General features: G+C 44.9%; 1 protein-coding gene across 1 annotated transcript; it reads right to left on the reverse strand.

Moving 5' to 3' along the window:
* Nucleotides 1-17948: 17948 nt before the first annotated feature.
* Nucleotides 17949-48190, reverse strand: LOC140731872 (uncharacterized). The gene is made up of 4 exons (XM_073053806.1): nt 48013-48190; nt 31551-31659; nt 31134-31458; nt 17949-19845 (listed from the first exon to the last, which is right to left on the reverse strand). The coding sequence occupies exons 1-4, from the start codon at nt 48096-48098 to the stop codon at nt 19730-19732; spliced, it is 636 nt and encodes a 211-aa protein (XP_072909907.1). The 5' UTR covers nt 48099-48190; the 3' UTR covers nt 17949-19729.
* Between the last annotated feature and the right edge of the window lie 23899 nt (nt 48191-72089).

Here is a 72089-nt window from a genome sequence, read left to right on the forward strand (position 1 = left end):
AAGAAGCTTCATGGTTTAAGAGCAAGGGGAGAAGAATAGTGATACATTTCTTGTTAAGAATGTGGTGTGACTTAATCATAGAAATCTACAGCACATTCCAGGCCCTTCAGCCCACAATGTTGTGCCGACCATGTAACCTACTCTAGAAATTGCCTAGAATTACCCTATCACACAGCCCTCTATTTTTCTAAGCTCCATGTACCTATCTAAGAGTCTCTTAAAAGACCCTATCGTATCCGCTTCCTCCACCATCACTGGCAGTGCATTCCACACACTTCGTGTGAAAAACTTACCCCTGACATCTCCTCTGTACCTACTTCTACGCACCTTAAAACTCTTCCCCCTCGTGTTCGCCACTTCAGCCTTGAGAAAAAGTCTCTGACTATCCACACATTGCGCACTTGGAGGAGAACTAGCAGATGGTCCCATGTCCCTGCTATCTTTGCCCTTCTCAGTGATAGAGGTCACGGGTTTAATTTAATTTTTAAAATTTGGAGATACAGGCCCTTCCGGCCCAATGAGTCCACGCCCGCGTGACAAATTAACCTCCTAACCCGTGCAACTGTGGACTGTGGGAGGAAACTGGAGCACCCGGAGGAAACCCATGCGCTCATGGGGGGGGAGCGTACAAACTCCTTACAGACAGTGGTGTGATTGGGAAGTGATGTTAGAGTGAGCAACTGCAGTCAATGTGCATCAGAACGAGTGGGTTCCCTGTCAAGTGGGGTGCTTTATCCTGGGTGAGGATGAGCTTCTCATAGTTGCTACGATCACACTTCTCTCAGCAGGTGAAGGGTGTTCCATCACACACCTGGCTTGCGCCTTACAGATGGTGGAAAGGCTTTGAAGTGACAGGAGGCGAGTCACTTGCCTCAGGACACACAGCTCTTGACCTGTGTTTGTAGCCAGAGTATTCAAGTGTCGGTTCTAGCTGAGTTCCTGATTAATGAAGTAACCATCAGGATATTCATGGTGTGGGAATTGATGAGGGTAAGGAAAACTCCAATAACCCACTTTTCAATTATCCAGGAATGGCAATAGTTCTGTATCTGGCTCAATGGGTGATATGTCCCACTCGACCTCCCTTTAAACTCACTGGGACCCTGTTCCTATGCTCTCAGAATCAGAATCAGCTTTATTATCATTAAATATAAAAGTCACTGGGTGTATTTAAGGCAGAGATAGATAGGTTCTTGATTAGCCAGGACATTAAAGGGTATGGGGTGAAAGCAGGGGAGTGGGGATGACTGGATGAAGTGGATCATCCCATGATTGAATGGTGGAGCAGAATGGCCTACTTCTGCTTCTAAATCTTACGGTCTTATGGTCTAATGTGGCATGAAATGTATTATTTTACAGCAGTAGTACACAGTACAAAGATATAACATCATTATAAATTACAAAACTAATAGAATAAAAACAAGGAATAATGAGATAGTGTTCATGGGTTCGTGGACCTTCTGAAAACTGACCTGAATCATTAACTGTAGGTCTTCAGGGTTCTGATGGGAGAAATGAGAAGAGCGCACGTCCCATTTGGTGAGGTCCTCAATGATGCCACGTCCTCGAGGCACCACCTTTTGAAGATGTGCTCAATGGGTTATGCCTGGGTTTATAAACCTCTACAGCCTTTCGTGATCCTGTGCACAGGCGGTGATGCCAGTCAGAATGCCCTCCATGAACACCTGTAGAAATTTGCAGGAGTGTTTGGTGTCATACCAAGTCTCCTCAAATTTCTAATAAAGTAGAGCCACGGCATTGGGTTTTTTCCCGTTATTGCATTAATATGGCCTCGGCCTTTTCTCCTTGGAGCGACGGAGGATGAGAGGTGACCTGATAGAGTGTACAAGATGATGAGAGGCATTGATCATGTGGATAGCCAGAGGCTTTTTCCCAGGGCTGAAATGGCTAATACGAGGGGGCATAGTTTTAAGCTGTTTGGAAATAGGTACCAAGGGGATGTCAGGGATAAGTTTTTCACACAGAGTTGTGGGCATGTGGAATGCACTGCCAGTGACAGTAGTAGAGGTAGATACAATAGGGTCTTTTAAGAGACTCTTAGAAAAATAGAGGGCTATGCAGTAGGGAAATTGTGGGCAGTTTCTAGAGTAGGTTACATGGTCAGCACAACGTTGTGGGCTGAAGGGCCTGTAATGTGCTGCAGGTGTCTACGTACTTTATGTTCTCTGCTCTATGTTGAACCCACATATGTGTAGACACCAAGAAACTTGAACCTGCTTACCCTTTCTACCACTCAATAAGGACTGATGCATGTCTTCCTAACTGGCGTTTTCCCAAAGTCCATAATCAATCCCTTGGACTGGAGAGGTTGTTATTGTGACAACACTTAACCAGCCAATCTAGCTTGCTCTTGTGTTGTATTTAATGTATTTAAGTAAACTACTTAAGAACTTTTTAAAAGCTATTATTAATGCTTTTTGAGAGAGTGATTTAGATGCATATCATATTTTTACTGAGTTAAGTATTGTATGTAATTAGTTTTGCTACAACAAGTGTATGGGACATTGGAAAAAATGTTGAATTTCCCCATGGGGATGAATAAAGTATCTATCTATCTAAAGGAGGAGATGTTACCACTCATCTGCACTGACTATAGTCTCGATGTGGAAGTCGAGAACCCTGTTGCAGAGGGAGGTACAGAGGCCTGAGTTTAGCTTAATACTGAGGGGATGATAGTACTGAGCACCAAGCTGTAATCGGTAAATAGCAGCCTAATGTAGGTTTTGCTGTTGTCTAGGTGCTCCAAAGCAGAATGGGGATCCAGTGAGATGGTGTCCACTGTAGACCTGTTGCAGAGGGATGTGAAAAGCAGAGGGTCCAGATCCTTGCTCAGACAAGAGTTAATTCTGGCCACGACCAACCTTTCAAAGTACTTCATTACAGTATATTGGAGGATGGCTGAAAGACAGTCATTGAGGCAGAACACCCTGCTCTTCTTGGGCTCCGGTATGATTACTACCCTTTTGAAGCAGGTGTAGCCATCAGACGGTAGCAATGAGAGATTGAAGATGTCCTTGAGCACTCCAGCAGTCGGTCAGCACAGGTTTTCAGTACTGGGCAAGGTACACCATCAGGGCCTGACGCCTTGCAAGGGATGTATGTTCTCACAGGGTCACCAGATACCGTGGGGATTTGCATAGGTGTCATGTTATTCTCCTTTGCTAAGCATGAGTGAAAGGCATTGAGCACGTCAGGAAATGGAGCATCACTGCCATTTAAACTGTTAGTCTTCGCCTTGTAGGAAGCAGTGCAATCCAAACCACTCCACGGCTGTTATGCTCTTTAATCTCACCAGGGTCCTGTTCCCCTCTCCTTATAAACTCACTGGAACCCTATTTCCAGTGTCACATAAAGTCAACAGGGCCCTGAATCCTTCCTTAATTTAAACTCACTAGCGTTCTGGTCCCCACAGTCTACACTTCTTTTAAACTCACGAGCCAGATACTAGAGGAACTCAGCAGGTCAGGCAGCATCTCCTGAGTCAAGGACCACCAACCACAGGCTCTGACAGAGTCTAGGACTTAACGTACAGAATAACAAAGGCCTGTCCTAATGGAGTTTGGAGGAGGGAGGAGGAAGGGAAGGGAGGGCAGGAGGGCTGGGAGGCTGGAGTAGGCTTGAGGTGGAATGGATGGGGAAAGGGAAGGAGATAGAAGGAAAAGGGAAGGCTGGGAAGAGGATTGAGGAAGGGAAGGAAGGAAAGAGGGTGTGGAAAGGAGGAACAAAGGAACAGGGGAAAGATGAGGAAGAGGGAGAGAGGGAGAAGAGCAAAGGGGATAAGTGAAAGAAGGGAAAGGCAAGGAGGGAAGAATGGGGATGGAAAGAGGGATAGGAGAAGCAGGATGCTGGGGAGAGGAGGAAGTGAGAAAGGAGGGAAAGAAGAGAGGGAGTGGGGAAAGGAAGGTTGGATGGAAGAGGCACTATCACTATGACGTTTAGATACTTCCAAATGCAGCAGATCCCAGAACGATAATCAGTGAATTAAAACAGTGGAACATTGTACTTTGCCTTAATGAGTGAATTTGGAGAGCTCTGCTGATAACTGAATACACAACAGGGTCTGTGTAAGCCAGGCTTGTCTCTGATTAAAGCCAAATAGAGTTTGCCAAATAGGATGTTACACTGTCAGCCAATTGTTGCAGGCAGCCATTTTGCACCAATCATTAAGTCAGGAGACAGTACCCCCCTCATCAAACGGGGAAGCTTAGTGCTGGATCAGAGCAACTAAACAGCACTCCTTTGCCCAATTAATGACCAGACATAAAATATATCACCAGTGAAGATATAATTGGTTTTATAAATGAATAAATATTGCTAGTGTGAAGGAGAGAAGATTGTAGAGCATTGGTCACACTCGTCAGAACAAACCCAATGTACTTCGTTGATGAAGTGACAGCTGTAGTTGGTGCACTGCATAAATCACCAGCAGTACAAGGCCATTAATGTGTGGGGATTGATGAGATAGGTTTACATGGTGAGGAAGTGTTCATATTGGCACAGAAAGGACTGTTCAGCCCATTGAGTCCACGTCTGACAGACGATCACTGATAACTTAACAAGTTCTCATTAAACAAAGTCAGAATAACCTCCCAAGCACCTTATTAACACAACACTCGAGTGCCAAGTTTAGGACTCATAGAATACACAATACAGAAAGAAACTGTTCAGCCCCTTGCCTCTGTGCTGTTCAAGAAGGAGCTCCCAGCACTGTGCTTGTGGCTCTGCTGGTTGCAATTCTTCAAGTACCCACCCTCTTTACACACCTTATTAGGTCTCCCTCAGCCTTGGCTGTTCCAATGAAAACAACTCCAGCCTCTCCAATCCTTCTCACAGCTGGATTTTCCAGTCTTGGCAACGTTCTCCACTGCATACACGCCTTTGCTGTAATATAATGACCAGAACTGTACACAGTACTCGAGCTGAGGTCGATACACTTCTAACATCATCTTCCGGTACTTATTGGCATCACTGCAGCTAATAAGAGAAAGAGTCCCAGTTGCTCTTTTTAACTACTTTCTGACTTGTCCAGCTGGCTGAAAGAAGCTGTGGGCTTACACTACAAGATCCACACCATTGGACAGAATCCAAAGCACAAGAGATTCTGTAGATGCTGGAAATCCTGGACAATACATCGATGAAGAGTCTCAACCCTACAAATATTTCCTGTTCATTCCCCCCTCCCCCATGTTGCCTGACTGTTGAGTTCCTCTAGCATTTTGTATGTATTGCTTTAGAATTAGCTGTGAATTAATATTACAGCTATATAAAACCTTGGTCAGACCCCACGTGGAGTACTGTGTTCAGTTCTGGTCACCTCACTACAGGAAGGATGTGGAAGCCATAGAAAGGGTGCAGAGGAGATTTACAAGGATGTTGCCTGGATTGGGGAGCATGATTTATGAGAATAGGTTGCGTGAACTTGGCCTTTTCTCCTTGGAACGACGGAGGATGAGCGGTGACCTGATAGAGGTGTATAAGATAATGAGAGGCATTGATCAAAAGCTTTTTCCCAGGGCTGAAATGGCTAACCCGAGGGGGCACAGTTTTAAGGTGCTTGAAAGTAAGTACAGAAGGGATGGCAAGGGTAGGTTTTTCACACAAAGAGTGGTGGGTGCGTGGAATGCACTGCCAGTGGCTGGAGCCAGATACAACAGGCTCTTTTAAGAGACTTTTAGATAGGTACATGGAGCTGAGAAAAATAGAGGGCTATGTGATAGGGTAATTCTAGGCAGTTTCTAGAGTAGGTTACATGATTGGCACAGCATTGTGGGCCGAAGGGTCTGTGATGTGCTGTAGATTTCTACATTCTTTTTCCATGTTCTAATAAACAAATTTATTCCCTTGTTGTGCTGCGTCTCCCAAATTATATTACTTCCAAGTTAAATTCCTTCTACTAACACTCCATTAATCCAGCACACTCAGAACCTTGGTGCGACCAGATTAGCAAATATTCTCAACTATTGGATATTATTCTATAAGTACTCCAAAGCAAGTTTGTTTTCCTTCTGGCTAGCCTTTCATTGACCCTCTTATAGTTACTATTCTATGGATTTGCTGAGTATGCCCACAGGAAAGTGAATCTCAGGGTTGTAAATGGTGACATATATGTACTTCGTGCCAGTTCATGCCACGTGGAGAGCCAAATGCTAAACCACTGGAATATTGGGTTGTTGCAGTTTTACTGTTCCCATTCCTCAAATTGCTAGGCCATCTGATGACAATTTTCTGTATCCACTGAAAAATTCAAGTCTTCTAGAAGCACAGCTGCCCTGCAAGGGAAACCCACATTTCTATAGCACATAAAAGTTCGAAAACAATTTCCATCTCTTGAAAAACTTAAATGTCCAGCTATGCTGGTAAATAAAGCTTGTGAATCCAAACAACATAGCGTTGCAACACATTCCGTTGTGTACAGAGGCCTCAGACAAGGGGCCTGTTTCTCTTCACTGCCAAGTTTTGTGGGCCAGAAGCATTTTTGTGAGGACTTTTTTTTAAAATATATGTTTGCCTTAAACTGAAAATCTGCCATAAATCCAAGTGATACAGCATACTTCAGTTTGGGATATTTAGTGTTTAGCATGATAGAGGTCAAGGGGAGTGGACGGAGAAGGAGAACATAAGTGAAAGTGTTTTCTAATCTTTCTCTGTCACATTCCCATCGACTCAGTCCTGGTCCACTTCCATCAGCAGATAATTTACAACAACTACTTAGCCTAACAACATGCTCAACTTTTGGATATTGCTGTGACAGGGTGAACGTGTAAACTCCACGCAGACAGCAACACAGGTCAGGACTGGGCACAGGTTACTGGAGCTGTAAGACAGTGGCACTACCTGTTGTATGGCTATGCTTCTCCACTTCTTTCAACATCGTAAAATAAACTCACATCTGCCAACATAATTTCCATCCTCACAGTGAGGACAGTTAGTTTGAAGAGTGCCCTTGTACGATAAGATGGATTCCTGACCTCACAATCTAACTTGCCATGGCCTTGCACCTCAAAGTTTGCCTATACTGCACTTTCTCTGTAACTAACTCTTTAGTGTGCATCCTGTTATTGCTTTCCTCAATGCACTGATGTGTCTGGATGGCAGGAGAAATGGACTTTTCACTGTATCTCAATACACGTGAGAATGATACAGCAGTTTAGCAGTGTACCGGTTTGAGAGCATAACATCAGACAGTCAGTCCTGACACACATCTGGTGTGTTTAAATTGCAACAAGTTTTCTCACTGCCTCACCAGACATATTATTAGCTGTTTTCAGCTGCTGGCTGTGATTTATTTTAAATTTCATATCAGGCCTGACATATCATCAGTGAATCACTTTTGGCTTGATACACTGCTTTTACTATCAGAGACAGATATTGGGCATTAAATATATGCCCAGAAATTCTACTGCCCAGCGAGATACTCATGAGCGATTTTAATATGCAGCTACGTTGGGAAAATAAGGTTGATGCTGGATCTCGAGAGAGAATTTGTAGAATGCCTATAAAATGGCATTTTAGATCAGGTTATGATTGAGCGCACTAGGAGATCAACTATTCTTAATTAGGTGTTGTATAATAAATTAGATTTCATTAGGGAACTTAAGGTAAAGGAACCCTTAGGAGCCAGTCATCGTAAGATGATAGAATTCACCATGCAGTTTGAGAGGGAGAAGCTAAAATCACATATTATCATGGAGTATAGGGAATTACAGAGGCATGGGAAAGGAGCTGGCCAAAGTTGATTGGAAAGGAATACTAGAAGGGATGATGGCAGAGCAGCAATAGCTGCCATTTCTGGGAGCAATTCAAAAGACACGGGATAGATACATCCTAAAGAATAAATATTCTGGTGGCATCTGTCGGTCTCGAGAGACCATGGATCTGCGCCTGGAGTTTCCAGGGCGCAGGCCTGGGCAGGGTTGTATGGGAGACCGGCAGTTGCCCAAGCTGCAAACCTTCCCCTCTCCACGCTACCGATGTTGTCCAAGGGAAGGGCACTAGGACCCATGTAGCTTGGCACTGGTGACGTCACAGAGCAATGTGTTGTTAAGTGCCTTGCTCAAGGACAGCTGAGGCTCGAACCAGTGACCTTCAGGTTACTAGTCTGATGCCTTGCCCACTAGGCCATGTGCCAACACAATAAATATTCTAAAGGCAGGATAATGCAACTGTGGCTGACAAAGGAATTCAAAGCCAACGTAAAAGCAAAAGAGAGGGCGAAAAATAGAACAAAATTAATGGGAAGTTAGAGGATTGGGAAACTTTTAGAAACCAACCAGAAGGCAACCAAAAAACCATAAAGGGGGGAAAAATGAAATACCAAGTTAAGCAGGCCAATAATATCAGAGAGAATACCAAAAGGTTTTTTTCAGTTTTATGAAGAGTAAAAGAGAGGAGACAGTAGACATAGGACTGCTAGAAAATGACACTAGAGAGTTAGTAATGGGGGACAAAGAAATGGTGAATGAACTGAATAAATATTTTGTATCAATCTTCACTGTGCAAGACACCAGTAGTATGCCAGAGGTTTGAGAGTGTCAGCTGGTGGAAGTGAGTGTAGTTGTTATTACCTGAGAGAAGGTGCTTGGGAATCTGAAAGGTCTGAAGGTAGATAAGACACCTGGACCAAATGGACTACACCCCAGGGTTCTGAAAGAGGTCACTGAAGAGATTGTAAAGCCATTTGTAATGATCTTTCAAGAATCAATAGATTTTGGCATGTTTTTGGAGGACTGGAAAATTCCAAATATCACTGCACTCTTCACGAAGGGAGGGAGGGAGAAGAAAGGAAATTTATAAGTCAGCCTGACCTCAGTGGTTGCAAAGGTGTTGGAGTTGATTATTAAGAATGTGGTTTTGGAGTACTTGGAGGCGCATGATAAAATAGGCCATAGACAGCTTGGTTTCCTTAAGGGAAAATCTTGCCTCACAAACCTTTTGGAATGCCTTTGAAGAAATAACAAGCAGGACAGATGAAGGAGGTGCAGTGGATGTTGTGTACTTGAACTTTCAGAAGGCCTTTGACAAGGTGCCACACATGACGCTGCTTAGCAAGTTAAGAGCCTATGGTTTTACAGAAAAGATACTAGCTTGAATAGAGCATTGGCTGATTGGCAGGAGGCAAAGAGTGGGAATAAAGGGAGTCTTTTCTGATTGGCTGCCAGTGACTAGTGGTGTTCAACAAAAGTCTGTGTTGGGACTTTTTTTAAAATTTTATATGTTAATGATTTGGATGATGGAATTGATGGCTAGGTGGGCAAGTTCGTGGACAATATGAACATATGTGGAGAGACAGGTAGTGTTAAGGCAGCTGGGAAGCTGCCGAAGGACTTAGACAGATTAGGAGAATAAGCAAATAAGTTGAAATGGAATACAGTGTCAGGAGTTTGTGTAAGGTCATGCACTTTGGTAGAAGGAATAAAAGCATGAACTATTTTCTGAACAGGCAGAAAATTCAAAAATCCAAGGTGAAAGGGACTTGGGAGTCCTCCTGCAGGATGCCCTAAGGGTTAATTTGCAGATTGAGTGGTGATGAGGAAGGCAAATGCAATGTTAGCATTCATTTCAAGTGGACTAGAATATAAAAGCAAAGATGTAATGTTGAGGCTTTATAAGGCACTAGTGAGGCCTCACAGAGTATCGTGAGCAGTTTTGCTGTATAACTCGTCTCCTTCTACCTTAGGCCACAAATTTATCAATCACCCGTGCTGTGGCCACCTGGAGATCCAAGACGCTCTCGTTACATGCACGTGCAGTTCAACTCTTTGAGTGATAATGCAGGAAGTTTAAAGTTAATAACTCATCTTCTTCTACCTTGGGCCACAAACTTATCAATCACCCCTGCTGTGGACGACTTCTACAAAGAAGGGATCCGTATGGTCCACGACCACTGGACTAAGTGTGTACATGTAAGAGGGGACTATGTTGAAAAATAAATGTGCTAGGCTTTCTAAAATTGACTCCTTCTACTTTAGGCCACAAACTTATCAATCACCCTCATATTAAGTGCAGGATTAGTCATATAGACGATCGAACTTTCAAAGCAGAGAACCATGACCAAATGAAAGAGTTTACTATTTTACCTTCATAAAGATTAGGAACACCACTGCATGTAAACTGTTAACATAGAATCACAGAACGCCATAGCACAGACACAAAACCTTCAGCCCACTTAGTCCATGCTAAACCATCAGTCTACCTTTTCCTATCAACCTACACCCAAACCTCCATACCCCTCCCATCCATGTAAATGTGGAATGTTGAAATCAACCCTGCGTCTACCGCTTCTGCTTGCAACTCATTCCACACTCTCACCACCCTGAGTGAGGTAGTTTCCCCTCATGTTGCCCTTTCACACTTAACCCATGACCTCTAGTTCTAGTCTCACCCAACCTCAGTGGAAAAAGCCTGCTTGCATTTACCCTAACTATACACCTCATCATTTTGTATTCCTCTATCAAATCTCCTCTCAATCTTCTACACCTACTCAACCTTTCTATATAACTCCGGTCCACAAATTCCAGTAACATTCTTGAAAATTTTCTCTACACTCTTCCAATCTTATTTACAACTTTCTTATAGGTAGGTGACCAAAACTACACACAAAGTTAGGCCTCACCAATGCCTCATACAATTTCAACATCACATCCCAAGTTCTATACTCAATACATTGATTTATGAGGCCAATGTGACAAAAGCTTTCTTTACAACCCTATCTACCTGTGATGCCACTTACAATAATTTATGTACCTGTGTTCCCAGATCTCTTTGTTTTACCACACTCCTCAGAGTGCTTCCTCTCACTGCGTAAGACCTACCCTGGTTGGTCTTCCCAAAGTGTAACATCTCACACTTGTATGCATTAAATTCCAACTACCATTTATCAGTCCATTTCACCAGTTGGTCCAGATCTGGCTGCAAGCTTAGTCTTCATTGTTGTCCACTACATCCTCAATCTTGGTAATATCCACAAATTTGCTGATTCAATTAATGACATTATCATCCATGTCATTGATACAGATGACCAATTAACACTGGGTCCAGCACTGAACCCTATGGCACACCACTAGTCACAGGCCTTCAGACAGAGGGGCAACCATCCACTACCATTCCCTGGCTTCTCCCGCAAAGCCATTGTCTAGGTCAATTTACTACCTCATCTTGAATGCAAGTTACTGAACTTTCTTGTCCAACCTCCCATGTACAACTTTGTCCAGAACCTTGCTAAAGTCCATGTAGACAGTATCCACTGCCTTGCCTTCATCAACTTTTCTGGTAACTTCCTCAAAAGCCTCTGTAAGACTGGTTAGGCATGATCTACCATTCACAAAGCCATGTTGACTATCCTAATCAGTCCCTGTCTTAGAGTACATTCTAATAACTTTCCCCACTACTGATGTCAGCTACATCAGTCCAATATTTCCTGGGTTATCGTTAGAGCCTTTCTTAAACAACAGAACAACTATTCTCCAATCCCTTGGAATTCTTCCCAGTTTTTCTCCTCCCCAGCAGTCCCTTGGGGATTCTCCCTCACCTTGTCCACTGAAGCAACCTCGTAGTTTCTTTTAGCCCTCCTGATTTCCTTCCTAAGTGTTCTCATGTATTTCTTAAACTCCTTAAGTACCTCATTCATTCTACCTGTTATCGCTGCCTTTTATTCTGACAGAAACATACAAACTCTGTACTCTCAACATTTTACTTTTGAAGGCTTCCCACTTACTAAATATACCTTTGCCAGAAAACAACGTATCCCATTCCACACATGTCAGATCCTTTCTGATACCATCAGAATTAGACTTTCTCCAATTCCGAACCCTAGTCCAAGGACCAGATGTCTCCTTTTGATAGCACAGTAGCGGCACTTTACAATACAGGCAACGTGGGTTCAATTCCCATCGCTGACTGAAAGGAGTTTGTACGTTCTCCCCATGACCGTGTGGGTTTCCTCCAGGTGCTCTGGTTTCCTCCCACAGTCCAAAGATGTTCCAATTGGTAGGTTAATTAATCATTGTAAATTGTCCCATGCTTAGGCTAGGATTAAATTGACTGATTGCTGGGCAGCACAGCTCAAAGAGATGGAAAATCCTATTCCATGCTGTATCTCAATAAATAAATACATTTCCATAATTGCCTTGAAACCAATGGTTTTATGATCTCTGGATGCAAAGTGTTTCCCTACACAAACTTCTGTCATCTGCCCTGCCTCATTGCCTAATAGGAGATCTATTATCATACTCTCTCTCTAATTGGGACCTCTATGTACAGATTAAGGAAACTTTCCTGAACACATTTGACAAACTCTTTTCCATTCAGTCTCTTTACAGTTGGGTGTCCCAGTCAATATGTGGTTATACCTTTCTATTGGTTATATGTGGGTAAATGTGAGGTTATCCACTTTGGTTGCAAGAACAGGAAAACAGATTATTATCTGAACGGTGGCCGATTAGGAAAAGGGGAGGTGCAATGAGACCTGGGTGTCATTGTACACCAGTCATTGAAGGTGGGCATGCAGGTACAGCAGGCGGTGAAAAAGGCAAATGGTATGTTGGCATTCATAGCAAAAGGATTTGAGTACAGGAGCAGGGAGGTTCTACTGCAGTTGTACAAGGCCTTGGTGAGACCGCACCTAGAATATTGTGTGCAGTTTTGGTCCCCTAATCTGAGAAAAGACATTCTTGCCATAGAGGGAGTACAGAGAAGGTTCACCAGATTGATTCCTGGGATGGCAGGACTTTCATATGAAGAAAGACTGGATCGACTAGGCTTATACTCACTGGAATTTAGAAGATTGAGGGGAGATCTTATTGAAACGTATAAAATTCTAAAGGGATTGGACAGGCTAGATGCAGGAAGATTGTTTCCGATGTTGGAGAAGTCCAGAATGAGGGGTCACAGTTTAAGGATAAAGGGGAAGCCTTTTAGGACCGAGATGAGGAAAAACTTCTTCACACAGAGAGTGGTGAATCTGTGGAATTCTCTGCCACAGGAAACAGTTGAGGCCGGTTCATTGGCTATATTTAAGAGGAAGTTAGATATGGCCCTTGTGGCTAAAGGGATCAGGGGGTATGGAGAGAAAGCAGGTACAGGGTTCTGAGTTGGATGATCAGCCATGATCATACTGAATGGTGGTGCAGGCTCGAAGGGCCGAATGGCCTACTCCTGCACCTATTTTCTATGTTTCTATGTTTCTTATTCCTCAGTTCGACGCATAAAGCCTCACTAAACGAGCTCTCCAGTCTGTCATGATTGAACACTGCCATCTCATTTTCCCTTACTGGTAATGCCACCCTACCCTCCCACCCAATCACATATAAAACAATGGAAACCCAGAACATTACGCTGCCAGTCCTGACTCTCCTGCAACCAAGTCTCACTAATGTCTATAATGTCATAATTTCACCTGCTGATCCATGCCCTGTGCTTATCCAGCTTTCCTACAATACTCCTTGCATTGAAATTCATGCAGCTCAGAACATTAGTCTCACCATGTTCAACCTTTTGATTCCTGACCTTGTATGCAGGTTTAAGAACGTCTTTCGTCACTACCGCTCTACTCCCTGGTCTGGCGCTCTGATTCCCATCCCCCTGCAGCTCTAGTTTAACATAAATGGGGAAAAGAGACTTCAGAGAGCCAAATTCATTGTTTTAATAATGTATATAATGGCCTTATACATCTTTGTGTTGAGGTGCTGGAACTTGCACCAGAACCTATTCCACCAATTGTAAAGTCTGAAATAGTTAGTCATTGCATCAGCAGAGCACACAAGAAATTACCATCATTTAATTATGTTCCTTCTGCACAGGTAAGTGCATTTTGGAAGCAATCTGATTACTGAAAGTTGGAGAGCAGCGTGTAATTTAAGGATCAAGAATACTACAGGAAAGATTAGAGGAGGTTTTCTGATCACCCTTTGAGCTCAAAAGGATCGATTTTATTTTCTCAACTACTTCAGAGAATTGGAGGCAGACACTGTTTCTGCTAAGATCTCCCTTTAAGGTTACCCATTCTTGGGAATCCTCTGCATATCGTTGGTAGTTAATAGCTATTTCATGCTTTCATTGCAATTTCATTTACAGATACTGGTACAATTTAAGCCAAGATCATTTTGGTTTGGCATTTTGCACTTTATCCTTTCTAAATAGATCAGAAATGACATGATGTCCAAAATACCAGCAAGCCACCTATTGCAATTGTATTCGTTGATAGACTTTCGCCTATTAACCTGTCCTCTGAGGCAGCGGTCTTTCTCATTCACAGGAAATAAGATTCCTCAGGGGAAGGAGAACTATATCGTAAAATCTCCTTTTACAATCTCAGCACATCACAAAATATCTTACACCAAATTAAGCTCTAGGAAGTGTGATAAACATCATCACCCATTGAATCCAACAAGATCCCATAAACAGCAGGGAGCTAAGTGACAAAGTAATTGTGGTTTAGTTCAAGGATAAATATCCATCAGATTGTGGGAGGTCTCTGATTGTCAAATTGTCTTTTACACCCACCCAAATGGCCTGTGGCCAACATCTCTTCCAATAGCTAGACATTATCTCCTCACTACAGCACTGTTGCTAGTGATAGGCTTTTTACCCACAAACTGACAACAGAAGTGAGAAGACTACTATTGAACCACGACTGTAATAGTCCATAATCCTTGCACCGCTTCAGAAACACACTATAATTAGGACATGTTCTAAAGAGATTGAGCAATTTGTCAACCAGTTTCTCATATTTGCAATTGTACTGAACTGTGTGTCTATAATTGTCTATTACCCACTTCATTTATTCATTCCATGCTGCAGATTTACACATTTGAAAAATAATTCATATTGCTCCATTATGTTTCCCCATGGAACAGAGAATCCACATTGCACTTGGATACTGAACGAACAGAAGGGGTCAAGGCAGATCACTAACACCACAGCAACTCTCAAAAGAGATCAAGGGTATTCTTCCCTGCATCCTGAACCACATTTGTGCTTTACCTAACACCTATGAACACATTAAGTATTGACTCATTCGATAAATAATTACAGGGACTTGAGTTTTCAATTTGTCCACCACACAACAGAAGTATTTGACTGGCTTGGGGCAAAAGTCATGAAAAATAATGCAAGATGGAAGCAAGTTGCTGTAATCTCCAAGTCTATCGACTTGGAGCAGGGAAATGGCAATGACACTTTGGTTGTCGTGGAAACACTAGATCAAGTAAGCTCCTCCTGTGCATTTCTACACATCAAAACTACTTCAAAACATTTGGTCCATAGCCTACTACTCTGGAGATTCAGGTGTTCTTCCAGATACCAGAGACATGAGAGAATGCAGATGCTGGAATTTGGAGCACCAAGCAATCTGCTGGAAGAACTCAGCAGGTTGGACAGCATCATTGGGCATCAGGACTGAAGCAAGGTTTCAGACCTAAACATCAATAATTCCTCTCCTCCCCACAGATGCTGCTTGATCTGCTGAGTTCTTCCAGCAAATTGTTTGTTGCTCCATCCAGATACTTGCACTCTCTGCCCCGACCTCCCCTTTGGAATGAGTGATGATCTTAGTGAACAGATATACAGAAGAGTGCATTGTGGTGCAGACTGCTATCAAGAACAGCTACTTCATCGCCCATCCACGTTCCCCATTCCAGTGCTCATCGCTTCCTGCAGGATGGAGTTGATCTACAGGACAACAGAAAAACAGACCGACACACCCTTCCTTCACTCCAGAACCAAGGTTACTCCAACCTCAATCAATTGAGCTGTAGTGGGTAAACACCTTCAGAGGTGGAGCTCCTTGTTCAGTAGACCATGCAAACGAATGGGCCTTACACTCCACATTCACAACACAGGGATTTAATATTACACTGCCCTGCCATACATTGCTCTTAATCGTAAATGACTGCAAGAAGATCCTGAAAAATGTACTACTTCCCTTATCCTCCCTCCCATAGCGAAGACAAACTTTGTTGAGAAAATCTGCCATTATCTTCTTGTGCCAGTGGAGATAAGGGACAAGGGGGATTCTAAAGATACAGAGCTCAATTCGGACACCAAGCTGCTGATCTGCTGGGCAGCAGGAATTCCTACTCTCCTGACTACCTACAACACAAATCTGAAGACACTGGGGAGACACCACCAACTCTGCCCCTGCAAAACGCTTCATGTATCACTGCCTTTCCTCAAGGCAACATCTCCAACAATCAGACCGCAGTTACACTCAGCCCCATCGTATGCTGAGGATTGTTGGGATATCCTGAATCTCTCACCGCCTCTGGGCTCTGCCACAGGAAGAGAGTGGTGGGAGGACAGAGGAAAACAACTGAGGGAAGTTCTTGAGGGTCACATGCTCATCGACACCTGGGGATCTCCGGCCCATTAACACTCAAAACAGGATAGCATGCTGGTCAAGCTTTGCTGGAACCATACCGAAGCCTAATGAAACAGGCGGAGGGACCTCACTTGCCTCCCTGCCACATCAGCAACCTTCTGCTTCCCCTCCACAGATCGACCCCAAGGGACTGCTGGGGAGGAGAAAAACTGGGAAGAACGAGAGTCAAGTTCCACAGCAGATCAATCAGCCTTGGCCTCGGCACCACTCATTCATACACCAGCCCACTGTTATCACCTCCAGAACATTGTGTGTGAGCGTGTATCTGACCAGCTCCACATGACAAGCTACCCAACTTGCTTTACCCACCTCATCAGCAGCTACTCAATCAGCATCGAGCTGTACAGCCCACAGTCCTGTTTATTCTGATCCTCTGTGAATCACATCTTCATTCTCCCCATATTCCCACCCAGATTATACCACTCACCTACACACTACAGACGATCTACCAGGTGATTTATGGCAGACAGGAAACCTACTCACCTGCATGTGTTTATGATGTGTAAGGAAACCAGAGGGCACGCACACAGGGCAACATGCAAACTCCACACAGACCGGCATTGGAGGTTAGGAGGGGACCCAGGTCTCTGGAACTGTGAGACAATGACTCTACCTGCTGTGACACGTGGCAAAGACCCACCTCAGGAGAAGCCACACATCGAGTGGCTTCCTGACCAGGTCCACAGTGAGCCTTCTCATGACCAGAGGGAAACTTTGATCCATGAAAGAACACAGCTATCTGACAATCAGTAGAGTGCTCCCAATGGCAAAGGAACAGACACCCTCACACACACCCATGCAAAAGTCTGTAGCCCCTGTCGGAACACACTTCAAACCCCAATGGCAAAACAATGGTATGAGTTCTCCCCAGCTTATAAACACCAAACTTACCTACAGCCCATACACATGAATCAGCATCTGGGAGACCAGCTAGAAGTATTTTAGCTCATTGTCATATTTACAACTTGCAGACTGTCGTACGGGGAGAAATTAGTCAGAATTCGGAACAGCTCATATTCCAACTCGACAGTACAAATATCGGTTTGTCCAACTTCCAGTCATTTCTCTCCCCCCAACTTCCTTTTTCCATTCCCCATTCTGGCCTCCCTCTTACCCCTTCTCTTCACCTCACCTCCCCCTGGTGCCCCTCTTCATACCCCTCTCCTCTCCTAACAAATTCCATCTTCTTTAGCTGTTTACCTCTTCCACCTATCACTTCCCACCTTATCACTTCATTCCTACTCACCTAGCCTGATCTATCACCAGCCAGTTAGTACTCCTTCTCATTCCCCTCTCCCACCTTCTTAATTTGGCTTCTTCTCCCTTTCCGTCCAAACCTAATGAGGGTTCTAAGCCCAAAACCCGTCTCCTTTATTCTTCTCCTTAGATAATGTCTGGCCTGCATTTTATGTGTCTTACTGTACAAGTTGTCCTTAACGTTTCGGTAGGTAGATTAGATTAAATGTAGGGAAATCAGTCCAAAAGGAAATTAATGGAAAGAAAGGTGTTGCACATAGACTCAGTGGGTCAAATGGCTTTTTTCTATGTCTTAAGTCAGAATACATCCAAGTTTCTTTATTAAAATTAGATACATCACTTCAGTCATAAAACAGCAGCAGATAATACCATGGTTATTTGGTTGAAAATGCTACTTCTAGTTAAGAATTAAATACAAAACGACATTTATATTGATCAAACAAATTAAAAATATTTAATCAAAAATCATGCAAAACCAAACTCTTACATATAGTCAGCTATACGTATATCACACATTGATTTTCACAGAAAAGTTTAGTAGAGAATAGCTCTCTCGTCTCTTCTGCATCTAGAGATAAAAGTAACCAAATCCAATAGGAAAAAAAGTAGATAAGTAATAACAGCCATACCTGGCAGTAATATAATCACTAGACAGCCTGTAAATAAGATGTCAGCTTTGCCTTTGAGACAGTTTTTGTCTCATCATTGTTCAGGAAGGGGCAGTCATTCGAGCAAAATGTTAAACCAAGGCTCCCGCTACCCCTTGACTGCACGCTGGGGACTTCACAATACCATTCAGAGAGCGAACTCCCTGTTGAGACTGTATCTGACAGATTGTATACAGATTTGATCTCATTGCCTCAGAGAGATTGACTTGCCAAAGAGCAAGTGTACCGAAGTTTCACTGGATTGGTTCCAGGAGTGGCTAGCTTGCTGTGTTGAAGAGTGATCGAGTAATCCAAGACTAAATTCTTTAGAACTTGGAAGAATTGAAACATTAAAAGCTTAAAGGGGTTGACAGGCTAGATGAAGGGACGATGTTTCTCCGGCTGAGAAGTTTAGGTCCATAAATTGGTCTTAGAACAAGGGATAGGCCATTTGGGTCTGAACCAAGGAGAAATTTGGGTGTAATTGGGCAGTGCAGGCTTATTGGGCCATAGTGACCTGTTATGTGCTGGATCTCTAAAAGTAATAGGTTTTTTAGAGGGGGAGAATCTTCTGAATACTTTATCCTGGAAGACAGTAAGGGCTTAGTCATGGTGTTCATTCAAAACATTGATCAAATTTAGCTGGAACCTGCTTACATTAGGATAAAGTCTGAAAAATTTGTCCACAGAATGTTTCTTTGCATTCTCTTCAGCAGCAGCAGAAAACACCACCCATAACAAGCAGCACATGGACATCAAGAGGGTGCCCTCCTGGAGAACAGCAACACTTGGTCAGTGGGGTGTTTTCCCCATTTCTGCCTGCAACTGGCTTAGTACTGCCCATTTACAAATATTCCGCAATCACATCAAAAGGACACGCCCACCCCAAACTGTGCATGCTTCGGGTGTAAACAGGTGTTAACTGTTTTCGGTAACTTTGGGAGCTTTGTGAGTCAGTTTTGATATATGAAGTCTAGGACCCTGAAATGTTAACCCTTTCTTGTTCCAGAAATGCTATCCCACCTGTTCAGAATGTTCGGCTCTTTATTGTAAATGAGTCCTTTGGCAGTACACAGTACTGTGCAAATTCCTCTTGTTCCCCTAAAGCTAACAAAAACATTTCCCAGAGGAAAACTAGCATTTTTTTTAAAGTATAACTGAAAATGTTCGGACCTGTCCAACTTCTTCACACAATTCACACCTGCAACTAACCTAGACAATTACCATTACAATGATGTCAACCAATGTCTGGGGTGTACGAGCTGCATCTTCATCCAGGTAGGGGTGAACCAGAAGGCCACACACCTGTCAGGGTTCTTTTGTGCAACTGACAAAAGAGTAAAACGTACAAACAACTGGGAACTCTGGGAAAAGTATCTGTTCATTAACAAATCTGAGACATTTACAAAGCTTAAACTGCATCAATGATTTAAGTTTGCAGAGAACATGAGTAATCCTGCACTGGGAATGACGGTTGGAACGTCCAATCAGTTTGAGTCTCCTGAGAAGCAAGCAGTTTTTTTTCTCCAAACGCCACCTGAATACCTGGAAACAACAAAAAGGATATCAATGCAGCTTGAAGCATGGTGACGGAATGCAACTATATAAATATGAAGTTCAGAGGTAAGTTTTTTTTTTAAACACAGTGAGTGGTGGGTGCATAGAACTCCCTGCCAGGATGGTAGGGGGCAAATACATCAGGGGCATATAAACAAATCTTAAACACAAAGTATACTGCTGATGCTGTGGTCAAATCAAGACCTACAAACAAGCTGGAGGAACTCAGCAGGTCGGGCAGCATCCATTGAAATGAGCAATGTTTTGGGCCGAGACCCTTTGTCTGGACTGAAGGAGGAGGGGGCAGGGTGGAAGGTGCCAGGTGAAAAACCAATCAGAGGAAAGATCAAGGGGTGGGGGAGGGGAAGCAGGGAGGGGATAGGCCAGAGAGATGAAGAAGGAATGAAAGGGGAAAGCACTATGGGTAGTAGAAGAAGGCAGAATCATGAGAGGTGATAGGCAGCTGGAAGAGGAGGCAGAATGAAAGTGGGATGGGGAAAGGGAGAAGGAGGGAATTACTGGAAGTTGGAGAATTCGATGTTCATACCAAGGGGCTGGAGGCTACCCAGACGGTATTTGAGGTGTTGCTCCTCCAACCTGAGTTTGGCCTCATCATGGCAGTAGAGAAGGCCGTGTATGAACATATCCGAATGGGAATGTGAAGCAGAGTTGAAGTGGGTGTCAACCGGGAGATCCTGTCTGTTGTGGCGGACGGAGCGTAGGTGCTCGACGAAGCGGTCCCCCAATCTGTGTCGGGTCTCGCTGATGTAGAGGAGGCCACACTGGGAGCACCGGATGCAATAGATGACCCCAACAGACTCACAAGTGAAGGACTGTTTGGGGCCCTGAATGGAAGTAAGAGTCTTAGATGGGCACATAGATTATAGAAAAATGGAGGGCTACGTGGGAGAGAGGGATTAGATTGATCTTAGAGTAGGTGAATGGTCAGAACATTGTAGGCCAAAGAGCCTGCACTGTGCATTAATGTTCTAAGTTTTATGAAGTTTTGCCTAACTAGTACTTCAACTTCACAACATATGGCTCTACTGAATATAGTCTATGGTTCTGGTTTCCTTGCCTGAGACAGGATCCACTTTCAGCAAAGATGTATGAGACTGGTTCCGATTCAGTGGGTTTCCTCCGAGTAAAAAGACATTGAGTACTTTGTGATTATATATTTTAGTTTTTGCAAGAATGACAGAAGATCTCAGAGTCACACAGCTTTGTCCCAACCCGTCCATACTGATCAAATCAGCTAAGTCCTATGAGAATGCATTTGGCCCACAAGACTCTAATCCTCTCCAATCCGTGCTCCAATCGGTGTGTCTTTTTATGTTTATAAAAACCTAAAAATGTTTAAACAGCTGAACAGGCTGGAGTTAGGGAGAAGCTTTCCTACAGACTCAGCCATTTGGAACTGAGATAAGGAGAACATAGAACAGAAGAGCACAGGAATAGGCTCTTCAGCCTACAATGTTGTGCCAAACTAATTAAACTTGTAATTAAATACTTAATCCCTTCAGCCTACAACATCCATGTTCTGGCATTCATGCGCCGATCCAAGAGCCTCTAATATATCTGCCTTCACTACCATCCCCAGCAGCCACAATCAGTGTAAAAACTTGCCCTTCACAGCTCCTTTGAACTCACCTTAAATGCATGCCCTCTGGTATTAGATATTTCAGCCCTGGGAAAAGATACCTGCTGTTTATCTATGCCTCGTCAACTTATAGATCACTATCAGATCGCCCTCTGCCTCTGCGACTCCAGAGAAAACAACCCAGGTTTTTATAACCTTGTGGCAACCCACTTCCCAGCGCGCTCGAACCGGCTCACAAAGTGGCACGCGCCGGCATTGAGGCCGGTCACAAAGAGGGCACCAAGCCTGCTTCACCAGCAAGGGGAAAAGCCCACGCACGGGACGGGACTGTGAATGCGCATTCCCACCCGGGGAGGGCGGGATCAGGAAGGCTTTAAAGCGAGGCCGCGAAGTTTGAATAAACCTCTTTTGTAACCGCAGCTCACCGACTGCGTGTCGTTATTTCAGCGCTGCGTGTAGCACACCGCTACAATTGGTGACCCCGACGGCCCAAACAATATTTGGGCCGAAGATGAACGATGCCGCATCTGTTCATGCAGTTTCGTTAAAACTGCCAAGCTTCTGGACGCTGCGACCTCACCTATGGTTCCAGCAAGCAGAAGCCCAATTCCACATTCGGCAGATAACCTCGGATGCCACACGTTACTACTACGTGGTGAGCTCCCTCGACCAGGAGACAGCCGCCCAGGTTGAGTTCATACAGTCGCCCCCAGCGGACGGCAAATACACAGAATTCAAAGCTTTGCCCATAAGGACTTTCGGACACTCACGGCGCGAGCGAGCTGCCCGCTTACTGCACCTGGATGGTTTGGGGGACAGGCCACCATCAGCTTTGATGAACGAGATACTGTCCCTGGCCGGAGGTCACAAGCCCTGCCTCATGTTTGAGCAGGCGTTCCTGGAGCAGCTGCCGGAGGACATATGCCTGCTGCTGTCCGACATGGATTTCAGCGACCCCCCGGAAGGTGGCGGCCCGGGCAGACGTGCTGTAGAAAGCCAAGAAGGTGAGTGGGGCGTCCGTCGCACAGATCACCCGGCCACGCTCCCAGCAGCAAACCAGACCAGGCCCGGCTGCAGAGCCCACTAACCCCAGAGGCAGGAGTGAGGAGACCAACGAACAATGGTGCTTCTACCACCAGCGGTGGGGCATAGAAGCCCGCCGCTGTAGCCTGCCCTGCAAGTTCCTGGGAAACGCCAGGGCCAGCCGCTGCTGATGACATCGGGATAGCCTCCTGTATGTCTGGGACAAGCAGTCGGGACGCCGCTTTTTGGTCGACACCGGAGCCGAGATCAGCGTCTTACCTCCGACGAGTTACGAAACCCGCAACAGAGCATCGGGTCCCACCCTGAGGGCCACGAACGGCAGCACAATAAGGACCTACGGCACCCGTACGGTGCGGCTGCAGTTCGGCTCCAGCCGGTTCACGTGGGAATTCACACTGGCCACCGTAGCCCAACCACTCCTGGGGGCGGATTTTTTGCGAACTCACAGCCTACTGGTTGACCTGCAAGGGCAGAGACTGGTCCACGCCGAGACCTTTCAAACGTTCTCCCTGGGTGAAGCCCAGTTGCCGGCCCCACACCTAGACTCCATCACGCTGTCCGACAACGACTTCACCAGAGTCCTGGCAGATTTCCCATCGGTTCTGGCACCGCAGTTCACAGCAGCCATGCCCAGACACGGCGTACAGCACCACATCCCGACACAAAGACCACCCCTCCACGCCCGTGCTCGAAGACTTCCCCCGGACAAGCTCCGGCTGGCGAAGGAGGAGTTCAAGAGGATGGAGGAATTGGGGATCATACGGTGGTCTGACAGCCCATGGGCCTCCCCCCTGCACATGGTGCCCAAAGCAACAGGGGGCTGGAGACCATGCGGCGACTACCGCAGGCTGAACGAGGCTACAACACCGGACGGCTACCCTGTGCTGCACATTCAGGACTTTGCAGCAAACCTGCACGGCGCATGGATCTTCTCCAAGGTAGACCTCGTCCGGGGATACCATCAAATCCTGATGCATCCGGACGACATCCCCAAAACCGCACTCATCACCTCTTTCGGCCTTTTTGAGTTCCTCCGCATGCTGTTCGGCCTGAAGAATGCCGCACAGACGTTCCAGCGGTTAATGCACGCGGTGGGACGCGACCTGGACTTCGCTTTCATCTATTTGGACGACATCCTCATAGCCAGCAGCAGTCGTCAGGAGCATCTGTCCCACCTCCGTCAACTCTACGCCCAGCTGAGTGAATACAGCCTGACAATCAACCCGGCCAAATGCCAGTTCGGGCTCGACACCATCGACTTCCTGGGCCACAGGATTACTAAAGACGGGGCAACTCCTCTGCCCGCCAAGGTAGACGCGGTCCGCCATTTCCCCCGACCCAACACAATCAAAGGCCTTCAGGAATTCGTGGGTATGGTGAATTTCTACCACCGCTTCCTCCCTTCAGCTGCCCGAATCAGGACTGCAGTCTCCGGTTTGCAGCTCCAGGAACCCCCCCCCCCCCCCCCGTAGGCCCAGGTGAGAGGACCCTGCTCTGTGACGTCACCACCGGCCAACCCCGCCCCATCCTCCCGGCAGCCTGGCGGCGGCACGTTTTCAACTCCATTCACAACTTAGCGCACCCCTCCATCAAGACAACCGTCCGGATGGTAGCCAACAGGTTCGTTTGGCACGGACTCCGCAAGCAGGTCAGTGAATGGGCCAGAACGTGCATGCACTGCCAAACAGCCAAGATGCAGTAGCACACCAAAGCTCTGCCGCAGCAGTTCCACCCCACCCACTGGCGTTTCGACCACATTCATGTGGATATCGTGGGCCCCCTGCCAGTGTCGCGAGGAGCGCAGCACCTCCTGACTATCGTGGACCGGTTCACAAGATGGCCAGAGGTGGTCCTGCTCACCGACACCACCTCCGAATCTTGCGCCTGGGCACTGATTGCCACCTGGGTATCTCGCTTTGGTGTACCGGCCCACATTACCTCCGACAGAGGCGCCCAGTTCAACTCCAGCCTGTGGTCAGCGATGGCCAGCCTTTTGGGAACACAACTACACCACACAACTGCCTACCACCCGCAGTCGAACGGACTAGTGGAGCGTTTCCACCGTCACCTGAAGTCGGCTCTCATGGCCCGCCTCAAAGGGCCTAACTGGGCAGACAAACTTCCCTGGGTCCTGCTCGGAATCCGCACAGCGCCCAAAGAGGATCTGCACGCCTCGTCGGCCGAGTTGGTGTACGGTGCACCCCTGGTTGTCCCAGGAGAGTTCATACCAGCCGCAAGGGGGCACGAGGAAGAACCCGCAGCAGTCCTGGGCAGACTACGCGAGAGGCTCGGTAACCTGGGCCCCATACCCACTTCACAGCATGGACAGAGCCCAACCTGCGTACCCAAAGACCTGCAGCACTGTAAGTTTGTTTTTGTACGACGGGGCGGACATCGGGCACTGCTACAGCGGCCCTACGAGGGGCCGTTTATGGTGATCAGAAACAACGGGTCCACATTCGTGCTGGACATTGGGGGGAGAGAGAAGGTTTTCACAGTGGACTGACTCAAACCAGCCCATGTGGACTTGGCGCAGCCGGTCGAGATTCCGGCACTGCAGTGCAGAGGCAGACCTCCCAAACAGAGTCTGACCCAGACTGTGGACATTGGGGGGTGTATCGCCGGTTCTGGGGGGGGGGGAGTTATGTGGCGACCCACTTCCCAGCGCATTCGAACCGGCTCACAAAGCGGCGCGTGCAGCCTGCTTCACCAGCGAGGGGAAAAGCCCGCGCGCGGGATGGGACTGTGAATACCCCCCCGGACAGGGCAGGATCAGGAAGGCTTTAAAGCGAGGCCGCGAAGTTTGAATAAACTTCTTTTGTAACTGCAGCTCACCGACTCTGTGTCGTTATTGCAGCGCTGCGTGTAGCACACCGCTACAACCTCCCCTTACTGCAGATGCCGACTGATCGAGGCAAAACCGTGGTGAGCAGTGTTCCTTTTAAACTGCACGAACGCACAGCCGTGCAATGACTGAAATGCTCCCTTTGTTGCCGCACAGCCGCAATTTTTTATATACGTTAATATAATTTTGAAATCTATGATGCTATAATTGTGAAATCCCCTATAATTAATTATATGAATGAATATAATCCATCAATTTTTCTGAATTATAATTGACCTCAACCTTTAATTTAAAACGTTTTAGAGCTTCAGCGCATTTACATTGTTTAGTTACAACACTGTTACAAATTGTAACAATGAACACAGAATGGAAGTCCGAAGCTTCCGACCAAATCACTGGTCTGTGAACGTTGATGCCTCCTAGTCAAAACATCTTACTTTTGCCAGTTGTTGTGAATTGTGGTTTGTGTTTGCTTTATGTGAAAGACTCTATCTTCTGACTTTTTTTTGGTAAGTAATAAAAAGTACCGTAGATTCCGGATTATAAGCCGCTACTTTTTTCCCACGTTTTGAACACTGCGGCCTTTACTACGGTGCGGCTAATGCATGGTTTTTTTTCATGCCGCCAAAAAACATTTTGCCTCGTAACAGTATAGACCAATAAAATTGATGAGTAGTTCACAGAGGTCCAATGAAATTGTACGATAAATCAAGCGCACTTTCACAATTAAATTATTGTAAATCAGTCATTTGTACTCACCCTCATCAACATGGAAAACACTCGAAGAAAAGCATTGTGTTGCCTTTATGGCAGTTATTTAGTTTATAATATTTTCGCTTAGTAATTCATTTGTTAGTATTTTCTAGTTAAAGTTAGAAGTGTTTTAAGTATATTTGTTTTCTGTACTACATCCCGGAATGCTATGACGTCACATCCGGTTTCGCCGCGTCTTGTGGGAAAATACCGGTTTGGAATAAATGGAAAGGAGGGGGCGAGCGCATTAGACCCGAGCGAGAACGCTGCAAGCATATGATGCAGCTTTTAAGTTAAAGGCGATCAATAACTTTTCCTGGTAGGCTGCAGTATATATATTTTTTTTACCAGTCGTTAGGAGATATTGGAATGTTGTTCGTGCACTGTTCAGTAAAAAAGTATACGCAACGTAATTTGTGTGTTACCGATACGTATGTATATTTAAAAGTAGCCGTGTTACAGGCACAGTTCGAAAAAAAGCATTTGCAATATGTATTTGTTTATGTTACCATACGGATTTAATTAAAAGTTAAAAAATCCTCACGTGTAATATCTTTCTGTGTAAATATCTCATATTACAACGTGGGACACCTGCGGCTTAAAATCCGGTGCAGCCTGTACAAGTACAAAATTGATTTTCTTTCTAAAATTAGAGTGTGCGGCTTTTAATCAGGTGCGCTCTGTAGTCCGGAATTTACGGTATGTGATTTTCAGTATTCATTCTAAATATTCATAGTATGCATATTGCAAAAATAACATTTAAACTGCCAGCAACAAACACAAAATGTTGAAGGAACTCAGCAGGCGAGGGAAGTGGAATTAAAATGTGTGGCCACTGGGAGACCCTATTTTTTCAGGCGGACGGAAGGTAGGTGCTCAGTGAAGCAGACTTGCAATCTACGTCAGATCTCACCGATATACAGGAGGCCACACCGGGAGCACTGAACACAGTATGTGACCCTAACAGACTCACAGGTGATGTGTTGCCTCACCTGGAAGTACTGTTTAGAGACCTGAATGGAAGTGAGGGAGGAGGTGTTGGGGCAGGTGTAGCACTTGCTCCGCTTGCAAGGATAAGTGCCAGGAGGGAGATCAGTGGGGAGGGATGAATGAACAAGGAAGTAGTGTAGGGAGCGATCCATCCAGAAAGCAGAAAGTGGGGGAGAGGGAAAGATGTGTTTGGTGGTGGGATCCCGTTGGAGATGGCAGAAGTTTCGGAGAATTATGTGCTGGACAAGAAGGCTGGTATGTGCATTGACTTGGCCTCCACAGCCATCTGTGGCAATAAGTTCCAGATTCACCACCGTCTGGCTAAAAAATTCCTCCTCATCTCTGTTCTAAATGACATCCTTCTATTCTGAGCTGAGTCCTCTAGCCCTAGACTCCTATAGGAAACATCCTCTCCATATCCACTATCTTGGCTTTTCAATATTCAATAGGTTTCAATGAGATCTCACATCTCTCTTCTCCTCCCCAGGCCTCATGACCTGCCCATCACCTGCCTTTGGTTCCCCACCTGTCCTATCAAGTTCTTTCTTCAGCCCTATCCCTGGGTTACGTACGAGTTCCATTCCTGAGTCCGTCTTTGAGTCGGATATGTACGTAAGTCGGAACAAGTACATCCGGTATTATTTAGCGTCAGTTAGTCAAACGTTTGTCTTAGTTATATAGTATATATTTTACCTTTCTATGCATATAAAACACTTAAGAAACATATGTATTTGAATAATTAAACCACTGTGTTGCTTAGTAACAATTGTAGCTTTCATCGGGGCAGGGCCTTTCACATGCTCCATTATTCTCACTTTATCCGTTATCCTTTAAAATTGTTCCGATCGTTGACCGACTGTAGCCTAATGCTTTTCCAATGACCAATGGTGTTTCACCTCTTTCCAAACGTTTTATTATTTCCACTTTATTTTCAAATCACGATCGCTTCCCGTCAACGGAACAGAAACACTGTGGGCGACGGGTCCCGAGCTGCGCCGGCTCCCGAGGTCCACTGGGTCCTAAGGACCACCGCATTGAGACAGGCTAAATGGGATAAGTGGGGGCTGGGTTTGAGTATTTGATCCTCCACAATATTCCACGTGGGAATTTAAACTGGAGGTGGCAGTGTTTTTTTTTACGAGGTCGAATTGCAAGTGACATCAACCCGGCACGGAGGGTACGGGAGTCACTGGATCGGCATCAACCCTGCACGAGAGCGGTCTGTCACTGGATCGAACTTGGAAACCTCCATTCTCGAGCCCGGCCCTGATCTCACTGCACCACCTGCCAACTGGAACAGGGGCGGGTGGGGTCAGGGTGAATCTTACTAAGAAAAATTTAAGCCAAATACAAAGTTAAACTCTCAACACAGTGTCAACGGCGACGACTTAAAATAGCGGACGGTGTCGCAATCCGACTTAAAATGGCAGACGGCGTCACGATCTGACTTAAAATGGCGGACGGCGTTCTCCTTCCTCAGCTCGTAAGTATGAGTTGTCCGTAAGTCGGACGTTCGTAACTCGGGGACTACCTGTACCTCCTCCATCTATCACCTCCTAGCTTAATACATCATCCCCCTCTACCACCCACCCTCAACTGGTCTCACTTACCATCTGTCAGCTTGTACTGCTCCCACTCCTCCACTTTCTTAATCTGGCTCATTTCTTTCCAGTCCTGATGAATGGTCTTGGCCCAAAATGTCCACTGTTCATTTCCCTCCATAGATGCTGCCTGACCTACTGAGCTCTTCCAGTATTCCGTGTGTGGTGCTCAAGATTCCTAGCATCTCTTGTGTAGCCACATAATTAGCAAGCTCCTTCACTAGGTGAATTTGGATTTTCCCCATCAAACTAACAGAAAGCCTGAAGAATGACTAGACTGAACTCCTGCCTCAACAAAGACCTGGACCCATTGCAATTTGCCTATCGCCACAATAGATCAACGGCAGATGGAATCTCAATGGCTCTTCACATGGCTTTAGACCACCTGGACAACACAAACACCTACATCTGGATGCTGTTCATCGACTATAGCTCAGCACTTAATACCATCATTCCCACAATCCTGATTGAGAAGTTGCAGAACCTGGGCCTCTGTACCTCCCTCTGCAACTGGATCCTTGACTTCCTAACCGGAAAACCACAATCTGTGGAGATTGGTGATAACATCTCCTCCTCGCTGACGATCAACACTGGTGCACCTCAGGGATGTGTGCTTAGTCCACTGCTCTACTCTGTCTATACCCATGACCGTGTGGCTAGGCATAACTCAAATACCATCTATAAATTTGTTGATGATACAAGCATTGTTAGTAGAACCTCAGACGGAGACAAGAGGGCGCACAGGAGCGAGATATGCCAACCAGTGGAGTGGTGTCACAGCAACAACCCTGCACTCAATGTCAGTAAGACGAAAGAGCTGATTGTGGACTTCAGGAAAGGTAAGACGAAGGAACACAAACCAAACCAATACTCATAGAGTGATCAGAAGTAGAGAGAGTGAGCAGGTTCAAGTTCCTGGGTGTCAGAATCTGTGAGGAAGGCAAGACAACGACTATACTTCATTAGGAATTTGAAGAGATTTGTTATGTCAACAAATACACTGAAAAGCTTCTCTGGATGTACCATGGAGAGTATTCTGACAGGCTGCATCACTGTCTGGTATGGGGGGGGGGGGGGGGGGGGCGCGCAACTGCACAGGACCGAAAGAAGCTACAGAGGGCTGCAAATCTAGTCAGCTCCATCTTGGGTACTGGCCTACAAAGTACCCAGGACATCTTCAAGGAGCGGTATCTCAGAAAGGCAGCGTCCATTATTAAGGACTTCCAGTACCCAAGGCATGCCCTTTTCTCACTGTCACCATCAGATAAGAGGTACAGAAGCCTGAAGGCACACACTCAGTGATTCTTCCCCTCTGCCATCTGATTGCTAAATGGGCACTGAACCTGTGAACACTACCTCACTTTTTAAATATATATTATTTCTGTTTTTTGCACAATTTTTAATCTATTCAATATTCAAATACTGTAATCTATTTATTTATTTATTTTCTTCTTCTTCTTCTAGATTATGTGCTGCATTGAGCTGCTGCTGCCAAGTTAACAAATTTCACAACACATGCCGGTGATAATAAACCTGATTCTGATTCTGAGATTAAACTTGCGAGAATATCAAGAACGACTTTGTTCTGTACTGTTAAAACCATCAAGCATGTCTTTGTGTGAAAATAACTTGTCATTTGATGTTCTTCTTTAATGTAACTAGCTGGGTTGTTAACACTAAACTTGATAAGAGTAACACTGAGATAACACTCCAGAATGAAAAGCCCTTCGTGAAACAGGGTAATTTTCTGGTAAACCTTTAGCTGCTGTACCAGGTGGAGCCAGAAGGGGTCAGACACAAAGCCTGGCAATTAAGAGGTACACAGATATATGAGAGGGGAATCTCACTGAAACCCCTGGAATACTGTAAGGTCTGGACAAAGTGGACATGGAGAGAATGTTTCCCAGGAGGGTCTAGGATCCGGGGTCGCAGCCACTCAGAATAAAGGGATGCTCCTTTAGAACTGAGATAAGGAGGAATTTCTGCAGCTAGAAGGTGGTGAATCACCACAAAGGACTGAGGAAACCAAGTCATTGGGAGTAGTTAAGGCAGAGATTGGTAGGCTCTTGACTGGTGGGATGGGGTCAAGAATTGCAGGGAGAAGGCAGGGGAATGGAGTTGAGTAAAACAAAAAGCCATGATTGAATAGGGAGCTATTCAATGGGCCGAATAGTCCCATTCTGCACTATATCTTGTGGTCTATGGTCCAAGTCTAAATTCCCAACCATGAATCCATCAACTGGATCTAAGATACAGCCTTGTTCATTCCCCTAACTGTACTAGAAATAGGAAAAAGATGCCCTAACTCTATTCTCACCTTGACAAGATCACAAATGAGAATTAAAAGAAAATTAGCACCAAATTTCATGTACCCAAAATGTCAAAAGTCTTCTTAAAACAGCAATGGCTGGAAGTACCCCTTTCTTGGGCAGACATAACTTACCAACTGTTCTAACTTTGGGTTTGATTGTGGTTTGAATTTTCTTGTTATGCAACTGGTTCACTCCACAGATTCTATTGCCCCCACACAGCGGATGGCTCAGTCTGGCTGGGGCACGGTCCATCACACTGGCCACACTCGCTGGCTGCCTGCTTCTCGAACACGGAGGGCAGTTATTCATGGAGGGGGCATTGGTCGTCAGGGCGCAGCTCTCGCTCCTGCTGCTCAAACTGGACGTCCCATTGGTGCTCTTCCCGCTCTCTTCATCAGCGGTCTCGTGGACGGTGTACATAACCGAGGTGCTGGCGTCAAACAGTTGGTGCACGACCTGCAACGTCGGGAAAAAAAAAGTTAACAAATTGTGCAGAGTGAGGCGGAAGGAAAGTGGACTGTGAGAGAACTTGTATAAAACAGCAGTACTGTTCTTCTCGGAGCTTCAGTGGAAGTATCCCATGTTCTACTCCGCTTGCTTGCTGGACCCGCACAGTCGCCGGGCACGGTAGGTGCTGTGTCTATTTTCATCTTCTGCCTGGAGGAAAGATAATTAGAATATCCTTTAAAAAAAACCAAGTCAAATAGATTGACTCAACAACTTCCCCACCACCGAGGACATCTTCAAAAGGTGATGTCTCAAGAAGATGGCATTCATCGCTAAGGATTTTCACCACCTGGGACATGCCTCCTCCCATTACAACCACCAGGGTGGATGTACGGGAGCCTGAAGACCAACAATCAATGCTTTAAGAACATCTTCTTCCCCTCTTCCTTCAGATTTCTAAATCGTCTATGAACCCATAAGCATTACCCCATTATTCTTCTGGTGAAGCCCAGCGACTACTTGCTGGCAGAGAACAAAACAAAGAATATAACTAAATAATTTATAGCAACATAGAAAACCTACAGCACAATAAAGGCCCTCTGGCCCACAAAGTTGTGCCGAACACATCCCTACCATAGAAATTACTAGACTTCTCCATAGCCCTCTATTTTTCTAAGTTCCATGTACCTATCTAAAAGTCTCTTAAAAGACCCTATCGTATCCACCTCCACCACCGTTGCCGGCAGCCCATTCCACGCACTCACCACTCTCTGTGTAAAAAACTTACTCATGACATTTACTCTGTACCTACTCCCCAGCACCTTAAACCTGTGTCCTCTTGTGGCAACCATTTCAGCCCTGGGAAAAAGCCTCTGACTATCCACACAATCAATGCCTCTCATCATCTTATACACCTTTATCAAGTCACCTCTCATCCTCCGTCGCTCCAAGGAGAAAAGGCTGAGTTCACTCAACCTGTTTTCATAAAGGCATGCTCCCTAATCCAGGCAACAGCCTTGTAAATCTCCTCTGAATCCTTTCTATGGCTTCCACATCCTTCCTGTAGTGAGGTGACCAAAACTGAGCACAGTACTCCCAGAGGGGTCTGACTAGGGTCCTATATAGCTACAACATTACCTCTCGGCTCCTAAATTCAATTCTACGATTAATGAAGGCCAATACACTGTATGCCTTCTTAAACACAGAATCAACCTGTGCAGCTGCTTTGAGCGTCCTATGGACTTGGACCCCAAGGTCCCTCTGATCCTCCACACTGCCTAGAGTCTTACCATTAATACTATATTCTGCCATCATATTTGACCTACCAAAATGAACCACTTCATACTTATCTGGGTTGAACTCCATCTGCCACTTCTCAGCCCAGTTTTGCATCCTATCAATGTCCCGCTATAACCTCTGACAGCTCTCCACACTATCTACAACACCTCCAACCTTGTGTCATCAGCAAACTTACTAACCCATCCCTCCACTTCCTCATCCAGGTCACTTATAAAAATCATGAAGACTAAGTTTCCCAGAACAGATCCCTGAAACACACCATTGGTCACCAACCTCCATGCAGAATAAGATCCGTCTACAACCACTCTTTTCCTTCTGTGGGCAAGCCAGTTCTGGATCCACCTGAAATCCATATACACTACATCTACTGCTCGTCCTTCATCAACGTGCTTAGTCACATCCTCAAAAAAATTCAATCAGGCTCGTAAGGCATGACCTGCCCTTGACAGAGCCATGCTGACTATTTCTAATCATATTATACCTCTCCAAATGTTTATAAATGCTGCCTCTCAGGATCTTCTCCATCAAGCTACCAACCACTGAAGTAAGACTCACTGGTCTGTAGTTTCCTGGGCTATCTCTACTCCCTTTCTTGAATAAAGAAACAACATCCGCAACCCTCCAATCCTCTGGAACCTCTCCCGTCCCCATTGATGATCAAAGATCATCACCAATCTCATCCCTCACCTCCCACAATAGTCTGGGGTGCATCTCATCCAGTCCAGGCGACTTATCCAACTTGATACTTTCCAAAAGCTCCAGCACATCCTCTTTCTTAATATCTACACGCTTAAGCTTTTCAGTCCGCTGTAAGTCATCCCTACAATCACCAAGATCCTTTTCCTTTCTTTCTTTTTTAACAATCTTTTTATTAAGTTTCAAATAGATAAACATAACGATGATAGTGATACAAAGAGATTGGGATTACATTAATAACAGTTAACGTATACAGAAACAGACTCCGAGTGACATGTGTAATCTAAGCCTCCCAATCTCTTAGAAACTAAACATGAGAAAGATTCAAAGAAAAAAGATTTTTACAAGAAAAAAAATCCCCCTAAACTAACAAAAAAAAGACAAAATAAAAACAAAACAAAACAAAAGCTGGGATGCCTTATTTCATTGGCTAAAAACATTATGTGTCATTAACTCCACTCCTCTATACACAAACAAAAAGTTATTGAGAAGGATTCGGAAAAGGTCGCTTACATCATATGAAAATGTTGGATAAATGGCCTCCGAGTTTCTTCAAATTTAACCGAAGGGTCGATAGTGCCACTCCTAATTTTTTCCAAGTTTAAGCATGTTATAGTTTGGGAAAACCATTGAAATGTAGTAGGGGGATTAGAATCTTTCCATTTAAATAAAATGGATCTTCTGGCCATCAATGTAACAAATGCAATCAAACAGCAAGCTGAAGGGGATAATTAACTAGAGTCCATCACTGGTAATCCAAAAATTGCAGTGATAGGATGAGGTTGTAAATCAATACACAAAACTGCCGAGATATTATCAAAAATATCTTTCCGATATTTTTCCAAAAGAGGACAAGACCAGAACATATGTGTCAAGGAAGCTACCTCAGACTTACATCTGTCACAGACAGGATTTATATGACAATAAAAACGAGCTAACTTATCCTTGGACATATGGGCCCTATGAACCACCTTAAATTGTATCAAGGCCTGACTAGCACACATTAAAGAAGTATTAACTAGTTGGAGAATTTTCTCCCATTTCTCTATTGGTAAAGATACCTAAAGTTCTCTTTCCCATTCGTTCTTAATTTTATCAGATATACCTAGACATATTTTCGTAATCAGATCATAAATAATTGCTATTAAACTCTTCTGATAGGGGTTGAAACCTAAATTTGTTTTGTAATTTCAGTTTGATGTGATACCAGAAAAGTAGGTAACATAATATTCAAAAAGTTTCTAATCTGTAAATATATAAAAAACTGTGATCTAGGCAAACTATATATTTTAGACAACTGTTCAAAAGACATGAGACAGTTAACCAAGAGTAAATCACGAAAACATGCTATTCCCTTCGTTCCCCATAAAAGAAAAGCTTGATCAATTCTGTAATTAGATATAATCTGAATCTGATAATAGGACTTGATAGGATAAATTTATCCAATCCAAAAAATTTACAAAATTGAAACCACATTCGTATTGTATGTTTAGTTATTGGATTAGTCATTTGTTCATTCAGTTTAGTACATGCAAAGGGAAGCGAGGCTCCTAAGATAGAAGCCAATGAGAACCCCTGTACAGACTCCCGCTCGAGGTTCACCCATTGTGGACATTGAATTTCATCCAGATCTTGTGTCCAGAGTGTTAAATATCGAATATTAATTGCCCAATAATAATCTAAAATTTGGCATTGCCAAACCACCCTCCTTTTTTGATTTCTTTAAATATTTCTTACTTACTCTTTCTTAATATCTACATGCTCAAGCTTTTCAGTCTGCTGCAAGTCAGCACTACAATCACCAAGATCCTTTTCCATAGTGAATACTGAAGTAAAGTATTCGTTAAGTACCCTGCTATTTCCTCCGATTCCACACACTTTCCCACTGTCACACTTGATGGGTCCTGTTCTTTCACGTCTCATCCTCTTGCTCTTCACATACTGTAGAATGCCTTGGGGTTTCCTTAATCCTGCCCACCAAGGCCTTCTCATGGCCCCTTCTGGCTCTCCTAATTTCCTTCTTACGCTCCTTCCTAGTAGCCTTATAATCTTCTAGATCTCTAACATTACCTAACTCTATGAACCTTTTGTAGTAAGCTTTTCTTTTCTTCGTGACTAGATTTATTACAGCCTTTGTACACCATGGTTCCTGTACCCTACCATAACTTCCCTGTCTCATTGGAACATACCTATGCCGAACTCCACTCAAAGATCCCCTGAAATGTTTGCCACATTTCTTCCGTACTTTTCCCTGAGAACATCTGTTCCCATGTTAAGCTTCCAATTTCCTGCCTGATAGCCTCATAATTCCTCTTACTCAAATTAAACACTTTTCTAACTTGTCTGTTCCTATCTCACTCCAATGCTATTGTAAAGGAGATAGAATTATGATCACTATCTCCAAAATGCTCTCCCACTGAGAGATCTGACACTTGACCAGGTTCATTTCCCAATACCAAATCAAGTACAGCCTCTCCTCTTGTAGGCTTATCTACATACTGTGTCGAGAAATCTTCCTGAGCACACCCAATAAACTCCACCCCATCTAAACCCCTTGGAGATTGCCAATTGATACTTGGGAAATTAAAATCTCCCAGCACGACAACTCTTATTATTATACCTTTCCAGGATCTGTTTCCCTATCTGCTCCTCAATATCCCTGTTACTATTGGGCGGCCTATAAAAAACATCCAGTAAAGTTATTGACCCCTTCCTGTTCCTAACCTCCACCTACAGAGACTCCATAGACAATCCCTCCATGATAACACTTATTAATAACACTTTTTCTTGTAAAATTTATCGTAAATGGTCATCACAAACAATGGAGAGGCAAGCAAAGGTAAGGCTGAGTCAAGGCAAAGTCAGCCAAGATTGAGGCAGATTCAAGGCCTGTCCACCTAAACCGAGACCGACCTTGATCAATCTAAATGCCAGGCTGATTTGGAAAGGTCAGGTACAGGCCGAAACATGCCAGTGGGGATCCAAGCCCAGAGTGCATCAAAGCAACAGGGCCCAGGTCCTCGTGCGAAGAACGACCCAATGTTTGGATGATTTAAACACTGGGCCACGTGGATTGAAAAGGCAGGCTATCAGCGCAAGATTGGAAATTCGAGCCCGTTCTGCTCGCTGCTCCATGACGTTTACTCAGCTCTGCGCTAAAATGAGGTTGAGGCTGCGGCCTGCTCCGGGCTCCGTTTCTGAGGGCTCCATGACGTTTACTCAACTCTGCATGAACTGTGTCTGAAGGCTCCATGATGTTTACTCAGCCTGCATTAACTGAGGTTGAGGCTGCGGCCTGCTCCGGGCTCCATGACATTTATTCAGCCCTGCATGAACTGTGGTTGAAGCTGAGGCCTGCTCCAGCTGTTCCAGGCTTCGTGTCTATGGACTCACTTTCATTCAGAATGCTATTTGCTTACTTTTATTGTTTGTACAGCTGTTTTTTTCTATCTCTGCACACTGGGTGTTTGATGGTCTTTTTTTATGGGTTCTTTTGGGTTTCTTTGTTTTGTGGCTGCCTGTAAGGAGACTAATCTCAAGGTGGTATAATCTCTACATACCTCCGTGTTGGCGCGTGGCCTAGTGGGCAAGGCATCAGACTAGTAACCTGAAGGTCACTGGTTCGAGCCTCAGCTGAGGCAGCGTGTTGTGTCCTTGAGCAAGGACTTAACAACACGTTGCTCTGCGACGTCACCAGTGCCAAGCTGCATGGGTCCTAGTGCCCTTCCCTTGGACAACATCGGTGGTGTGGAGAGGGGAAGGCCTGCAGCTTGGGCAACTGCCGGCCTCCCATACAACCCTGCCCAGGCCTGCGCCCTGGAAACTCCACGGTCTCTCGAGACCAACGGATGCCACCACCACTTCCATATTAAATGTACTTCGAACTTTCATTGTTATTTATAGTATTTTTATGCATTGTACTGTACTGCTACCAGAAAACAACCAATTTCAAAACATGTCAGTGATAATAAACTTGATTCTGCATACAGTATTAGATATGAACAACTGCTTAAAATGAATGATTTAAGCTGTATTAATTATCTATACAAAACATTCATGTGCTACAGTAGGGCCTGAGAAGCAATGATCTGGACAGCCCATAATAATCACTGCTCCCACACATGACCTGGGGGAAGGTCTTTGGGGATTCATTCAATGGGGAAGTGTTGGATCCCAGAGGGACGGAGCTGGTTTATCCCCAGCAGACTCTGACCCTTGGGCCCTGCCTGATGACCAAGATACTGATGTTTCTTAGCATCAAAGCACCTAGCAGGATCCAAGCCTCAATGGAGAGCTGTGGGTGTATGGCTGGGTCAGTTACTCAGCCCAGAGAGCTACAGCCTGCCTGTGACCAACTTCCCTCAATCCCAGTCCTGCCCAGTCCTACTCCCCCAAGACCACTCTTCTCCTCCTTCACCCATCATTTCACGTTCTCAACCCCTGCTCCCCACCCTGATCACCATTTCTTTTCCTGTCCCAAGTCACGGCCACAGTTGCCCGCATGCCTGCCACACTTGGTGCAGGAGATAACAACCAAAGAAGACATCATGGTGGTCACTAACAAGGAAAGCTACAGTGGGTCAGGCAGCATTTGTGGAGAGACAAAGGAGTAAATGATTCAGGTCAACCAAACATTGGAACTACTGGAGATAACTTTAATTAAAGTTCACCCTGAATCATCATCTGTTGCTCTCTCCAAGGATGCTGCATATTAACAGCATTTTCACACTTTAATTCAATTTCCAGCATGAGTGGCTTTTCAGATCGCTGGCCAATGGAGTCAGAGTCATTCCTGTCCCTGAAACTGCAGTAAGTTACTGAGGATCTCCTTTCAAAGCAACCCATAATATTTACAGTAAACCAACACATCCTGGGACAGAACACCATCTGCAGCAGGAGGGTTTGAGTGGGGATGAAAATGACATAGGCTTTCGATCCCGGGGGGGTGGGTGTGTGCATGTTTACAAATGTAAATCTATAGATGTTGTGTGAGTCTGTCTGCGTGTGTGATTCTGTTTGTGTGAGAGTGCGAACGTGACTGTGAGTTGTCTGTGTCTGTGTGAGTGTATGCATGAGTTTATGTGTGTGTATGAGTGTGCGAGCATGAGAGTGTGTTAGCATGAGAGAGCGCGAGCATGAACGTGACTGTGAGTTGTCTGCGTCTGTATGAGTGTATGCATGAGTTTGTGTGTGTGAGTGAGAATGTGTATGTCCGTGTGAATGTCTGTGTGAATGTGAGTGTGTTTGTGTGTGAGTGTATGCATGAGTTTGTGTGTGTGAGTGAGAATGTGTATGTCCGTGTGAGTGTGTGAAAGAGGGTTTGAGATCATTCTGAGCAGGAATTTGGAAGTCAGGGTGTCATTTTAAAAAGAAGAAAAGATTCTACACAAAGGATTGGCTGAGACAAACACAACCAGCACAAGGAATAGCTTCACCCTGCCTTGGATCCTGGTCTTCCTGTCAGATTGTTGGCAGCTGGGAAGAGTGGGCTCCCTCACCTCTGCCCCTCAACACAGGTACCCCTCAGGGCTGTGTACTAAGCCCCCTCCTTTACTCTCTGTATACCCATGAGTGCGTCGCCACCTACAGCACCAATCTGCTAATTAAATTTGCTGCCAATTCTACAATTTTTGGCCTTATCTCAAACAATAATGAGTTGGCCTACAGAGAAGCTATCACCCTGCCACAGTGGTGTCAAGAAAACAACTTCTCCCTCAACGTCTCAAAAACAAAGGAGCTGGTTGTGGACTACAGGAGGAATGGAGACAGACTAACTCCTATTGACATCAATGGATCTGGGGTTGAGAGGGGGAACAGCTTTAAGTTCCTTGGCATAAACATCACTGAGGATCTCACATGGTCTGTACACACCAGCTGTGTGGTGAAAAAGGCACAACAGCGCCTCTTTCACTTTAGATGGTTGAAGAAGTTTAGTATGGGTCCCCAAATCCTAAGAACTTCCTACAGGGGCACAATTGAGAGCATCCTGACTGAGTGCATCACTGCCTGGTATGGGAATTGTACTTCCCTCAATCGCAGGACTCTGCAGAGAGTGATGCAGACAGGCCCAGCACATCTGTAGATGTGAACTTCCCACTTTACAGGACATTTACAAAGACAGGTGTGTAAAAAAGTCCTGATGGATCATTGGGGACCCGAGTCACCCCAACCACAAACTATTCCAGCTGCTACCATCTGGGAAACGGTACCGCAGCATAAAAGCCAGGACCAGCAGGCTCTGGGACAGCTTCTTCCACCAGGGCATCAAACCGATTAATTCATGCTGGTGCAACTGTATTGTATGTTATATTGGCTATCCTGTTACACATAATATTTATTACAAATTACTATAATTGCACATTGCATATTTAGACGTAACATAAAGATTTTTACGCCTTATGTACATGAAGGATGTAAATAATAGTCAATTCTAGACAGGCCGAGGGAAAGAGGATGTCTACGATAATACAAATCGAGAGAGTGTGGTAAGTAAGGTTAGAGAGCTGCGATGGTAAACCATTACCTGGAATCGGGATGCTGCTCAATAACAAAGTCGTGTTTGGAAACTAAATATTCATGGACACAAGATATCAGAAAATGTAGGGGGAAGGTGGGGAATGGGTGTGGCATGTTGAGTTGGAGAAACATTTCATTGCTGGAGGAAGAGTGTGCCCTTCAAAGATCATACTGAGAATTAGGGTTAAAGAATATAATTCTTCCCATGTCTTCTTGCTAGTCACCAGTTGATAGGAAGGATGCAGAAGACATAATAATGAAGGGAGTGTGAACAGACCCAACCGTCCCTTCGATTGAGATGGTCAATCTGTCAATCCCCAAGCCAACAGTGAAGCAAACGTTGTTGGATCTGATCCTGGGAATTGAGATGTAAATGGAGCAAGTGTAGGTGAGGGAACTTTTAGGGAAGTGATTAGTATATTACAGGGCTTGGGCTCACCGTCAACAGCTCTGACAAAATGTACTTGACTGTTGAGGGTTGAAAATGTTTCTGCCCAGATCAAACTGCAATCACGGTGGGTGGGACAAGGTGGGAGGCAGAACGTCACCAGTGAGGTAAATAGATAGAATACCTCGTGGGTGAGTCAGCCCATAGGTCTGCAAGTACAACAGGGTGGGACAAGTCAGGGTGAATACAGAAAGGTCAGAGAAAAGAAATAAGAACAAGGAGAGATAGAGAGAAGATGAACAATTAGCAAGGCAATTCAACAGGTTACAGTTTGGCCATTTTGTGCTCTGGGTTATGGCAGAGACTACAGAAACAGTGTTCGGCACTGAAGACTGTAGGACCCTGTTCAGCAAGATGCACTGCTTGCATGGTAGATTGAAGCCAGTGGGGGTCATTTTGGGGTTCACGAACTTTTGGGAACTTGTCAGAAGATGAAGGCAAGTTCCATTCCACATCACTGTCATATATTCCTGGAATATTTGCATGGACCAGAATGGACATTATGACCAGCCAGTGGATGCAACAATCACTGCAGAGCACAGACTTCGATCATCTCCCATAACTGGTAGATTCAACCTGTGCACAAGCCACTGATCTACTCTCATAGTAAGCAACAGGGACCAGGATCTCTGCTGTCACCCTGTGACTTATGCCTTGTATATTCGCCCTTTCTATTTCTCAGATGAGTGAACCTTTGAAAACCTGATTTACATGGCAGATGGATAACAAATACACAAATTTATTTGTCCTTCAAAGTGGACTTTGCTGGCCCAAGAGATGTCTTTTTGTTAAATAATTCCATATCTCCAGCATCTTCATCTCTGGGGATAAACTGCCCACCGATATCTTTTATAAAGCTAACAACTCTCACAGCTATTTTGATGATACTTCTTCCCACCCTGTCACCTGTAAAAATGCCATTCCCTTCCCACTGTTCCCTCATTCCCACCGCATCTGTTCCCAGGATGAAGCTTTCCTTCCAAGAACATGAGAGATGTCCTCCTTCTTCACAGAATGCATTTCCCTTCCTCCACCACTGATGTGGCTCTCACCCACATCTCTTCCATTTCCCAGGCATCCGCCCTCACCCCATCTTCCTGTCGCCTTAACAGGGATAGAGTTCCTCTTGCCCTTACCTACCACCTCAAACAGCACATCATTTTCTGCAACTTCTTCCATCTTCAATGGGATCCTTCCATCAAACATATCTTTACTTCCCCCCCCCCCCCCACACTTTCCACAAGAATCGCTCTCTCCATGATTCCCTTGTCCATTCAGCTCTCTCCACTAATCTATCTTCCTGGCACTTATCCCCGAAAGCAGAAATGCTACTCCTGCCTATTCACCTCCATTCAGGGCCCCAAACTAAGTTCAAAGTCAACTTATTATCTACACCACCATATACAACCCTGAGACTAATTTTCTTGCAGGCATTCACTGTAAGTACAAAGAAACAAAGTACAAAGCCCTTTGCCTTTTCCACTACCACCTCGCAGCTCCTGCAGTCTTTTTTCTCTGTACCCTCACTCTCCAAGTGTTCCATTCACTTACTGAGTAAATAATCTAGTTTACAGTTAATAACCAGAGTCACCCAGCTTTTACCCTATCAGCGACAATCTCCCTCCCAACTTTCTCTGCAAGTTATCAAGCTCCTTTTGTCTCCTTTGCAGTTCTGATGAAGGATCGCTAACCTGAAATGTTAATTCTGTTCCTCATCCCACAGATGCTGCCTGGCCTGCTGACTATTTCCACCATTTTCTGTTTTTGCTTTAGATTTCCAGCATCTGCTTTTGATTTTCAAAACTTCTCACTAAACAACTACCCAGATCAAACTTTCTGCAAGTTATGATTCTTAAATTGTCTAGGCATTTACCTTCTATAAGTTAACAAATTGAACCAAGAATATCCAATTACAACTATCACGTATATTATTCTATAATTACACATGCATAGATAGCCACATCAATTCCAAAGAGCATCACAATCACAACTGCTTTTCAAATAACTATATGCCAATGAACAAAACGAGAAGCAATTGCAGACTTTACAGACACTGAGCTTCTGAAGAGTAGTATCTGTGGTAATAGAGGAAATGTAGCACCTTATTTGCACATATTGAGTTCAAACCTATTAGAAAACTTTTGGGAGAAAAACATGATGTTACGGTAAGGAACTATGACCAGTCAGAAAGGAAATTTTCCCCAAGCAAATGGTAAATCCATTGAAAATAAAGGAAATGATGAAAAAAAAGCACAAGACACACAGCAGCTATGAAGAGAAGGAGTTAATGTTACAGGTCAGTGAATTCCCACCCAAACCAGCACTGGTCAGAGGTGAGTGGGTTTTGAGATGCAGACCGATGGGAGAAAGAAGGGAGCAGAAAGAAGGTGTGTGTGTGTGTGTGTGTGTGTGTGTGTGTGTGTGTGTGTGTGTGTGTGTGTGTGTGTGTGTGTGTGTGTGTGTGTGTGTGTGTGTGTGTGTGTGTGTGAGAGAGAGAGAGAGAGAGAGAGAGAGAGAGAGAGAGAGAGAGAGAGGGGGGGGGGAGGGGGAGATTGGGTGAGAAACTGGAGAGGTTAACCAATGAGGATATGACACTGAAAAAATTATATCTCATAAAAGGAATAAAAAAGGGCAGAATCGGTTACAGGAAGAGCAGAATTCTTTGAAATTATTAAGGGAAATACTGTGTACGTGGGAAATCTGAAAGAAAATGAGAAAATATTTGGAATATCATTGTGGCTGAAATTACCAAGTTACAAAGACTAATGTGCCTGATTGGAAGAGGTGGTAGTGTTTTGAAAGAGTCCGCACTGAAGCTTCCGACAGTCTCTTTGAAGATCACATGTCAGTAATGGTGTCACACTGGAGACTTGGAAATGTAGCAGGACCAGTTATTTACCATGGAATTACCTCCCTTCAACAGTAAATCTCAGATCCAATGGCTAGGAAGGCAGCTCTGCCACGCTTTGTGGAGAGCAAAGGGCATGACAAGGCAGAAGAAGTCATGGTCACCCACTGTAACCAAGGAAGATCTCAGTTTGTAACAACTACTCCTTCCACTGGACCTGGACTTCTGGTGGAACTGCTTCAGTGAAACAGCTTTCAACTTTAAAAACTCTCCCGCACAGGTTTCCTGTCATTGTCGGACATGATGGGCAACACCGCATACTTTCCTTTAACCATTCAGTTCTTGAATAAGCCAGCACAGCTCTAATTACAAGAGCTAATGAACACCTTAGGCCGGCCGGTGGTGTAGTGGCATCAGCACTGGGCTTCGAGGAGGGTCCTGAGTTCGAATCCGGCTGGGTCCCAACCTAGACAGCAGCAGTATCTGACCTGAAGAAAAGCCGGGCAATCTACTTCTGTATCTTGCCATGAAAAACCCACAGACAACTAGACTATCCAGTGGGTCGCCATGAATTGATGACAACTCAACGGCACTCAACACCAACGTGAACACTAGGACCACCTTGCACTGAAATGCACCTTGTTTTTGTTTTGCTCTGATTGTAAAAATCCTGTTTATGTTTTTCTCGTGAATGCAGCTCATATGATGCTATGTACAAGTGATGTTGCTGCAGGTTTTTCATTGCACCCGGGTACGCGTGTTCTTGTGTGGGTAATAATAAACTCATCTTTGACTTTGGAGACTGCCAAGGCAAGGATAAGAGGAACTCTTCCGTGGAAGTGAGAGCAGAAGTGGAGGAACTGGAACTGGCACCTGCAGAGTACAGCTTGGGATGCTTCGGTTGAAGAAAAAGGAAGATGTATCTCAAAAAAGGTAAATAAATGGTGTTCAATGCACATTATGGGAGATTGCAATAGAGTTGCTGTGTGCTTATTTCTCTGTGCAACACCATGGGAAAGGTTTCCCTGCTAACGTATTGGTCTTTCTGTAGAAGCAGTGTTTGGGTGTGATGGTTAAGAGATAATGGGTGCTTTGGAATGCGAGCTGGGTCCTTTGTACGTCGGGGGATGAAGAGGAAAGACACTGGAGAGAACCGATCGTAGCATTCGACCCAGTGGGGGACCTAACTCGATGGGGCAAGGTGCAGCAGTCGACCGAGAGTTAGTGAATATGACTTTTGGAAGAGTTGAGCTCCAACTTGTGCACATTTGACTATTTAATTATAATGGGCCCCTTTTGCTTTTTTTCTTTTCTTTAGATACCCTTTAGGTATCTTAAGATTCATAAATCTAATTCCTTTAATCGTACGCGGTGTGCTGTCTGTTATCTCTTGGCACTGAGCTGTAACAGGGTAGCAAATTACACAGCATCCACACAAACCGAGGTTTGGGGTGGGAGAGCCGTCTCAATCCCGTGGGTTTGGCGGGACCGGAGTGTGTCTTCCCTAGACTTGTGCAGCCAAGGAAACCAGTGGGTTTCATCTGTTACTAGCCTGTGCCCTGAAATAGCAGTGGTAAATAGGAAGGAAACATCTAGGTAGACCAGAGGAAGGAGAGGGTGGAACTACAGGATTAGGACAACAGCGGAAAGCAGCACTAACACAATGAGGCAGAAGAGGAAAGAGACTCAAGAAAGAGCATTCCACACCTCCCCATAAAGAAGTTGTGGCTGAACAATTTCTGTTTCTGACTCCAATACAAGGTGCTCAATTGGGTAAAAGGGGATGGCATGGAGGAGAGTCTCAGGTGGACTCTGTCCTGTAAAAGAAAGAGGTTTCAACTTATATTGACACAGGATGGAGGTAACAAAGGATTAAGTTTTGCAAATTAGTGCACTTTTGCAACATCAGATTTCCCCAGTGAAAAGCTTAACAAATGACAAAGGACTGAGTCACAGAGAACGAGAGACCACGACATTGAGAGAGTCGCAAGCTCAGGATGTGTAGAGCCTTCATGAGTGAATAAGTTCCCCCTCATGTTCCCCTTTAACATTTCACCTTTCGCCCTTAACCCACAGCCTCCAGTTCTAGTCTCCCCCAGCCTTAGTGAAAAAAGCCTGCTTATCTATACCCCTCAGAATTTTGTATACCTCTATCAAATCTCCCCTCATTCTCCTACACATTAGGGAATAAAGTCTTAACCTTTTCAACGTTTCTCTATAATTTAGGTCCTCGAGTCCTGGCAACATCCGTGTAAGGTTTCTCTGCACTCTTTCAATCTTACTGATATCTTTCCTGTAGGCAGGTGATTAGAACTGCACACAATACTCCAAATTAGGCCTCACCAACATCTCATACAACTACAATATAACATCTCAACTCCTGTACTCAGTACATTGACTTATGAAGGCCAAAAGTGCTCTTTATGACCCTATCTACCTGTGAAGCCACTTTCAAGGAATTATTGATCTGTATTCCCAGATCCCTCTGTCCTCCACACTCTTCAGTGCCCTACCGTTCACTGTGCAAGTCCTACTCTGGTTTGTCTTCCTAAAACACAACACCCTGTCTGCATTAACTTCCAGCTGGTCCAAGTCCCTGTGCAAGCTTGGGTAGCCTTCCTCAGTGTCCGCTACACCCCCAATCTTGGTGTCAGCTGCAAATTTGCTGATCCAGTTTACTACATTATCATCCAGATCATTAATACAGATGACAAACAACAACAGACCCAGCACGATTCCTGCGACACTGCACCAGATACAGGCCAGCATTCAGAGAGGCAGCTAGCTATTATCACTCTCTGGCTTGGAAATACACTCATGGCCACTTTGTCAGGTACACCTGTACATCAGCTTATTAATGCAAATATCAAATCAACCAATCACGTGACACCAACTCAATGCATCACACATGGTCAAGAGATAAAAGTTTTCCTTCAGACCAAGCATCAGACTGGGGAAGGAATAGGATCTGACTGACTTTGGCCGTGGTGCCAGATGGAGTGGTTGAGTATCGCAGCAACTGCGGATCTCCAGGGCTCTTCACACGTTAACAGTCTCTGAAGTTTACAGAGAATGGTGTGAGAAACAAAAACAGCCAGTGGGTGACAGATCTGTGGGCGGAAACACCTCGTTAATGATGGGACCAGAGGAGAATGGCCAGACTGGTTCAGGCTGACCGGAAAGCGGCAGTAAATTAATAACCACACATTACAACAGTGGTGTGCAAAAAGGCACCCACTCAAGGGTACTCAAGGTCGAACTCTGGAGTGACTGGGTAGAAGAACATACTGGGTACCACTCCTGTACCTAATGAAGCGGTTACTGAGTGTGTATCGTCTTTGGATCTGAAGCCAGGAACTATGGAAGCTCCTTCATCAGGACAGCTCACCGTCACCTTCACAAAAGCAGTTAGGACATGGGCAATAAATACCAGCTTTGCTCAGATCACAAAACATGGACAGATACAGAAAAATTCTCCTTGGGTTGCAACCACAATCTCATTCCAGCAAGTCTCAACGCAACATAAAGCCAGAGAACTGAAATATACTCTGTATCCAGCAAGCTCCCACACACAGCAATAAGGAAACATCTTAAATACAGTGAATACTGGTGTAAATTACTGTGTAAATACTAGTGGGGAACGACAGACTGGGACTTGCCTTTCTTGATGCCAGGAAAACTTCAGTACAGGTTTTAAAAGGGGAGGGAAATGAAAATTCTGTTACCTATTGTCCCATTTCTATATTTATTATCTAACAGCAGAACTTTTAGGAGATCACAAAAAAACTTCTAGAAAAATATTACAATTATCCACTTTGTCAAAAGAATCACAAGGCCAGAATTAATTAGAAACCTCACAATTCAAAGTACATGGTGGTGTCACTAAGCACAAACAAGATGCTCAAAATCCGAGCAACACACACAAAATTACTGAGAGATCTCAGCAGGCCAGTGAGCATCTGTGGAAAAAAGTACAGTCGATGTTTCAGTGCAGAACCCTTTATGCCTTGCCGAAGGGTTTCGGCCCAAAACGTTGACTGTACTTTTTTCCAAAGATTCTGCCTGGCCTGCTGAATTTCTCCAGCATTTTGTGAATGTCATTAAGCAGCAAAGTTTCCACACAGCCAAGCTGTGTGGCGTCCATCCCACTTCCTATAAACATGGGGTCAAATTGGCAAATTGAGGTGAGGGTAAACAGATGAATTAACAGCCAAAATCAATATACATATATACCAAATGGATGAGTTGCGTCCCAGGGAAAATATCTTGTAAAACTGGGTATTCACAACCTTGCATTGCAAAGGCGGTTGGCGGCACAATGTGCAGGGAAAGGGGTCCAAGTATAGATGACCTTTTCGACATGCTGGAAGTCAAGGGGTTAAGTGTTGTCGCAGACTTCCCGCTCTGCCTCAGTTGAGAAGTTTTACAAGCAGCTTTGGTGGTGGTGATGGTGGTAGTAGTAAGGGTGGGGGGACTGTATCGGCTGATCCAGCGGCAGCACGGCACCGCGTCAGTGGGGCACCTTGTCTCTGCGCTCGGTTCTCGGGGGCAATTCCGAGCAGCCCAGCACGGCTGCTCCGGGTGCACAGCAGGCTGCCCTCATGGGAGATCCCGAGCCGGAGCGAGGGTCGTCCCCGCCGAGGAGATAAGCGCAGGCGGGGTGGGGGTGAGGGTGAGGGTGGGGGGTGGGATCCCAATGCGGGCGGGTGCGGGGGCTAATCAATAGATCAAAGGCCCGCAGGGTGTGGGGCGCTACCTGTGAGGCGGCTCCTTCTCCTCCCCCTCTGCCTCCTCCTGCCACCGCTTCTTCCTCAGGTGATGCAACAGCAGCACTGCCGACATTTCCCAGCTCCCAGGCTCAGCAATACCAGCCGCCCACCCACCGTCTCTCGTCACTTCTGGTGCACGTCGGCGCGGCGGCGGCGGCGGTGGTGGCGGCGGCCGCCTGGCTCACGGCTGACTGCCCGCCCGCCCGCTGCCATTGGGGGAGAAGAGCTTTCTCCGGCACCGAAATTACTCCTCTGCCCACAACGGCGTCGGAATTACAATGACTCGCCAGCATTTCCCCAAAACTAAACGATTTTATCATTCGGAGCAGATTTGCAAGATCGTGGGTTAATTCCATGGTTGTAATGTTTCCATTGATTCCGACACTGGATCCATTGCTTGGAGTTCTGGAAGAGACAGCCACGGTTGTAAATACGGTTTGCAAGGGCCAAGAAACGACAGAGCAAACACGACTTTTCCAGGGCCTGATCCTTAACGCTCCTTAGCCAATTGCGGCCGTTAAGTTTTGCAAATTAGTGTACTTTTTTGCAACACGAGGAAATTCAAGCAACACACACAAAATGCTGGTGGATTGCAGCAGGCCAGGTAGATGCCTACCAGCATTTTGTGTGTCTTGCTCTTTTTGCAACAGCAGACTTCCTAAATGAAAACCTCGACAGATGAGGGGGAAAAAACGGAGACTAGAAGGTTATGGCATTGAGGGAGTTGCAGGCTCAGGGAGTGTGGAGATCCTGGAACCAACCCTCCGTGTTTAAGGACCAATGGGCACTGGACTGGTACCGTGCAGAGTTGTTGGACACACCAGCTCTAGCAAAGTGTGGAGCCCAGTGGCTACTACCATGTTTTCTCAGTTTCCCAATTCTGACAAGTGGACTAGAAAGGTTTAAATCTGTATTTCATTTCAGGTTTTCAGCATCTGCGGTCTTTTGATTTTCAGTTACTGGCGGAGTTAGTAGAGTGGCTGCCTCACAGTGCCTGATACCTGGGCTCAATCGTGACCTCAGGTGTGTGTGTGGAGTTTGCATGTGACCATGTGGGCTCACCTGAATGCTCCAGTCTCCTCCCACATTGCAAAGATGTGGGGTTGGAAGGTTAATGGACCACAGTGAATCGTTCCCAGTATGTAAATGAGTAATAGAACTGAAGGACGTTGATGGGAATGGAGGGATAATACAATGGGATTAATGTAAGGGGTTGGTACAGACGAGGTGGGCAGAATGGCCGGTATATGATTACGACTACAAGCATGTCGCCATAAGGCCTGATCTTGTCACCTAGGTGCTGATAGTAATGCACCAGCACTTCACTGAAGATCTCCATGTAAAAGGAATGTGAAGCCAGGGCGTAGAGAGATGGCCTGGTCAGATGAAGAGCACCTTCTTGGGAAGAGATGTCAGAGGTCAGGGCAGTGTGGGCAATGATTGATTCCCGGAGAGCGTGGGGAAAAGGTGTCAGAAGGAAGCTATGGTAAAATGAAGATAATTAGAAAAGAGGAGTGGGATTGTAATGCACATCACAGTCAGCAGCAAAGGATACGCCTTCTGGGACATAAAGACAGGTTTATAAGATTGTGTGAGGCACGGATAGAGTGCATAGCCAGAAATATCAAATTTATGTAATTATGTAATTAGTTTTGCTACAACAAGTGTATGGGACATTGGAAAAAAGTTGAATTTCCCCATGGGGATGAATAAAGTATCTATCTATCTATCTACCAGAGGATGTGCGTTTAAGGTGGGGTGGGGGGGGGGGGGGGTAAAGTCAAAGGGAATGTACGGTGCAGGTGTTTTTTTTACACACACAGCCTGGGGAGTGCTGGGGATGGTGGAGGAGGCTAATACAGTGGAGGTGCTTGAGGCTCTTAAATAGGCACGTGAACATACAGAGAATGGAGAATAAACGGACATTGTGTGGGTAGAGGGAGCTATTTAGGAGTTCAATTAGATTGGCACAATTTGTGGGCTGAAGGGCCTGTTCCTGTTCTGTGAACTGGTCTATGATGTACTAGGACCATATTGTGAAAGTCATGCACAGTTGCCTGCCTGGGTGTCTCCAAGCAAGAACTGCACCTGTTCACTTTGCACTTGTACAATTTAGGGGCCTGGTAGGCTATTCGGCCCCTCAAGCCTGCTGTACCACTCAGTGTCTGGCCTGATGGTAATCTGAGCTTTCTTTTCTGTGGTAACTTACTTATCACATATCTACTTTGGCCTTAAAAATATTGAGCAATTTTGCTTCAGGTGCACTGTGAGGAACAGCATCCAAACACAGTGTTCTCTGAGAGTGAAAAATCTGTCTTAAACTGATGACTACTAATGGATCCTCACACAAGAAAACATCCTTTTCCACCCACCATCCACCTTGTCAAAATTTCTCAAGGTCTCGTATGTTTTGATCAGGTACCTTCTCACTCTTCTCATCTCCAGTAGATCCAAGCCTCTAGTTTGTCTAACTCTTCCTCTAAAGTTAACCTACCTATTTCCAGGTATCAGGGACTGGTGGACTTTCTATGAACTACTTCCAGGACACCTATATCCTCTCCTAATTACAAAGACCTGCACTAAATTAAGTACTCCAGATGTTAGAACATCAGAATAGGAGCAGGAGTCGATCAGCTGGCCTGTCCAGACTGCTCTGCCATGCAATAAGATATGACCATGCACCCAGCTCCACCTACCTTCATTTTCCCTAAACACTTAATTTCCCTACTACCTAACTGTGTCTTAAATATATTCAATGAGATAACCTCTACTGCTTTCCTGGACAGAGAACTCCACAGATTCACTACTCTCTAGCTAACTATATCAAAAATGATACCAAAAGATTCCTTAGATATGTAAAAGAGAGGTGAGAGTGGACATTAGACCACTGGAAAATGACGCTGGAGAGATAGTAATAATGGACGAACTGAATAAGTATTTTGCATCACTCTTCACTGTGGAAGACACTAGCAGTATACCAGAAGTTTGAGGGTGTCAAGGGGCAGAAATGAGTACAGTTGCTATTACTGGGGAGAAGGTGCTTGGGAAACTGAAAGGTCTGAAGGTAGATAAGTTACCTGGAGATTGTGGATGCATTAGTAATGATCTTTCAAGAATCAGTAGGGTCTGGCATGGTTTATAGAGACTGGAAAATTGCAAATGCTACTCTGCTCTTCAAGATGTTGGTGTCATTTGTTAAGGATTTGGTTTCGGGGTACTGGGAGGCAGATGACAAAATAGGCCATAGTCAGAATGGTTTCCTTAAGGGAAAATCCTGCCTGACAAATCTGTTGGAATTCTTTGAAGAAATAACAAACAGGATAGGCAAAGGAGAATCAGTGGATGTTTGGTACTTGGATTTTCAGAAGGCCTTTGACAAGAGGCTGCTAAACAAGATAAGAGCCTAGGGTATTACAGGAAAGATATGAGCCCGGGTATAGAATTGACTGATTGGCAGGAGCAAAGAGTGGGAATAAAGGGAGCATTTCCGAATTGGCTGCCGGTGACTAGTGGTGTTCCACAGATGTCTATTGGGGCCACTTCTTTTTACGTTATGTGTCAGTGATTCAGGTGATGAAATTGATGGCTTTGTGGCCAAGTTTGCAGACAATATGAAGACAGGTGGAGGGGCAGGTAGTGTGGAGGAAGCACAGAGGCTACAGGAAGACTTAGATTAGGAGAATGGACAACGTGGTGGCAGGTGGAATACTGTCGGGAAGTCATGCACTTTGGTAGAAGGGATAAAAACATAGACTGTTTTCTAAATGTGGAGAAAATTCAAGAATCTGAGGTGCAAAGGGATGTGGGAGTCATCATGCAATATTCCCTAAAGATTAATTTTCAGGTTATATCTGTGGTGGGGTTATATCTCTAGCACTCAGTTCAAGAGGACTAGAATATAAAAGGAAGGATGTAATGCTGAGGTTGTATAAGACAGTGGTAAGGCCCTAGTTGAAATATTGAGAGTAGTTTTGGACCCCTTATTTAAGAAAGGGGTTGGAGAGGGTGCAGAGGAGGTTCACGAAAATGATTCAAGGAATGAAAGGGTTATCATATGAGTAGCAATGGAAGGCTCTGGGCCTGTACTCACTGGAATTTAGAAGAATGAGATGGGGGGGCCTCATTCAAAGTATCGAATGTTGAAAGGCCTAGACAGTGGATGTGAAGAGAATCTTTTCTTAGGTGGGGGAAGTGTGGGGCCAGAGGGCGCAGCCTCAAAATAATGGGACGTCCATTTAGAGCAGAGATGAGGAAGAATTTTTTTACCCATAGGGCGATGAATATTTGGAATTCTTTGCCACAGGTGCCTGTGGAAGCCAAATCAATGGATGCATTTAAGGTAGAGATTGATACGTTCTTGATTAGTCAGGATGTGAAAGATTATGGGAAGAAGGCAGGAAAATGGGGTTGAGCAGGAAAATGGATCAGCCAAGGTGAGATGGTAGAGCAGACTTGATGGTTAAGTGGAATGGTCTAATTCTACTCCTATGTCTTATGGTCTTTTGTTTTAAAAGCATTTCTTCCTCATCCTTGTCCTAACTTTCATCTCCGTAATCTTGAGACCGTGCCCCTAGTTCTAGTCTCACCTACCAGTGGAAACAACTTTACTACCTCCAGCTTATCTATCCCTTTCATAGTATTATGTTTCTATAAGATCCCCCTCATTCCTACACCCTATATAACTCGAGCATAACTTACCAACTTTTTTATTTATTTCTCCATATAGTAAATGATAACTTTCTGTTAGCTTATCTGCTATGCTTGCATCAAAGCCTTTTGTGAATCACACATCAAGTTACCCCCACTCCTCCACATCTCACAATTCTGCAAACTCTCATCACTGAGATAATTTGCTTCTTTAAATTATTCTTGGTCAAGTCAAGGCAAGCGTATTCTCATGTGCACAAGTATGTGTGCCACTGTTAGGTAGCGGTTAGCACTACACTATTACAGCTCGGGGCATTCCAGAGTTTGAAGTTCAACTCCTCAGAGATATTAACACCCACAAACTTGTGATTGCTCACTCTCTCTACTTTTGATCCCTCTACAAGAACTGGTGTATGTTGCTGCATCTTACCCTTTCTAAGTCCACAATCAACTGACATTGAGTGCAAGGTTGTTGCTGCAACACCACTCAACTAGCTGGTTAATCTTGCTCCTGTATGCCCTCTTGTCACCCTTTGAGATTCTGCCAACAATGGTTGTATCATCACCAGACTTACAGATGGCATTTGAGCTATGCCTAGCCACACAGTCATGGGTGTAGAGAGGGTAGAGCAGTGGGCTAAGCACACACCCCTGAGGTGCGCCAGTGTTGGTTGTCAGTGAGGCGGAGATGTTATCTCCACTGCGGTCTGGGTAGTAAGACAAGGATCCAGAGGGAGGTAGGAAGGCCCAGGGTCTGTAGCTTTTCAATCAAGACTGCAGGAGTGATGGCATTGAACACTGAGCTGTAGTCAATAAACAGCATCCTGACAAAGGTATTTGTTTTGTCCAGGTGATCCAAGGCCACGTGCAGAGCCAATGCCGTAATAACTAATGTATTTATCAAGTGTCTTCTGGAAATCTCGGTATCCTACATCTGCTGTTGTATTGATAAATCTACTCTTTAGCATATGTAACTTATTTAAAGAATCCAGAAAAGTAGTGAAGCATGACTTCTCTATCACAAAAGCATGTTGACTTTTCCAATTATCATTAATATTTTGAAGTGCCTTACCACAATAGCATTAGAATAGGTTAAAGATGTTAGACTAATGACCTGTAATTTCCTGCTCCATGCCTCCTTGTCTTGGATAACGCTGTGCTTTCGCTTTCCTGAACATCTTTCTGGACTTACTACAGTATTGACCTCTATTAAAGCTCCTGTGTGTCATTAGTTATCCTGCATGCTCCTTAAAATTTAGAGGACTTGAGATTTAGTCAACCACCCTTTATCTGAAAATCAAAAAAAAGCTGTGAATGCTGCAAATATGAAATGAAAACAGAAAATGGTGGAAAAACTCAGCAGGTCGGGCAGTATCTGTGTGAAAATAGGAACAGTTAACATCATAGATCCAGGACTATTTGAACTTTTTTTTTAAATTGTTGTTCATTCGGATACAGCATGGAATAGGTCCTTCTGGTTTTTGAGCCATGCTGCCCAGCCATCTCCTGATTTAATTCCAGTCTAATCACAGGACGATTTACAATGACCAATTCACCTACAAACTGATATGTCTTTGGACTGTGGGAGGAAACCTGCATCAGGGAGAAGGTACCAACTCCTGACAGGCAGTGGCTGCTGCCATGGTTATTGGGTACTGTCCTTGGATATTTTCTTGTTAAAACACATTTATTTGTGTATTGTGAAGGAATCACTCATTGTCTGCCGCTGCTTTTCAGCTAACTCACCCCTCAATTTGCAAGTTCGTCTGAACTCACTCTCTTTCATACCTCATATATCTCACTTTGACCGACAAAACATGAAGGCGCCTTTATGAACTTCCACAAACCCCAATGACCCTATGAGGCTGATGTGAGAGCATCCTTCAGGGGGGTGAGCCCACGGAAAGCATCTGGTCCAGTGTACCTGGTCAAGTACTGAAGACCTGTGTTAATCAACAGGCTCGAGTGTTCACTAACCCCTGAGGTACCCAGCTATTTCAAGTTGGCTTCAATCAAACCCAAGAAGAACATGGTAACCTGTCTCAATGACTATCATCCAACAGCACTTAGATCCACTGTGATGAAGTGTTTTGAGAGGTTGGTGATCAGCCTCTGCCTAAGGAGCAACTAAGATCCATTCCAATTTGCATACCATCACAACAGGCCAACAGCATTTCTTAGGCTCTTCACTCAATCCCAGATCATTTGGACTGTGAAGATGCATACATCAGGATGCTCTTCATTGACTACAGCTCTGCATTCAACACTATCATACCATCAAAATTAATCAATAATCTCCAAGACCTTGGCCTCAATACCTCCTTGTGCAACTGGATCCTCAATTGCAGACCCAGTCATTTCAAATTGGCAACAACATTGGCACAATCTCCATCAGTGCAGTTGCACCACAGGGCTGTGTGCTTAGCCCCTTGCTCTACTCACTTCACACTTATGATTGAGAGGCTAAGTACAGTTCCAATGCCATATTTAAGTTTGCTGACAACACTGTTGTCATAGGCCAAATCAAAGTTGGTGATGAATCAGCATATAGGAGGAGGCTTAAACATCTAGATCAGGGGTGTCAAACTCATTTTAGGTCACGGGCCGGATTGAGCAAAATGCAGCTTCATGCGGGCCGGATAGGTCGGACGCGTGCGAACGCAGCTTTCGTTGCCTCCGTTTTTTTCAGCCTGCTCTCATGTGTCTCAGTCTCTGCTATAACTACAAAGTGTTTCACTTTACAAATTCCGTTTCTTATGAAGAAGACTGCCGAATAAACACTAAAAACCCTGAAAACCTGGTACCTGAATAAACTCAGCATTAGCCATATCATACGCCATAGGCGCTTCGATTACTGGGGTCAGCTTTAATAGTAATTAGATATTATCTCGCGGACCAAAGATAATTCCACCGCGGGCCGGATTTGGCCGCGGGCCTTGAGTTTGACATATATGATCTAGATGAATGTTACAGCAACAACAACCTGACACTGAACTTCAGCAAAACCATGGGAGGAGGAACCCAGCGGTCCACGAGCCAGTCCTTATCAGGGGATCAGAGCTGGAGAAGGTTAGCAACTTTAAATTCTACGGGAGCAGATTAGGCATCACACTAGCATAGCACCTATTACAGCTCGAGGCATTCCAAAGTTTAGAGTTCAATTCTGGTGCTGTTCGGTAAGGAGTCTCTGTACCTCCTCTCCGTGGAATATAAGGGTTTCTCCCAGGTGCTCTGGTTCCCTCCAACAGTCCAAAGATGTACCAGGTAGGTTAATTGGTTATTGTAAATTGTCCTGTGATTAGGTTAGGTTTAATTGGGTTTGTCAGGGGTTGCTAGGGTGTTGTGCTCAAAGGGCCGGAAAGGTTTACTCCAAGCTGTATTGGTAAATAAATAAACAGATTTGGCGATTCAGCCAATCACATCTGTCCCACTCTCCTACCTTCACCCCATAACCTCTGACACCCTGCTTAATCAAGAACCTATCACCCTCCACCTTAAACATACACAATGATTTGGTCTGCACAGTCACCTGTAGTCACCTCTCTGGCTAAAGAAATTTCTCCTCATCTCTGTTTTAAGTGGATGCCCCTCACAATACTCCAAGTGTGGTGTGACCAATGCCTTATAAAGCCTCAGCGTTACATCCTTGCTCTTGGATTCAAGTCCTCTTGAAATGAATGCTAACATTGCATTTGCCTTCCTCACCACCAACTCAACCTGCAACTTAACCTTTAGGGAAACCTGCACAAGGACTCCCAAGTCCTCTTGCACCTCTGATTTCTTTGAATTTTCTCCCCATTTAGAAAATAGTCCACACCTTTTCCATGGACTACCATGCACCTCTGTTCACTATATTCCATCTGCTGCTTCTTTGCCCATTCCCCCAAAATGGTCCAAGTCCTTCTGTAGACAACCTGCTTCCTCAACACTGCCCCTCCACCTATCTTCATATCACCTGCAAACTTGGCCACAGCCATCAGTTCTTTCATTGACATATAACATGAAAAGATGTGGTTCCATCACCAACTCCTGCGTACACCACTAGTCACCTGGAGCCAATCACAAAAGGCCCCCTTTACTCCTATTCTTTGCCTTCAGCCAGTCAACAAATCTATCCAGCCAGTACCTTTCCTGTAATACCAGTACCTTTCCTATCTTTTTAAGCAGCCTCATGTGACCTTCTGAAAATCCAGATAAACAACATCCGCTCACTCTCCTTTGTCTATCTTCCCTGTTAGTTCCTCAAAGAATTCCAACAGATTTGTCAGGCAAGATTTCCCCTTTAGAAAACCATGCTGACTTTGGCCTATTCTATCATGTGCCTCCAAGTACCCTGAAACCTCATCTAGACCTCCAACATCTTTCCAACCACTGAAGTCAGGTTAACTGACCTATAATTCCCTTTCTTCTGGCTCTCTCCTTTCTTGAATGGAGTTTCATTTGCAAATTTCCAATCCTCATGAACCATTCCAGAATCTAGTGATTCTTGCAAGAGCATTACTAATGCCTCCACAATCTCTTCAGCCACTTCTTCCAGAACTTAGGGGTGTAGTCCATCAGGGCAGGTGACTTATTTACCTTCATACTTTTGCACTTCCCAAGCATCTTCTCCTCAGTAATAGTAACTACACTCACTTCTGCCCCCTGACAGTCTTGAATTTCTGGCAGACTGCTAATGTCTTCCACAGTGAAGACTGAAGCAAAAAGTTCATCCACCATTTGTTTGTTCCCATTATCATTTCAGAGGATTTGTCCTGGATCCAGCACATAATTGCCATTACAAAGAAGGCACAGCAATTCCTTTACTTATAAGTTCGTGAAGATTCGAAATGTCATCTAAAACTTTGACAAACTTATATAAATGCATGGTGGAGAGTGTACTGACTGCTTGCATTATGGCGTGGCACGGAAACACCAATGTCCTTGAAAGGAAAAGCCTACAAAAAGTAGTGGATAGTAGTGGACAGGTAAAGCCCTCTCTACCATCTACCATCTACCATCTACAAGGACCGCCACCATCCAGGTCATGCTCTCTTCTCGCTGTGCTGGAAGGAGGTCAGGAGCCTCAGGCCCCACACCATCAAGTTCAGGAGCAGTTATTACCCATCAACAGTCAGGCTCTTAAATCACAATGGGTAATTTCACTCGCCACAACACTGAACTGATTCCACAATCGTGAACTTGCTTTCAAGGACTCTGCAACTTGTGTTCTCAATATCTATCTTATATATAATGTACAAAACACATCAAAAAGTAAAAAATATATATATATAGTGCATACACAAGGAAATCTGCAGATGCTGGAAATTCAAACAACACACACAAAATGTTGGTGGAACACAGCAGGCCAGGCAGCATCGATAGGGAGAAGCGCTGTCGACGTTTCGGGCCAAGACCCTTCGTCAGGACTAACAGCAGGCCAGGCAGCATCGATAGGGAGAAGCGCTGTCGACGTTTCGGGCCGAGACCCTTCGTCAGGACTAACCGAAAGGAAAGATCCTGACGAAGGGTCTCGGCCCGAAACGTCGACAGCGCTTCTCCCTATCGATGCTGCCTGGCCTGCTGTGTTCTACCAGCATTTTGTGTGTGTTGATATATAGTGCATTACTTGTTTGTCCGCCTTTGTTGTTTGCATTTATTTTTGGATTCTATCGTGTTTCTTTATACTTACTGAGAATGCCTGCAAACAAGCTAGGATAAGGTGCTGTATATGTACTTTGATAATAAATTTAATTTGAACTTTTGAACTTTGAATTGACCTTAACGTAAGTTTGCTAGTCTTAGACAAGCAATTCTCTCCTTGAAACTGACCATAAAACTTAATTATGATTTTTGCTGTGAGATCATTATTTAATCCTATCTTTTAGCATAATATCAGGTCTAGTCTGTTTGCATTCTGATTGACTCTGGGTAGTGTTTTTATCAGAACTTCTCCTGAAAAATCTGTGAGCTCCTCATCGGGATTCCCTTTGTCCATTTGGTTTTTCCAATCTACATGTAATTTTAAAATCCCCGATGATTAGTGCCATATCTTCCATCCACTTTTTCTTCCATCTTTACTGGTTAATGTCTTATATACCACATCTATTAATGACTTTTTGTCTTTGTTATTCCTTGTCTTCACTCAAACCATTTCCACGTCCTGGTTTCCTGAACTTAGTACGTCCTTCCCCATTGACCATAAAACATAGGAGCTGAATTAGGCCATTTGGCCCATCAAGTCTGTTCCACCATTTCATCATGGCTGATCTATATTTCCTCTCAGTCCCAGTCTCCTGCCTTCTCCACATATCCCTTCATGCCCTGAGCGACCAACAATCTATCAACCTCTGCCTTAAACATTGATACAGACCTGGCCTCCAGAGCTGCCTGTGGCAACAAATTCCAGAGATTCACCACTCTGACTAAAGAAATCCCTCATGTCTGTTCTAAAAAGACACCCTGCTATTCTGAGGTTGTGTCCTCTGGTCTTAGACTCTCCTGTCATAGGAGACATCCTCTCCACACCCACTCTATCAAGGCCTTTCACCATTCGATAGGTTTCAATTAGGTCACACCTCATTCTTCTGAATTCCAGTGAATACAGGCCTAGAGTCATCAATCGCTATTCATGTGACAAGCCATTCAATCCTGGAATCATTTTCGTGAACCTCCTTTGAACCCTCTCCAGTTTCAGCGCATCCTTTCTAAGTTAAGGAAACTGCTCACAATACTCCAAGTGAGGCCTCACCAGTGCTTTATAAAGTCTCAATATTACTTACTTGCTTTTATATTCTAGTCCTCTTGAAATGAATGTTAACATCAAATTTGCCTTCCTCACCACAGACTCAACCTGCAAATTAACTTTTTAGGAAATCCTGCACAAGTACTCCCAAGTTCCTGTGCACCTCAGTTTTTTTGTATTTTCTCTCCATTTAGAAAGTAGGCAACTCTGTCATTTTTTCTACCAAAGTGCATGACCATACACTTCCCAACACTGTACATATTCCATTTCTTTGCTCATTCTCCTAATCTATCTAAGTCCTTCTGTAGCCTCTCTACTTCCTCAACACTACCTGCTCCTCCACCTATCTTTGTATTGTCTGCAAACTTTGCAACAAAGCCATCAATTCCATCATCTAAGTCATTAACATGTAATGTAAAAAGAATCAGTCCCTGTGGAACACCACTGGTCAACGGCAGCCAACCAGAAAAGGCTCCTTTTATTCTCTGCCTCCTGCCAATCAGCCACTGCTTTATCCGTGCTAGAATCTTTCCTGTAATACCACGGGCTTATAGCTTGTTGAGCAGTCTCATGAGTGCCATCTTGTCAAAAGCCTTCTGAAAATCCAAGTACACAACATCAACCAATTCTCCTTTGTCTATCCTGTTTGTCATTTCTTCAAAGAATTCCAACAGATTTCTCAGGCAAGATTTTCCCTTGAGGAAGCCATGCTGACTATGGCCTATTTCATCATGTGCACTGAGACCTCATCTGTAATAATCGACTCCAACATCTGCCCAACCACTGAGGTCGGACTAACTGGCCTATAGTTTCCTTTCTTCAGCCTCTCTCCCTTCTTGAAATGTGGAGTGACATTTGCAATTTTCTGTTCTTCCAGAACCATTCCAGAATCTAGTGATTTTTGAAAGGTTATTACTAATACCTCCACAGTCTCTTCTGCCACCTCTTTCAGACCCCTGGTGCATACACCATCTGGTCCAGGTCTACTTTCAGACCTTTCAATTTCCCAATAACTTTCTCCCTAGTAATGGGAGAACTTCACACACACTTAATGACCCCGACACCTGGACCTTTCACCATACTACTAATGTCTTCCACAGTGAAGACTAATGCAAAATACATATTCAGTTCATTTGCCATTTCCTTGTCCCCATTACTACCTCTTCAGCATTGTTTTCCAGCGGTCGGATATCCACTTTTGTCTCTCCTTTATACGTTATGCATCTGAAGAAACTTTTGGTTTCTTCAGCTATCCTCTTTAACAGAGGTCACCAACCTTTTTTGCACCGCGGACCAGGTTAATATTGATAATATTCTTGTGGACCGGCCAACCGGGGTGGGGGGGGTGGTGTGTTAATCACGACTGAAATACAGCGATACTCGAAGGGGCTTCCTTATGTCCAGTCTATTCCACAATTTAGTTTTCATGGCTCTCATCACTTGCTTCTGTCCCGCTTGCTCACGTTTTTTTCCCGCTGAAAAAACTCAACGGATTTGTCTTTAAGTGCAGGGTGCTTGGACTCAAGGTGCCGAAGCAGTTTTGAGGGCTTCATTGCCTCATTAGACAGCCTCCGGGCCCGAACTCCAGCTTCCCACCCACCCACTGCCAGACACCTTGGCCGGGTACAGCTGGTCGTGAGTGGGGTGAGAGGACTAGGTCAGGGCCGGAGGTCCCCGTACTGGGGCCACGGCGGTCGCAGTCCGGAGAGAGCAACTGACCGACCAAGCGAGGAGTGCAATAGGGACCCCCCCCCCCCCCCCGTAGGATCTATCGGCCGTCAAAAGTTTGGCTCGAGGGATGACTTTCAGTAGATTGCAGCGAGGTAGCTGCTCTGCTACTTACGAATCCCTGAGCCCAAATGAGGTTGTCTGCGAATATTTTTAGCACCAGGTTCTCCACGAATATTTGGTGTGGTAAACAGGTTTAGAGGTGATGCCCATCTGTCTGCGCTCAATGCCAGTACCAACGGCTCTTCCCGCTGGCCGCACAAGGCCAACCTGTGATCCCTGGCATGAGGGTAACACTGCGTTTAGGCGACTGATGACCTTGCGTGCATTCAACAGTCGGCGTGACAGGGAATGAGGAAAGGTGCAGCTGACTCATACCGTTTCATGTCGACAAATCATATTGTTTCCTCGCAGCCTGGTAGCTCATGCTTTGCTTGTGGTTGGGGACCACCGCTCTTTAATATAATTGGCTAGCTTCCTTTCATATTCCATCTTTACCGTAATGACTTTTTTAGTTGCCTTCTGTTGATACTGAAAGCTTCCAATCCTCTATTGATTTTTGTTTCCCATTAGTTTTTGCTCTACTATATGCCCTCTCAGTGGCTTTCATGCTGGCATTGACTTCTCTTTGTCAGCCACAGTTGTGTTATCTTGCCTTTGAGATGTATACATCCTGTGCTTTCTGAATTGCTTCCAGAAATTCCAGCCATTGCTGCTCTGCCATCATCCCTGCCTGCCATGTTCTTTTCTGTGTCAATTCTGGCCTACTCGTCTCTGGTTATGGCCATCATTAATTAACAGAGCCACTCCTTGCCCTTTCCCCAGCTTCCCATTCTTGGACCCACAAGTGATCAGGTCTGAATATATGTCTCTGTAATTGCTACTAGATCAGAGCTATTGATTTCTACTTGCACTCTTAGCTTTATTTCCAAAGGCATGTGTGTTCTGATATAGACCCCGGATTATCTATTATTATTATTAAGGGATCCAGTCTTAACTCTTCATTTATTGCTTGATTTCTGTTCATTACCATTTCCCACGTTAATACCTTTCTTGCCAGCCTCATCTTTGCTCTTTGGTTTTGCTGCCTTGCCGTCACTATTTCAGTTTGATTCTGCAATACCAAGGCAGCACGATACCGAGAGAGGAACTATCCATTACTGAAGTCACTGTGGGAGCCATCATGTGGCACAACTACAAAGCTGAGGGCAAAACACTAGGCCAGCCCCCAATGAAATGGTGATGTCATGAAGTGAAGGGTAGTCCATTTCAGTCATCGTCAGTAGAGCACATGAGCCCAAGGAGTCCTCACCTTTCCTACACACTAATCCCAACCCTCCCCACTCCAGATTCTGCCACTCACCTACACACTCGGGGTAATTGAGAGTGGCCAAGTAACTTGCCAAACAACACGCAAGTGGGAGGGAGACAGGGAAAAGTCACACGATCACAGGGAGAACGTGCAAACTCCACACAGAGTACCGGAGGTCAGGATCGAACCTTGGAGCCGTGAGACGGTTTGCATTCAGACTGAAGCATTGAAGGTGAGTTACCATATTTGGAGTGTGGCAACCCTCTAAAACAGGGGTTCCCATTTCTATGCCGTGGACCCTACCATTAACCGATGGGTGAGTGGACCCCAGGTTGGGAGCCCCTGCTCTAAAGCAAGTAGTTCAGGGAGGTAGCGCTGGGGTGAGGCAGCTGGTTGACTGGAGTGTAAACACTGTCTGCAGCATTGCAGGGATTCCCAGATACAGTGTAAGGAGATAAGCTCGATACTGAGTGAATTAAATCGATTTTATTTCTTACATCCTTCACATACATGAGGGGTAAAAATCTTTACATTATGCCTCTGTCTGAATGTGCAATGGCAAATTATAGTAATCTGTAATAAATTGTATGTACAACAGAACAGTCAATATAGCATAGAAGTACAATTGCGTCAGTGTGAATTAATCAGTCTGATGACCTGGTGGAAGAAGCTGCCCTGAGCCTGTTGGTCCTGGCTTTTATGCTGTGGTACCATTTCCCAGATGGTAGCAGCTGGAAAACTTCGTGGTTGAGGTGACTTGGGTCCCCAGTGATCCTTCAGGCCCTTTTTATACCCCTGTTTCTATAAATGTCACACTTAATGCAAGTTCACATTTACAAATGCGTTGGACTGTCCGCATCACTCTCTGCAGAGTCCTGTGAATGAGGGAAGTACAGCTCCCATGCCAGGCAGTGATGCAGCCAGTCAGGTTGCTCTCAACTGTCCCCCTATAGAAAGTTCTTAGAATTTAGGGGCCCATACCAAACTTCCTCAACACTCTGAGGTGAAAGTGGCACTGTTGTGTCTTTTTCACCACACAGCTGGTGTGTACAGACCACGTGAGATCCTCAGTGATGTTTATGGCAAGGAACTTAAAGCTGTTCCCCCTCTCAACCCCAGATCCATTGATGTCAATAGGAGTTAGTCTGTCTCCATTACTCCTGTAATCCACAACCAGCTCCTTTGTTTTTGCGAAATTGAGGGAGAGGTTGTTTTCTTGACACCACTGTGTCAGAGAGATGACTTCTCTGTAGGCCACCTCATTATTGTTTGAGATAAGGCCAATCAATGTAGTGTTATCAGCAAATTAAATTAGCAGATTGGACACGGTCAAGGGCATACAGAGAGTAAAGGAGGGGGTTTAGTACACAGCCCTGAGGGGCACCCGTGTTGAGGGTCAGAGTGGCAGAGGTGAGGGAGCCCACTCTTACAACCTGCCGGCGATCTGACAGGAGGTCCAGGATTCAGCTGCACAAGGCAGGGTGAAGGCCGAGGTCTCTGAGTTTCTTGTCGAGCCTTGTGGGAATTATGGTGTTGAATGCTGAACTGTAGTCCAAGAACAGCATTCTCACATGAACATCCCTCTTCTCCAGGTGTGTAGAGCAATGGCTATTGCGCCATCTGTCAGCTGGTTGTGTCAGTAAGCGAATTGTAAGGGGCCCAGTGTGGGTGGGAGCAAGCTGCAGATATAGTCCTTGAACAGTGCCTCTAAGCATTTGCTTATTATTGAGGTGAGTGCGACAGGACGCCAGTCGTTCAGACATGTTACTTTGGTCTTTTTAGGTACCAGAACAATGGTGGATGCTTTGAGGCAAGAGAGCACTCTACACTGGGAGAGGGAGAGATTAAAAATGTCTGCAAACACTCCAGCCAGTTGTGCCGCGCACTTTCTGAGTACATGCCTGGGGATGTCGCCCGGTCCGGCAGCCTTGTGACTGTCCACTCGCTGGAAACGCCTGCGTACTTCAGCCTCCGAGATCACTAAGGTGCAGGCCGCATCGGCAGCTCTCCTCGGGCGCTCAGTGTTGGCAACATCGAATCGAGTGTAAAAAAGATTTAGCCCATCTGGGAGAGAGGCAGCGATGTTGGCAGCACCACTGCATGTAGCTTTGAAGTCTGCGATGGTGTGCACACCTTGCCATAAGCTGCGTGTGTTGTTGGTGGAGAAATCGTTTTAACCATGTCAGATGTTCCAGGGGAAGAGGCTTCTGTTGTCCATGGAGTTAACAAATGAACCAACTCGAGGAAATCTGCAGATGCTGGAAATTCAAACAACACACACAAAATGCTGATGGAACACAGCAGGCCAGGCAACATCTATAAGGAGAAGCACTGTCGACGTTTCGGGCCGAGACCCTTTGTCAGGACTAACTGAAAGGAATGATACTAAGAGATTTGAAAGTAGGAGGGGGAGGGGGAAATGCGAAATGATAGGAGAAGACAGGAGGGGGTGGGGTGAAGCTAAGAGCTGGAAAGGTGATTGGCAAAAGTGATACAGAGCTGGAGAAGGGAGAGGATCATGGGATGGGAGGTCTAGGGAGAAAGAAAGGGGGAGGGGAGCACCAGAGGGAGATGGAGAAAAGGCAGAGTGAAGGGCAGAGAGAGAGAAAAAAACAAACAACTAAATATATCAGAGATGGGGTAAGAAGGGGAGGAGGGGCATTAACGGAAGTTAGAGAAATCAATGTTCATGCCATCAGGTTGGAGGCTACCCAGCCAGTATATAAGGTGTTGTTCCTCCAACCTGAGTGTGGCTTCATCTTGACAGTAAAGGAGGCCATGGATAGACATATCAGGATGGGAATGGGATGTGGAATTAAAATGAACCAACTGCACAGTTAGCTGGATCCCCTGAGGGAGGATGTACCTCCTTGTCGAAGTGATTCAAGGATCTCCTGGACTTATAACTCAGTGTGGACAGTAAGTGAGAGCATGTGAAGGAATCCAGAATTAATAAATTTGCAACTGACAATGGGAAGAACAATACGTTCGGTATCTACAGGAAGATAAGATGAAGGACAAGTGAGAAGGAAGCAGAATAGAAAGTGATATAGCAATACATTGAAATCAGCGTAACTCCTAACATAGTTAACAAACAGTATTAGTCTACGCTTAGTGTTCATATGCTCCTGTGCTGCTGTCCATCAAGGCAAGTATCGAGGATAGTACTACCTATATGGGGTGTCCACCCCTGATGAAGGGGCTTGTCATGTCTGTTCCGGGGCAGTTCCCACTGAACACTCAGCTCTCACCTGTGGCTCCAAGTAACTGTTTGCAATCACACTCCGGTACACCACCTTGGCAGGCGGGCTAAACCAGGCGAGGGTGGCTGCCGGCCTCATACCCCAGTGAGATAGGGACATGCCTGTCCCAGCATGCAAGATCAGCTCCAGCAGACTGGGTGGATGAGATCCAACAGCCAGGAAGGTGGTACTGCAACTCTCCGTGAAGAGCGAAGCGCATGGCGAGACACAGATGGCATCGTGGTCATCCACCGCAACCAAGGACGACCCCAGTTGGTGACACATGGTCACACCACTGGACCCAGGTTTCTGAGGTCAAGAGAGAGGAACGATTGCAGAGCAACAGCTTTCCACTTTAAAAACTCTCCCATACAGGTTTCCTGCCCCAGTGTTCTTTTGAAGGTAGTTAACATTAAATTCACCAAAAATGCTTTATCCAATGTAATGCAAAATAGCCGTTACAGTGTAGTATAGTGTAACTGTTGGGAACATACAGAATTCACAACCACTGACATTGAGTTGGGGTTTACTCTAAAAGGCCAGTCTGATGTGATGCCACAATTACATAAAGGACTTTTTCCCGCAGTGTTCAGTTTTTGGTGTTCAGTAAAGGAGTTGCTACTGTTTTTTTTAAACAAAATACCCCCAGCGTTTTATTCGTGAAAACTTACAACTGTCCTTCAGGCTGTGAGTCTGCTTGTTTAAAACTTATTTGAAGAAGTATCTTTATACTGCAGGGATATTGAGTTTAAGTTATTGGACAGAATTTATAATTAAAATAATTAATTTAATTGAATTGAATGATCTTTATTGTCATTATACATAGGTACAATGAAACTCTGTTTGGCTTCCTCTCAGGCAATCAAACAAAGTGGTAGATAAAAACAAGACAGTAATAGAAAAACAATATTAAGTAGATAAGTAGCAGAAAATAAGTTACAGCAGCACCAGAATATCACAGTAATGCACAAAGTGCCATTAGTGCAAGTATTTGAGTCCTTGTGTGTGCTCACAGTTTCAGTCATTGTTCTGTGGGAGTGGTGTGATGGAGGCCACAGCTCTGGGGTAGAAGCTGTTCCTCAGTCTATTTGTTCTGGCTTTTAGTGTCCTGAACATTTTGCTGGACGGCAGTGGGTCAAACAGGGAGTGGCCGGGGGTGTGTGGTGTCTCTGGTTTTGCTGATTGCTTTCCTCCTGGGTCAAACAGGGAGTGGCCGGGGGTGTGTGGTGTATCTGGTTATGCTGATTGCTTTCCTCCTGAGTCTGCTGGAATAGATGGTGTCCAATCCCTGGAGCTCCATCCTGACAATTCGCTGGGCTGCCTTCACCACGCGATGCAGGTCTTGTCGCTCAGCGGCTGTGCAGCTGGCATACCACACTGTGGTGCTGTTGGTCAGGATGGTTTCAATTGTGCTTCTGTAGAAGTTAAGCAACAGCTTTTGTGGGAACAACACACACAAAATGCTGGTGGAACACAGCAGGCCAGACAGCATCTATAAGGAGAAGCTGTCCTTATATCCTGACGAAGGGTCTCAGCCCAAAACATCAACAGTGCTTCTCCTTATAGATGCTGCCTGGCCTGCTGTGTTCCATCAGCATTTTGTGTGTGTTGTTTGAATTTCCAGCATCTGCAGATTTCCTCGTGTTAGCTTTTGTGGGAGTTTGGCCTATTTCAGCTTTCTGAGGAAGAAGAGTCTTTATTGTGCCTTTTTACAAGCAGCAAGGTGTTGGTGGTCCATGTCAGCTGTTTTGACAACATAACTCCAAGGAACTTCAGCTTTTCCACACTTTCCACTACCTCTTCATGTATACAGAGGGGGGTGTGCACTCTGTCCTTTGATCTCCTGAAGTCAATGATCATCTCTTTTGTTTTAGAAGTGTTAAGGACCAGGTTGTTATCCTTACACCACTCCATCAGATGATTCACCTCGAGCCTGTAGGCTGTTTCATCCTCGTGCGAGATCAGGCCAACCACTGTGGTATCGTCCGCAAATTTAGTTATGGAGTTGGAGGTGTAGATGGGGGTGCAGTCGTGTGAAGAGTGTGTAGAGCATAGGGCTGAGCACACAGCCCTGCGGGGTGCCTATTTTTAAGATGAGGGTGGTGGAGGTGTGCTTACCAACTCTGACTTGCTGTGGTTGGTCTGTGAGAAAGTCCATAAAGAAATAAGTAAAGTGAATGCTTAAATTTCTCTACTATATTTATAAATGTCTTCAAGTAGGTACTAGAACAACTTCAGTATGGAAATACTGTAGTTAATTGTTGATCTAATGTAATATATGTAGTTAATTGATGATCTACATGTGTTTGTTATTTCACTGAAAGACTGGGTGTGCCTTTAAGAATTGTGGGTACCGAGTAGTTTAACTTTTGCCATACTGTTGTACTAGTCTCTGCTCTTAGTTCAATTTTAATTACCTACAATAAAAGCATTTGTTTGGCAGCTATATTCTTCTTGCTTTCCTTAGTGGAACAGCAACACAACAGAACAAGCGGAGACTACAAACGTTAAAGAGAAATCCAAATGGATGTCCCAGATTAAGGCTGTGGCTATAAGAGCCGGTCAAAGGCTGAGTATGCTTCAGCAGCTGAGACACCTCCTGACACCCCACAGCTGCTTTCTTGTCTGCAAGATGCATGACAGGAGGGTACAGAACACTCTCTGCTGAATGGGTGCAACTCCAACAACACTCTAGAACAGGGATGCCCAACCTGCTTTATGCCATGGACCCCTACCATTAACCAAGGGGTCCGTGGACCCCAGGTTGGGAACCCCTGCTCTAGAAGCTCATCAGCCTCCACAAGCATCAACCTATTTCCTCCATCTCTGACATGCCATGATGGCGGTCTGCATCTTCCGTAAGAACCACTGCAGATTCTTGTACGGGCTCCTCTGACAACACTTCCCAGACTGTGATCTCTACCATCTAGAAAGACAAGCGTCCGCCAAACAAGTTCCTCTCCAAATTACACACTCCTCTACTTGGAAATAAATCACCCTCCCTTCACTGGGGATATATCAATGAATTAACCTGCAGGATTGGCGAAGCATCTCCACCAGAAAGACAGCAGTAGTTCAAATGACACAGTTCACCACCAGCTTCTCTAAGGCAATTAGTCATGATGCAACACACAGATCTTAAAATAACTTCTTAAAACTGTTAGAGTGCACTTTGACTTTCTCCTCAAATAAGTGATTTCTGATTGATTGTCCCAGCAAAGACTGCACCACAACTAGTCCTCTGTTTCCTTGATGTCCTACCATATTTCAGTCTGCATATGGTAGAATCATACAATTCCATTCAAGATCCTTGCAGGCTTGCATTCATTCCTATTTAACTACTACTTCTAACTTAAAATTCTTAACCTTATGTTTGAGTCTCTGTTGAATTTTTCTCTTCTGTTTTGAGCTGCTCTCCAAGCTCTGATACAAGCCTGTAGCCAGAGAAGATTGAAATATTGTGGTCAGGGTGTTGTGATTCTCTGTTTTTATCCATTTTGAAAGATTTTAAAAAGCAGTGCTTCAGGGGTTGTAATCCTTGGATTACTGCCAGGGAGGGGAAGAACATGATGATTTGGCAGATGAATGTGTCGCTGAAGAATTGGTGCAAGGGGCAGGGTTTCAGATTTGTGGATCATTAGGATCTCTTCTGGGAAAGGTATGACCTCTACGTAAAGAGATGGTTACACTTGAACTTGAAGGGGAACCAATATCCTTGTAAGCAGGTTTGCTAGACCTGTTTGGGAAGGGTTTAAACTAGTTTGGCATGGGGATTGAAACCAGAGTGGTAGGTCAGATGACTGAGCAGTTGGTGTAAAGGGAGAAGCAACGTGTAAAGAAACTAAAGGATAGGCAAGGTATAGGGCATAAATGTAGTCATTTGGATGGTTCGGAATGTGTTAACATCAATGCAAAATGTGTTAGGTAGAAGGGTGATGTACTTAGAGCATGGGTTAGTACAATATTGTGTCCATTAGAGAGACTTGGCTGTCACAAGGGCCAGAATGGTTACTGGATGTTTTGGGGTTTAGATGTTTCAAAAGGGACAAGAAGGGCGGTAAGAGAGGTGGGGAGCAGAATTGCTCATCAGGGATAGTATTACAGCTGCAGAAAGGGAGGACTGCATTGAGGGATTGTCAACTCAGTGTGGGTGGAAGTCAAACAGGAAGGGACAACCACTCCATTGGGAGAATTCTATAGATGCCCTATAGCAGCAGACATACTAAGGAGCAGATCGAGAGGCATTATTTGAAAATAACGCGATTGTTGTTGTGGGGGACTCAACTTCACTAACAATTGAGGTTTAGATGGGGCAGAATTTGTTAGGTATGTTCAGGAAGGATTCCCAACACTATGTGGACTGGCCAACTAGCTAAGAAGCCATACTAGATCTGGTACAAAGCAATGAAGTTGGTCAGCTGACTAATCTCTCAGTGGCTGAGCATTTTGGAAACAGTGGTTATAACTCCCTGACCTTTAGCAATAGGAGCAGGTGGTATGCTACTTAACTGGGGGACGGGAGCTATTAGACAGGAACTTGGGAGCATAAATTGGGAACAGATGTAGTCAGGGAAATGCACAACAGAAAATATAGATGCTGTTTAGGGAAGAATTGCATGTGATTCCAGATAGGTTTGTCTCACTGAGGAAGGGAAATGATGTAGAGTGAAGGGACCATAGTGGACAAGAGATGTACAACATCTAGTCAAGAGGAAGAAAGCAGCTTTCTTTAGGTTTAAGAAGCAAGAACCAAACAGGACTTTTGAGTGTTACAAGGTATCCAGAAAGTAGCTTAGGAAGGGACAGGAGAGCTAGAAGGGGACATGAGAAGGCCTTGGCAAGTAGCATTAAGGAAAACTCCAAGGCATTCTTCAAGTATGTGAAGATCAGGAGGAAGACTAGATCAAGGGTAGGACTAAACAGAGATAAAAGAGGGAACATGGCCCTGGAGTCGGAGGAGGAGGGGAGATCCTTAATGAATAATTTGTTTCAGTATTCACCATTGAGAGGCATTATTTGAAAATAACGCGGTTGTTGTTGTGGGGACTTCAACTTCAATTGATTGGCATCTCCATAGTGCAAAAACTTTGACCAATAGCAGGTCAGTGTAGAACAGGATAACATGTTGGAACATGTTGACTTTAAGACGATAAGTTGTAATGTTTGAAAAACATTAGGATAGATAAGATCCCAGGCCCAGATAGGATATGTCCCAGGTTACTATGGAAAGCAAGGGAAGAGATTGCTGAGTCGCTTGAACAACAATGATTGTTGTATTCTCACTGACCACAGGAGTAATACCAGAAGATTGGAAGGTGGCAAATGTATTCCTTTGTTCAAGAAAGGAAAAAGATAATCCTAGGATTTATAGACCAGTGAGTCTTTTTTCATCAGTGGTCAGCAAATTATTGGAGAGGATTCTTAGAGACAGGATTTACAAGCATATGGAGAAGCATAGTCTGATTAGGGATAGTTAGAGTGGCTTTGTGAGGGGTTGGTTGTGCCTTATAAGCCTAATTGAATTCTTCAAGAAATTAACAAAGGAAATTGATGAAGGTAGAGCAGTGAAAGGTGCATATGTGGATTTTAATAAGGCTTTTGATAAGGTTCCCCATGAAAGGGTCGTTCAGAAAATCATGAGGCACGGCTGCATGGATTCAGAATTGGCTTGCCTTCAGAAAGCAGAGGGTGGTAGTAGATGGAGCATACTCTCCCTGGAGGTTGGTGACCAGTGGTGTTCCACAAGGATCTGTTTTGGGAACTGCTCTTTGTGATTTTTATCGATGACTTGTATGAGGAAGTGGAAGGATAAGTAAGTTTGCAGATGACATGAAGGTTGGTGATGGTGTGGATAGTGTTGAAGGTGTGAAGAGGTGACAATGGGACTTTGATAGAATGCAGAGCCAGGCTGAGAAATGGCAAGTGGAGCTCAATCCAGAAAAGTGTTAAGTAATCCACTTTGAAAAGTCAAACTAGCAGGGTATAGGGTTAATGGCAGGATTCTTAGCAATGTGGGGGAACAGAGGGATCTAAGTACCACATCCATAGATCCCTCATGGTGGTTAAGAAGGTGTGCTGGCCTTCATTAATTGGGAGATTGAGTTCAAGAGGTAATGTTACAGCTTTATAAAACTCAGGTCAGACCACATTTGTAGTATTGTGTTCAGTTCTGGTCACCTCGTTATAGGAAGAACGTAGAAGTGTCAGAGAGGGTGCAAAGGAGATTTACAAGGATGCTGCCTGAATTAGAGAGCACATCTTATGAAGAAAGGTTGAGTGAGTTAGGAATTTTCTCTTTGGAGAGAGGTGTAAAGGAAGAGGCATTAATAGAATGGACAGCCATCGCCATCTTCCCAGGATGGAAGTGGTTAGTACAAGAGGGTGTAATTTTAGGGGGTTTGGAAGAATGTA

Source organism: Hemitrygon akajei, chromosome 8, assembly GCF_048418815.1.
Source record: "Hemitrygon akajei chromosome 8, sHemAka1.3, whole genome shotgun sequence".
NCBI lineage: Eukaryota > Metazoa > Chordata > Chondrichthyes > Myliobatiformes > Dasyatidae > Hemitrygon > Hemitrygon akajei.

Excerpts from the sequence above, each read along its gene's own strand:
- LOC140731872 (XM_073053806.1), bottom strand. The coding sequence starts at position 48,098 with ATGTCGGCAGTGCTGCTGTTGCATCACCTGAGGAAGAAGCGGTGGCAG. Across the intron at positions 31,459-31,550 it reads CTGAAGCTCCGAGAAGAACA|GTCGTGCACCAACTGTTTGA; the intron begins GTACTGCTGTTT and ends CCGACGTTGCAG. Across the intron at positions 19,846-31,133 it reads ACCCAAAGTTAGAACAGTTG|GTATTCAGGTGGCGTTTGGA; the intron begins GTAAGTTATGTC and ends TGTTGTTTCCAG.